The sequence below is a fragment of the Dasypus novemcinctus genome, chromosome 17 (genome assembly GCF_030445035.2).
Source record: "Dasypus novemcinctus isolate mDasNov1 chromosome 17, mDasNov1.1.hap2, whole genome shotgun sequence".
NCBI classification, from domain to species: Eukaryota; Metazoa; Chordata; class Mammalia; order Cingulata; family Dasypodidae; genus Dasypus; species Dasypus novemcinctus.
Genome location: NC_080689.1, coordinates 100281488 through 100353576, shown reverse-complemented (window position 1 = coordinate 100353576; position 72089 = coordinate 100281488). Strand labels below are relative to the sequence as shown.

Below are 72089 nucleotides of genomic sequence, written 5' to 3'. Positions count from 1 at the left end.
TGTTTTTTTTTGTTTTTTTTTTTTTTTTTTTTTTTTGTTTGTTTGTTTGTTTTTTTAATTTTACTTAAATTTTTTTTTTTTTTTTGAGCATCTGCAGTACTGGGGAGTTCGTGGGCCCTGGGCGGCCTATTGGGGGTTTGTGGGAAGGGAGGTGCTTGCAGACCCATTTGGGCAGACAGACGGGGGGGTTTTAGGGCAAAGCGGGGGGAAGTTGTTGTTTTAGATAGTGTTGCAATTGTGACACGTGTGTACCTGTATCTCTCTTCGCCCTATCCGTTCCCCACCGTTTGCCCATCCTCTTTTTCTTTCTTCATTTCTTCTTGCCTTTCTTTTTTCTTTATTATAATTAGTTTGTTTTTTTTTTGTTTGTTTGTTTTTTTTCGGTTTTCTCTTTCCCTCTTGTCCCTCATCTTCCACTTATTTTTACTTTAATTCAAGTATACAATAGGTGCTACAGGGAACACCTCACATTTGCTGGGTTTTCCCATCCTCCACTGCCTCATTTCTGTGTGAACTGATTTAGGCTACCTACACTATCCCCCTTCCCCTGCATCTTGATATCCACTATCATCTACTGTCTCTCCTATATTCCACCCCCCACCTCCCGTTCTTTGATCCACAAAGTGTCTAACTCTTAATTTCTAATACCTTTGTTCTGTTTTCTGTCTATTATCCACTCTTGAAACTATTACCTTTCTTTTCTTTTTCCCTCTCTCATGAAAACAATAGCTGTGTAGTTCATACCATATTCCTCCCAAATTCAGTCATCAACTTCATAAAAGGTACTCTACCTACAGCTATAACTCTATACAATCTACATGAATCTAACCTCCATCCTTCCAGATCTCATATTCCTGCTTTATTAACATACATCACCAATACAACTTTACACTTTTCCCTTGCTTACACAATTGCCTTTCCCCAACACTAATACTTTCCTCTAAAGTGAACTTAACCAACAACAAGTAACTAGAATAAGAAGATAAAAGTGACAAAGAGAAGATATAACACCTGTGCAAAAATAACAACTAATTAACCTCCAAGAGCAGACAAAGAAGCTAAGGAACTGATTAAATTCGTCAAAATAAAGAGATGACCAGAAAGCAACAAAAATCTACGAACCAAACCAATAATCAGGAAAACATGGCTGAATCCAATCAACAAACCAATAATCACGAAGGGGAGCAAAACTTGGCACAAGCAATGAAAGATCTCAGAACATTTATCACCGACAAAATTGATGCAGTAATGAAAGAGGTTAACAACATGAAGACATCACTTGGAGGGGAAATTGCAGACATACGCAAAAACATAACAGATATGATGGGAATGAACACCACAGTTCAAGAAATCAAAAATACACTTGCAGCAAATATCAGCAGACTAGAAGAGACAGAGCAGAGAATTAGTGATGTGGAAGACAGTACATCAGAAATCAAACAGATAGTAGAAGGGGTCAATAAGAAGATAGAAAAAATCCAATTAGGATTTAGGGACCTGAATGACAATGCAAAACGCTCAAACATACATATTATAGGCATTCCAGAAGGTGAAGAGAAGGGAAAGGGGTCAGAAAGAGTGTTGCAGGAAATAATGACTGAAAACTTCCCAAATCTACTGAAAGAGACAGATGTACATATCCAAGAAGCACAGCGCACTCCACAAGTCATAAACCCCAACAGGCCCACCCCAAGACATATACTTGTCAAATTATCCAATGCTCAAGACAAAGAGAAGATCCTAAAAGCAGCAAGAGAAAAGAAAACCATCATATACAAGGGAAGCTCAATTAGATTAAGTGCTGATTTTTCTTCTGAAACCATGGAGGCAAGAAGACAGTGGTATGATATAGTCAAGGTACTAAAGGAAAAAAATTTCCAACCAAGAATACTCTATCCAGCTAAACTAGCATTCAAACATGATGGAGAGTTCAAAATATTCGCAGACAAACAGAAACTGAAAGAGTATACCAACAAGAAACCTCCCCTTCAAGAAATTCTAAAGGGAGTTCTGCAGGAAGAAAGGAAAAAACAGGAAAGGCAAAGTTGGAGGAGAGTATAAGACCAACAACAACAACAAAAAAGACAAAAAAAATATACAAACAAAATATGACAAACACAAATCCAATCAAAATATGGCTAACACAAATAATTCCTTGATAGTAATAACACTGAATGTCAATGGATTAAACTCACCTATCAAAAGATTCAGACTGGGACACTGGATAAGGAAATATGACCCATCCATATGCTGTCTACAAGAGACACATCTTAGACCCAGAGACGCATGGAGATTGAAAGTGAAAGGCTGGAAAACAATCATACAAGCTAACAATAACCAAAAAAAGGCAGGAGTAGCTATATTAATATCAGACAAAATAGACTTTAAATGTGAAACAATTGTGAGAGACAAAGAAGGATACTACATTTTAGTCAAAGGGAAAATCTGTCAAGAAGATCGAACAATCATAAATATCTATGCCCCTAACAAGGGTGCCTCTAAATACGTCAGGCAAACGCTGGAAAAACTAAGTGAAAGAATAGATACATCTACAATTATAGTGGGGGATTTTAATACACCACTATCAATTCTGGACAGAACATCTCAAAAGAGAATCACCAAAGACACAAAACATCTGAATAGTATATTAGAGGAGCTCGATCTAATAGACATATATAGATCGCTACACCCAAACACAGCAGGATATACATTTTTCTCAAGCGCACATGGATCATTCTCCAAGATAGATCATATGCTAGGCCACAAAGAAAGGCTGAACGAATTCAGAAAGATTGAAATCATACAAAACATTATCTCTGACCACAGTGGAGTCAAGCTGGAGATTTGCAAGGGAAAGAAGCCCAGATTTCACACCACGATTTGGAAATTAAACAACACACTCTTAGAAAAACAGTGGGTCAAAGAGGAAATCTCAAAAGAAATCAATGACTACCTTGAAACAAATGATAATGATAACACAACATACCAAAATTTATGGGATGCAGCAAAAGCAGTACTGAGAGGGAAGTTTATAGCCATAAATTCATATATCAAAAAAGAAGAAAGAGCAAAAATTGAAGAACTAACTGCACATTTGAAGGAATTAGAAAAACAACAACAAAGTAACCCAACAGGAAGAAGAAGGAAGGAAATAACAAAGATAAGAGCAGAACTAAATGAAATAGAAAATAAGAAAGCACTTGAACAGATAAACAAGACCAAGAGCTGGTTTTTTGAGAAGATTAACAAAATTGACAAACCTTTAGCAACACTAACAAAGAAAAAAAGAGAGAAGATGCAAATACACAAAATAAGAAATGAGAAAGGCGATATCACCACTGACCCCACAGAAATAAAGACTATCATAAGAGGATATTTTGAAAAACTATATTCCAACAAAAATGACAATCTAGAGGAAATGGACAAATTCCTAGAAACACATAAACAGCCCATATTGACAAAAGAAGAAATTGATGATCTTAACAAACCAATCACAAGCAGAGAGATAGAATCAGTTATTAAAAATCTCCCAACTAAGAAGAGCCCAGGGCCAGATGGCTTCACAGGTGAATTCTATAAAACATTCCGGAAAGAACTGACACCAATCCTGCTGAAACTATTCCAAACCATCGAAACAGAAAGAACATTACCCAACTCCTTCTATGATGCCAACATTACCCTAGTACCAAAGCCAAATAAAGACATCACAAGAAAGGAAAATTACAGACCAATTTCTCTAATGAACCTAGACGCAAAAATACTTAACAAAATACTTGCTAATCGTATTCAACAACACATTAAACGAATTATACACCACGACCAAGTGGGATTCATCCCAGGTATGCAAGGATGGTTCAACATAAGAAAATCAATCAACGTAATACACCATATAAACAGATTGAAGGAAAAAAGTCACATGATTATATCTATTGATGCAGAAAAAGCATTTGACAAAATACAGCACCCTTTCTTGATAAAAACACTCCAAATGATTGGAATACAAGGAAATTTTTTGAACATGATAAAGAGTATATATGAAAAACCTAAAGCCAATATTGTTTACAATGGAGAAATCCTAGACTCCTTCCCTCTAAACTCAGGAACAAGACAAGGATGCCCACTGTTGCCGCTCCTATTTAACATTGTCTTAGAAGTACTTGCTCGAGCACTGAGGCAAGAACCAGAAATAAAAGGCATTCAAATTGGAAAGGAAGAAGTCAAAATTTCATTATTTGCAGATGACATGATCCTATACATAGAAAACCCTGAGAGATCTACAACGAAGATTCTAGAACTCATAAATGAGTTTAGTAAAGTCGCAGGTTATAAGATCAATGCGCAAAAATCAGTAGCATTTCTGTACACCAATAATGAGCAAGATCAGGAGGAAATCAAGAAACAAATACCATTCACAATAGTAAATAAAAAAATCAAATACTTAGGAATAAATTTAACTAAAGAGGTAAAGAACTTATACACTGAGAACTATACAAGATTGTTCAAGGAAATCAAAGAAGACCTAAATAAATGGAAGACTATTCCTTGTTCATGGATAGGAAGACTGAACATTATTAAGATGTCTATCCTACCAAAATTGATCTACACATTCAATGCAATCCCAATAAAAATCAATGCAGCCTTCTTTAAGGAACTAGAAAAACTAACTATGAAATTTATTTGGAAAGGAAAGAGACCCCGAATAGCCAAAGACATACTGAAAAAGAAAAACGAAATTGGAGGAATCACACTACCTGACTTCAAAACATACTATAAAGCTACGGTGGTGAAAACAGCATGGTATTGGCATAAGGAGAGACATATAGACCAATGGAATCGAATTGAAAGCTCTGATATAGAACCTCACATATACAACCACATAATATTCGATAAAGCCACCAAACCCTCTCAACTGGGAGAGAGTGGCCTATTCAACAAATGGTGTCTGGAGAACTGGATAGCCATATGTAGAAGAATGAAAGAGGATTACCATCTCACACCTTATACAAAGATCAACTCAAGATGGATCAAAGACCTAAATATAAGAGCCAAGACCATAAAAACCTTAGAAAGCAGTGTAGGGAAACATCTACAGGACCTTGTAATAGGTAATGGATTTATGAATATCTCACCAAAAGCACGAGCAGCAAAAGAACTAATAGATAAATGGGACTTCCTCAAAATTAAAGCCTTCTGCACCTCAAAGGAGTTTGTCAAGAAAGTAAAAAGGGAGCCCACACAGTGGGAGAAAATATTTGGCAATCATATATCTGATAAGAAACTTATAACTTGCATATATAAAGAACTCCTACATCTTGAAAATAAAAAGATAAACAATCCATTTAAAAAATGGGAAAAAGACTTAAACAGACACTTCTCCGAAGAAGAAATACAAATGGCAAGAAAGCACATGAAAAAATGCTCCAAATCTCTAGCTATCAGGGAAATGCAAATCAAAACCACAATGAGATACCATCTTACACCCATAAGATTGGCAGCTATGAAAAAAACAGAAGAATACAAGTGCTGGAGAGGATGTGAAGGAAGGGGAACACTCATCCACTGCTGGTGGGAATGCAGAAGGATCCAACCATTCTGGAGAACAGTATGGCGGTTTCTCAAACAACTAGCCATAGATTTGCCATATGACCCAGCAATACCACTGCTGGGAATATACCCAGCAGAACTGAAAACAAGAACACAAACCAATATATGTACACCAATGTTCATAGCAGCATTGTTCACTATTGCCAAAAGTTGGAATCAACCCAAATGCCCATCAACAGACGAGTGGATCAATAAAATGTGGTATATACACACAATGGAATACTACTCGGCTGTAAGAACAAACACACTACAAACACATGTGATAACATGGATGAATCTTGAGAACCTTATGTTGAGTGAAGCAACCCAGACATTGAAGGACAAATACTACATGACCTCAATGATATGAAATAAACAAGCTGCCCTAGATAGCAAGAGACTGAACGATAGGCTTGCAGGAAATCGGAGGGTGGAGGAAGGATATGAGCCGATGTCTGCAGGGGTGGAATTTAAGACGAGATGGTGGTAAGTATGAACACAAAGAAGAGATAAAAGGGGGGCAAGGGGTTGCCTTTGCTTGGGGCTTTGCGGGTTTGAGGGTGGCTGGGGAGGGACGGGTGGGTAACGTTGCCCAAAAGTGGGGGGAGGGAGGGGTAGCATACGAACCAGGAGAGGGTCAGGTGTTGGTGGAGAGTAAAATGCCGAGAAAATCATATCAAAATATAATAAAGAGGGTTACCTGTTTAGAATGCTCGGAGGGGAGGGTCTGATGCAGGACGGGCTCCTGGGGAATGTCTAAATGCTCATTCTGCCAGAGTGGGTGACACCATGGGGTAGAAACCCAAGTAGTGAGAGTGGGGGTGGACCCACATCCTGGGGAGGACTAATGCCATCCAATAGAGGGAACTGTATCCCTCGAGAGAAAGGGTGGCTCCCAGGGCATTGGGGCAGTTGAGCAAGTTAGGCCCTGAACACTATTCCATCTATCTCTGGAAGTGGCTCCTCAGGAAACGGAGGTTGGCTATCACTGAGGGCACTAAGGTGGAAGGGAAAATGGACGTTAAATGTGTGGAACCAAAGTAAATGGGGGGTAAGAGAGGAGTCTCTTGAGAGTACACAAGGATGGATATAAAACATGTAATATTACACCATAACATATAGGAGATGACAGACTGATAATGTAAACCATAATGTAAAACATAGGATAACTAAAAATGTAAAGAACTGTGTATCCTAAAGTATGCACCATAATGTAAATACAGATGTCACCTTGTTAGAAAGCTAATGTCTCAGACTCTGTACATCACTTTAAGTAAATATGATATGAATAGGGAGTAAGAGTATCACTGTGGAAGGGAAAAGGTTTTCTGGTGGATGTGTGGGAGTGCTGTATATTATATATATACATTGCTGTGGTCTAGGACTCCTGTGAAGAAAAGCTGAATAATTAGGGGGGGGGGGGAAATAGGATGTGGAATTTTTTCAAGTCAACATTCTTTATCTAAGTTCTTTATCTAACTTTATCCAAGTTCTTTATCTATCCTTTAAACTCATCGCTATATGCCATTCCCTAGTAAGGGACCATGACATTATATTGGGCTTCAAATTTCGGGGAGTTCTGGATCACAGAGTGTTTCAACAATGGCAATGGAGGGATACTGGTATGGGATACCAATGACAGATGATATATGACTGACAGGGAGCTGTACAGAACATATGTCCAGGGTGCATGGTAATGTTTGGATATACTCATAGTGGCAACAATTAAAAACCACAGTAGGGGGGGTACTGGGTTCCCGGCCAGTGGTGCTCTGTCGTGGTCCCTAGGGGAGCAGCGACAGTCTCCCAGGTACAGTGGTGGGGACCGGGAGGGAGTGAGGGTTCAACAGTGAGCCCCTGATACTAATGACTATGCTTGTGAGCTGATAAACCCAAAATAATAACAAGGCCTAGAGCAACTTTGTGCCTGGGAATTCCCTTCTGTCAGCCTTCATGTTACTCAAATGTGGCCAGTCTCGAAGCCAAACTCAGCATGTAAATGCAATGCCTTCCCCCCAGCGTGGGACATGACACCCGGGGATGAGCCTCCCTGGCAACGAGGGACCACTATCAACTACCAACTGATGATGCAACTGGAAAATGACCTTATATGGAAGGTTCAATGCGGATCAGCAGAATATCCATGTCTACATAAAATACCATGACTTTAAAATGCTGTTTGACCTAAAGTAAGGGGGAAATGGAAAGGAGAAATGAGTTTATATGGCTACGAGTTTCTAAAAAAGAGTCTGGAGGCTGGCAGAAGGTTTGCCCTCATGCACAACTGAGCAGAGTCAGAGAGACAGATAAAGCAGATACAACCCCCAGATATTGGTTCCTTTGAGGGCTAAAGAGACCCATGGGAGTTATGGTCATGGCCGATGGGGTTAACTACCAGGGCAGATGGCCCCTCTTTGGAAATGGTGTTTATGTGTGATGAATCTGGACTCAGATGGGATCTCCCTTCATAAGACTTTCATGCTAATGTGCTGGAGGTGCAGTTAATGTTGGGGTTTAAGATATATTTAGGGGATTTGAATCTCTGGACTGACAATGTGATAGCCAGATCCTGAGCCTCAACAGACTCCAGCACCTACAATCTGATTTATTGGACTTACCACACTCAGCTAAGATGGAGGTGAAGAAGGACAACCACCACACCATGGAGCCTAGAGTGATTACAACTGAAAATGGGAGGATTGCATCCAGCATCCAGGTGGAATCTGAGCCTCCTCTTGACATAAAGGTGCAATGGACACAACCAATCCAGTGTCCACATAGAAGAGGTGGCATTGGATTGGGAAAAGTGGACATAATGGACAAAGGGTATGGGGAAAGGCAGGAAGAGATGAGAGGTGGAGGCGTCTTCGGGACATGGAGCTGCCCTGGATGGTGCTTCAGAGGTAATCACCGGACATTGTAAATCCTCACAGGGCCTACATGATGGAATAGAGGAGAGTATGGGCCATGATGTGAACCAATGTATATGAGGTGCAGAGGTGCCCAAAGATGTACTTACCAAATCCAATGGATGTGTCATGATGATGGGAACGAGTGTTGTTGGGGGGGGGGGGGGGAGAGGGGGGGGTGGGGGGGTGGGGTTGAATGGGACCTCACATATATATTTTTAATGTAATATTATTACAAAGTCAATAAAAAATAAAAAAATTAAAAAAAAAAAAAATTAACAAAATTACCCGTGTTTGGGAGGTTGCAGAGCAATAGGAATACTCATTCAATGCTGGTGGGATTATAAAATGGTTCAGCCACTGTGGGAGTCAGTTTGACAGTTCCTCATAAAGTTAAGTATAGAATTACCATGTGATCCCTCAGTCTCCCTTGTGGGGAGCTCTACAAAGCAGGGTCCCCAGAAACCTGCAAAGCAGCCTCCAAAGTTCACAGGAAGAATGTAGATAAAGAAGGAGGTGCCCCTGGGCAAAGTTATGTGCTGAACAAAATATGCTGTGTGTGGATAAGAATTCTAGGAGGACTGTTATCAGAGGGCTATTGAAAAGAAGAATAACTATTGTATTTGTAGTGGCCTAGAAACAAGAGCTTCCCATGAGAACTGCTGAATGTGCTGATGTCACTTAAGGTATAAAATAACATGCCTGATGAAACTGGGTACCCGAGGTAGCTGCAAGCTCCTGCAATCTCCTCATGGTCCACCTGGTTCCCACTATTTTGTGTCTTTCATTTCTTCATCCTCTCATCCCCTCCTTGCAACTGTGCAGACCCTGTTCAGCTGTGACTGCACTGTGGGGGTCGCAGCATTCACTAAGGAAATACCCAAAGAGATATTTGCACACAGCTATTCATAGCAGCATTATTCCTAATTGCCCTAATTCCAATATTATTTCTAATATTAAGCAACCAAAGTGCCCAACAATGGATGGATAAACAAAATATATACATACAATGAAATATTTTCTCAAGATTTATTATCATTGTTTTTATATCCCCCATACCACTTGCACTTGCTGTCAGCTCTCTGTGTCCATTTGCTGCACGTTCTTCTATGTCTGTCTTCTCAGCTTGTCCTCTCTTCTCCTCTTTTCTTTAGGAGGCACCAGGAACCAATCCCAGGACCTCTGATGTGGGAGAGAGGCATTCAATTGCTTGAGCCACCCCAGCTTCCTGATTTTGTCTCTCATTGTCTTTTCCTCTGTGTCTCCTTTTTTTTGCTGTTGTTGTTGTGTCATCTTGTTGTGTCATGTCTCCACATGGGCCAGCTCCACCACACAGGGCAACTCACCTTCACCAGGAGGCCCTGAGAACTGAATCCAGGATCTCCCATATGGTAGATGGGAGCCCAATCACTTGAGCCACACCCACTTCTCTATGATGGAACAGTTTTAAATTGTAAAAACGAATGAAGTTCTGACACATGCAATAGCATGGATGAAACTTGAATACATCTTGTTGAGTGAAATAGCCAGACACAAAAGGACAAATATTGTAGGTTCTCGCTGATATGAAATAATCAGAACAAGCAAACTTACAGAGTCAGAATCTAGAATAGCAGATAGGGCAGTATTAGGGAATGGGAAGTCAAGACTAAAAATGTACAGAGTTCCTAATTGGAATGGTAGAAATATATGGTAATAGATGGTGCTGATGGGAGCACTACCTTGTGATCATAATTAAAAGCACTGAAGTATATATATATGAATGTGGCTAAAGGGGAATTATTAGATTGTATCTGTGGTAACAAATTTAAAAAAATGAACATGGAACTGCACTACAGAGAAAGTGAAGCTTAAGGTAAACCATGGGCTATAGTTAACAGTACAATTATAAATCTGTTTTCATCAGCTATAACAAATGCTGCATATCAATGCAAGCTGTTAACAATAGGGTGGTATATGGGAATCCTCTACTTCATGCAAGATTGGTCTGTAAACACACACCTTCTCTAATAAAGTTTAAAAAAATGGTTATTGACATGTGATGGGAGAAAAAAATTCACGGAAAATCAAGTAATTAATTTAAAAAAGTAGCAACAATATGATTATCAGCCTCACATCATTAATAATATGAGCAATTGGAGCTGTGCACAACTACCACTAGCTGCCTCAGAAAGCAGCGAGAGCCTTCTCGGTCTACGATGTGTATGAGCCCTACAGTGCTCCAGGCGCAGGTGTTATCCTAATGCATGCAGACAATGGTTGCTGTTTTGCTGGGAACTGGTCCACATTAAAGCTTCTGGATTCTTGTTTTAGTGAAATGTTTCCTTTATAGGAACCAATTGCATATTTACATCTTAAAATATTTATATTAACTAGAAAAAGAACAAACTTATCCCAAAGGAAGAAGAAAGTAGGGAATAACAAAGATTAGAGCAGAACAAAATGAAATTGAGAATTAAAAGCAAAAAACAAAAATCAAAAAAAACCCAACACTAGAAAAATTAGCCAAAAGCTGGTTTTTTGAGATTAATAAAATTGATATTCTAGATGAACTAAAGAAAAATGAGAGAGGATGCAAATAAATAAAATAAAAACCAAGAGAGGGACTATCATCACTGATCCCACAGAATTAAAGAGTATCATTAAAGAGGATACTTTGAAAAACTATATGCCAATAAGATGGATAACTTAGATGAAATGGATAAATTTCTAGAAACACACAAGCATCCTACACTGACAAAAGAATAAATAGAAGAAATCAAGAGACCAAAATTGAATTGGCCATAAAAAATCACACCAAATCAAAAAAGCCAAGCACCAGTGACTTCCTGGGTGAATTCCACCATCATTCCAGGAAAATCTAAAACCTATTCTGCTTACACCCTTCCCAAAACTTGAAGTGGAGGAACATTATCTAGCTTATTCTTTGATGCCAAAATTACTCTAATACCAAAGCAACATAAAGACCCCACAAGGAAAGACAACTAGAGATCAATCTCTCTAATGAACTAAAATCCTCCAAAAGACATTAATAATCCTATTCAACAACACATCAAACAAACTACACGCCATGAGCAAGTGGATTTTTAGAAAAGATTTATTTATTTACTTATTTTCCCCCTTCCCCTTCTCTCACCCCGCTGGGTTTTTTGTTTGTTTCTTTGTTTTGTTTGTTTTTTGCTGTCTCTGTTGTCTTCTCTTCTCGCCTATCTCCTCTAGGACTCTATCCTGGAGACCTCTGATGGGTAGAAGGGTTCCCTGTCACCTGCACCACCTCAGTTCCTGGTTTGTGTTGCATTTCTCCTTGACTCTCCCCTTGTCTCTCTTTTGATGCATCATCATCTTGCTGCATGACTCACTTGTGCAGGGCACTGGCTCACCACATGGGCATTCCTGTGGGCACTTGTGTGGGCACTGGCTCACCATGCAGGCACTTGCTCTGGCACTGGCTTGCCACGTGGGCATGCTTTCACTTCTTCTTTTTACTGGGAGGACCCAGGGATCTGCCCCACATCCTCCCTTATAGTAGGTGGAAACTCTATCACTTGAGCCACTTCTGCTTCCCATGAGCAAGTTGAATTTATGCCTAGTATGCAAGGGTAGTTTAATGTAAGAAAATAATCAAATTAATAGACCACAGTAACAGATCCACAGAAAAAGCTACATGATCATCTCTATTGTCACAGAAAAGGCATTTGACAAGGCACAGCATCCTTTTTGGATAAAAAACACTTGGAATTATAGGAATAGAAGGAAACTTCCTAGACATGATGAGTATATATGAAAAACCCACAATTAACATCATATTCAATGGTGAAATGAAAAAGACTTTTCCTCTAAGATCTGGAACAAAACTAGGACACCCACTGTCACTGCTCTAATTTAACATTTTTTATTAGAAGTGCTTGCAAGCATTTAGCCAAGAAAAAGAAATAAAAGTCATACAAATTGGAAAAGAAATAAAGCTTTCACTCTATGCTGATGACATGATATTGTATGTACAAAGCTGAATAAACACTGTAATCAAGTTGTTAAGAGCTTGTAAACAAGTTTAATAAAGTGGCAGGATAGAAGATCAAAACATAAAAATCAGTAGATTTTGTACACTAAAAATGTGCAATCTGAGGTACCAGTCAAGAAAGAAAAATCCACTTAACAATAGCAACCTAAAAGAATCAAGTAGCCACCAGTAAGCTTATAAATGCAAAGGCCTTGTACACAGCAATCTCCACAACAGCATGAAAGGAAGTCGGGGTGCACTGGGGGATGTGCTCAGGAGGGCTGGGAAAACCCCTCCCTCCAGGGTGGGGCTCTGGGCCTTCCTCCTGCAGGACAGGTGGGGAGGAGAGCTCTGGGTGTGGCCCTGGCACCCTGGGGAGAAGGGGAGAAAGGGGTCTCAGGGCCAGCCCTTGAGGGCCCATCCCCTCCACAGCCCATTCCCAGCTCTGTTTGCCCAGCCAGTCCTCTCCACCCCACAATCACGGTCCCAACAGGGAGGTGTGGTGAGCAGCCCACTCACCAATCCAGGCAGCACACTCAGCTGCATTAGGGCTGAGCAAGGCTTTCTCCCCACCTATTGGGAGATTATCATCAGTGGGCAGGGACACCTACACAAGGTTATCAGAATAACACAGCACGAGGGAGCTGGGCAGGTGATGGGGAGACTGGGGGGCAGGACTTCAGGAAGAGCCTCAGATGCTGCTGTTGTCCAGAAGCTAAGAGAGAGGAAGCTCAGACCATGCCTCCAGGGGCTGCAGCCTGGGGTGGTTCCTGGGGGTGTTTGGGCTGCTCAAGGCTGTGGGGTGTTCTGTGCTTTGAAAGGCAGAGGGATGGCCGTCGTGGGGGGTGAATGTGTCTCCTCTTCCAGCTCCAGCACCAGGTCCAGAGCCAGACCTACAGCCAGACCTGGAGCTGGACTTCCCTGCAGCACCACTGCTGCCACCAGCTCCAGGTCCAGGTGCAGCTTCTGGGTTGAAGGTACCTCAAAATTCAGAGGCAGCTCCAGCAGCTGCTCAAGAGCTCAAGACTGAGAGGGTTTGGCCCCCTCTAAACCAAGCCCTCCCTGGAGAGATGAGAGGGAGACCCTTTTCCAGTGAGGTAGCAGGGCTCAGCATGGGCCTATCGATAAGCTCAGGCCTTACAAGTTCTAAGGACAGTGCTTCCTGGATTTAGGAGAGAAGACACAGGAATTGGTGGGGATGGAGGATTTGGGGGAGAAGTGGGAGGGCAACTGATTTCTGTATAAAAGTCAAAATAAATACTAACCACGTGGGTAGGGACATGATGAGTTTTATAAATAGCAAATTCTTGACCAGAATATGACATTAAATTTCTGTTTCTAGGATAGCCTGGAGGTTCAGTTTGGTTCTTCATTTCCTGTGTTAATTAAAGTGAGATACAGGCTCATTCTTTCCTCCTTCAATCAAGTCTGAGGGTCGTCAGTTTTTTAACGTGTGGCAAGTTCAAGGGTCATCCATCCTTCTCTGGTGCTGAAGGACACACACAAGTCTCCCTGCAGCAGAGCGATGTGCACTTCACTACCGTCAAACTGGGTAAGAAGCAAGACAGTCCATCAGAACCCCCGGGGTGAGGGGTGAGGGGCATTCGCCAGGCTCCATAACCACCTCTGAAAAGTGGGTGTCTCAAAAACCCCATGTTCAAGGGCCGTGTCCTGATGCATGGCAGTGCCTTCTTTCTGTTTGGAGAAAGAGGGAATCTGCTTCTCGTGCTGAGGTTTCTTTTCACCTCTGCTTAGGAACCCGCAGTCTTCATGGTGGACTCTGGAGCCCATCAGCACTACATGGGGGAAATGTACAATGACCGAGACTTCCCACGTGGAGGGACAGGACCAGGGAAGCCTGATCGCTGGCATGTGGGCTGTGTGGGCAGGATTGCGCACCCTTGGCTCCCTCTGGAGTGAGGAGTTCTTAGGCTGCCTCCTCCTGGATCCTGGCCCCTGATCTCCAAATGTTGACCTGGTTGGGTGGACCCAGGGCAGACACTTAGGGCACCATCAAGGCTCCAGCTGGGCCTCCTTTCATGAGCATCAGTGCTCCTGTGAACTGGCATTTGACAAGGCGTGCAGGGAATGCGTGTCCTGGTCTAATGGGTGCAGTTTCTATGGGGTGATAGAAAAATCTGGTAGTGTATGTCAGTGACAATACTGTGTACACAAATGAACATCACTGAATTGTATATTTGAAAAAAAATAAATGGGAAATTTTAGGTTGTACGTATCTTACCATAATAAAAATTTCAAACATAGAACTGTACAACACAAACAGAGCCCTAAAGCAAACTACAGACTACACATAACAGGATAATTCTAGTAATATTGTTTCATCAGCTATAACAAAAATACAGCATTAAAGCAAAGAATTAATAATAGAGAAAACTGCCTGTGAGAGGGTTATATGGAACTCTGTAATTTAAGCATGATTTTTCTGAAAACCTTAAACTTCTCTAATAAAATATTTTAAAAAATAAAATGGAATTAAGATGCAAAGTAACAAGCAACATTAATTCATCAAGCAATGAATACTGTGGGGAAGTGGGTGTGGTCAAGTGATTGGGCTTCCACCTACCATATGGGAGGACCTGGGTTCCATCCCTGGGGCCTCCAGGTTAAGAAAAAAAAGCATGCTTGTGTGGCAGGCCAGTGTCCATGCAGTGAGCCAAGTGACCTTGCACTGAGCTGAGTGCCTGTCTGATGAATCAAGTCCCCAGGCAGCAAGACAGTTCCTATGCAAGGGAGACATGAAGCAAGATGATCACACAACAAAAAGAGAAACAAGGGGAGAGTCAGGGTGAGACATAACAGAAACCAGGAATTTAGGTGGCGCAAGTGACAGGGAGACTCTCTCCACAGCAGAGGTCCCCAGGATGGGAATCCAAGAGGAGAAAAAAGGGAAGAGAAGACAAAAAGAGAAATAGATACAGAAGATCACACAGCAAAGGGACAGAGCAAAAACAGCAGGGCTGGGGGAGAGGGAAGGAAAGGGGAAAAAAGGAATATTGTGGCCATGCTGTTTGCTGCAGATAAATCATTTGACACAACCCAATACCTTTTCATAACAAAATACAAAGACACAAGCCAGCAAAATGAAGGCTACGTAACTAGCATCATTCTCGATGGTGAAAGACTGTGAGTTTTGCCAATAACATCAAGGCCCAATCCATGATGCTATTTTTGCCACTGCTATTCCTCACTGTCAAGGATGTCCTAGCCAGAGTAATTAGGCAAGAAAAAGGAGGTAAAGGCATCCAAGTTGGAAAGGAAGAACAAAACTATCTCTATTTAGAAAGGACAGGATTTATATATAAAAATCCCTCTAGGACTCACAAAATACTGTTATAGCTAATAAAGCCAGATGCTGCACAAAAGTCTGTTGTATTCCTATAACATTGAAGCAAACAATCTGAAAAGAAAGTTAATAAAGCAATTTCTTTTACAAGAGCATCAGGAAGAATAAAATACTTAGGAAGAAATTTAACCAAGGAGGTACAATGTTTGTTACCTGAAAACTCCAAACCATTGATGAGACACATTCAATGAGGGGGACCTGGGAAGCCATTTTAGGAATTAACATGAATGAAAACTTATGAATGAAGCTTTTGACTCATTATGGACAGGGCAAGAGTTGTTCCATGGCCACCGGAGCTTCCCAAGACAGTCCTGCAGAATGAAACACTTGTCCACATGGGACAGGGCAACCAGGTCTCAGGGCCCACAGGGAGGCCTTCTCCACTGGGTCTGAGGTTCAGTCAGGTCAAAATGATGGCTCAGTTGTCCTAAATGGTATTGCAGGGACAGATGGTGGACATGGTATGTCCTGCCATAACCCACTGAATGGACTGGGGAGAGTGTAAACTACAGTGTAAACCATGATCCATGTGGTGCAGCAGTGCTCCAAACTGTATTCACCAAATGCAATGAGTGTGTCACAATGATGAAAGAGGTGGTCGAGGTGGGAGGAGTGGGGTGAGGGGGAATGGGGGCATAGGGGAACCTCATATTTTTTGAATGTAACTTTTTTATGATCTAAGTATCTTAAAAAAATACAGTTAAAAATTGATGGGGTTGGGGAGTGGGGTATATGGGAACCTCACATTTTTTAATGCAATGTTTTGTGTGGTCTCTTAACTTTAAAATAAAATAATTTAAAAAAAAAGATCCTCAGGAACCTCTCCTGGCAGCCAGGGTGCAGGAAAGGAACTGCTTGTGCTCACTGTTCAGCTGCACACATGCGCCTCATTCAGGCTACCAACAGAATCTCAGAAATTAAATTTTTATAAATTTGTTATAAATTTGGAAGTTCAAAGGAAATGGAGCTAAATGTCCAGTGCCTTGATGAGACTGTATGGAGATAACAAGAAGCAAAGTACTAGGTAAGTATACAAAAATCAATAGATTTCTCCTTCCCTGCAGTGAACAATGAAATAAAAAACAAACAAATCCATTTATACTTATAAAACCACATAATAAATTCCTTTGCTCAAACCTAAGAAAATAAGTACGTATTTTTCTCTCATAACCTATAAAAACTTGCAAGTAGTAAAAAGTTAAATAAATGGAGAAATATTCCTGTTTCATGGTAGGTAGAGTCAATATTTTTAAGATCTTATACAAAATCAGAGAAAAATATTTTGTATATATTTTTGAACTTTTTCTGCTCCTACAAGAGCATGCGAAATGTTTAATTAAACAAAACTGAGCAGTCCATACTGCCTGGTTCCAGTTCTTATTATAAATCTACAATAAGTAATAGAGTTTGACTTTGGTACACAGAAAAAAATGGGGGAAAAAATAGAGCCCATATGTAGACCTATTAATATATACTCAAGTGAACATAATCCTTTCAAAATATGGAAATGGAACAACTGGATGGCCATACTGAAAATAAAGAAAGACATAAATTTTACACCTTACACACAGATTCACCTAAAGTAGTTTATATGTTAATGTCTAAGAAGCAAAATGATTTAAAAAAATAAAATAAAAGTGTGGTTCCAACAGAAAAATGACCTTGTGTTTGCTGATGAGTTTTTAAATGCAGCATCTAAAGAAAGAGTCATAAAAAGAAAAAAATGGTAATGGGACTTTATTTGAAAAATTAAAAGTTCTACTATGTGGAAGACACTGTTGATTGAATGAAGAGACCTCAATCCTGCACTGGGAGAAAGTTTTGTAAAACACATATATTTTGTACCAAAATATACAAAAGGCCTATAAAGCTCAATAAAAAGAAAACAAACCACACAACTAAGAAATTGGAAAATGACTGAACAGAACCCTCACCAAATTAGGTATATAATTGGCAAATAAGCACACATAAAGACACTTAACATCATTTGTCATTGAAAAGTAACTTAAAACAACGAGAGACACTACCCACCCACTGGAATGGCTAACATCCAAAGAACAGACAATCCAACTGCTAGCAATGATGTGGGACAACAGGAACTCTCCTTCCTCACTGGAGGGAATGCAAATGGCACAGCCCCTTTGGAAGACATTTTAGCATGATTAATAAAGTAAACATATCTCAGCATGTGACTCATTAATCACACTCCTAGGCATGTACCCATTTGTTGACAACATATGTCCACATAAGAAAAACCAGCACTGATATAGTTATAGCTATTTTTAGTTACAAAGCCACAAGCTAGGAGAAAGCAAGATGTCCTTCACTAGGTGAATGGATAACCACACTGTGGTAAAACTATGCCCATATAGTTACTCAGCAATAAAAAGGAAAGTGTTATCCTGCCACAGAAGGACATGGATGCATGACAAATTCATATTGTTAAGAGAAAGAGGCTGCTCAGTTAGGACTATGTAATGCATGATAAGGTCACATCTGCTTGTTGATGGGGTACGGTGTTAGGGACCTCTTTGCATACAACTAAACAATTTCCTCCAAAAGTTGTCAAATTAAAAAAATTCAGATATCTGCTGAACTGTCATTTTGTCTTCCTTTAAGATCTGAATTGCAGTGGGGAAAAGAGATGATATTAAGTAGTTCCTCAAATCTCAAATGAGTTAGGCACTGGCCCAGCTGCTAGAGAGGCAAACAGACAGTTGAAGAAACAGAAATATTCTTGCCATCTTGTCTCTTACATTATTGCAAGATAAAGAAATACACAAATGTACCAAGCTAATTTATGATATTTATAATAAGGGAAACTTGGCATGGGGTACATTTGGAATTCTATACTATAGTCTCAGTTTTTCTGTAAATCTAAAACTGTTCAAAAATAAAATCAATTATAAAAAAAAAAAAAAAAGAAAAACAAAAAACACTGTGGCAACTAGTTTGAGTTTCTTCAAGTTTCCAGAGTAAGAAAAATTCCAGGACTTTGGCTGGGCCTTTCTCAGTTGAGAAATGTGGGTCCATAGTTCAAAATCCTGTACTTTAATTATAGTACCAGAAGTTAGAAGAACTTGGTAGGGGGTCTTTTTCTTAATGAGGGTCTGTCACCTTGATGGAACATCATAACTTGCCAAAATGTTTCCATCATTCCAAATAGGAATGCTGTCAATTTTAAGCCTTTACTTCTCATTTTGTATACACACCACAGGAATGAATACATTCTGATGCTATGAGATTATTTATTGTATATTTTTCAAAAAAGTGAGACTACAATACTTGTCCTTTGTGTCTGGTTTATTTCACTCAAGAGGATGTCTTCCAAGTTCATCCATATTGTCATGTGTATCATGAATTCATTTCTTTGTACAGCTGAATAATATTCCATTGTATGTCTATACTGTTATACATTTTATTTCTCCATTCATCTATTGAGGGAAACTTGTGTTGCTTCCATCATTTGGCAATTGTGAATAGTGCTGCTGTGAACATTGGTGTCCAAATATCTTTTTGAGATGCTGCTTTCAATTCTTTGGGGTATATACCTAGTAGTCCAGTTGCTGGATCATATGATAATTCTATACTTTGCTTTCAGGGGAGTCATCAATCTGTTGTCCACGGTGGTTACACCACTTTGCATTGCTACCAGCAGTGAATGAGGGTTCCTTTTCCTCCACATCCCCTCCAACACTTGTACTTTCCATGGGGTTTAATAAAATAAGAGGTGGCCAATTCAGCTGTAAGAAGGATGCTCCCTGGAGGCTCCCTTCTGACAGCAGCCTGGGGAAGCAAGTGCTGAGAGGGCAGGGCCACATGGGGAAGGAGACTCCATCATCAGTCACCTCCAGGAGAGACCCCTATCCAGGAAGACTTGGATTAGAGGGGGACCAATGTCTCCACAGAAAATCCATGAAATTTTCAGACACTGCCAGTCCTAACAGATTTCCCCCAAGATCCTATGACTGTCATGCAGGTCAATTTGGTGAGATGCTGCAGAAGTCCAGTGCCCCGGCTTGCCTTGAGGAAAGGGGAACCCATGGGGGGGGGGGGAGGTTTCCTGTGATGGCTGCAGCAGGATCCTGCTCCCCAAGGGCAGAAAGAAACACTTAGGAGAATGAGCCCACCAGGCTGTGGGTACAGGGGCCCTCTATTGGCATGACGCCCACCATTGTGCCCTGACCTGCTCTGTGCAGGGGAGGGGTGAGGTCAGGGCACCACTTGATCCTCTGGGCTTGCTGTAGGCCCAGGTGGGGCAGAGAGGCCAGAGCACAGGGGCTGGTCTCCTTTGCCTGACACCAGCCACATCCCTTTCATTAATGCACAGGACAATTAGCACTTTCTATTTATACAAAGAGCAAAGATAGAGAGCACTGTTGTATAGAGCCTTGCTGGTCTCCCCCACAACAGCCCAAGGACAGTCTTCCCTGGTGACATCAGGACAGCTTCCCTGAAGACCTCAGTACAGCCTCCTCTGGCTCTCCTTTCAAAGCTAAGCTCCTTAGAAACATTCCCATGCAGTCCCTCTCCAGACTTATTCATCTCTATTTCAGCCCTCTGTTTTTGAACTTGCTGAACCCAGCCAACCACTCCAGTGGAACAACTCTCCTATGGGTATTCCAATTACTTTCAAATTCTCACATGCAAAGGCCACTCTTTTTTTTTTTTTATCATTCTTGTACTTTCCTTCTTGATTTTTCAGCAGTTTTACACATTTGATTATGTTCTTCCCCTTCTGCTATCTTGGCTTCACCATATTTCCCTTTTAGGGCTCCATGCTAATTTTCTTTCATACATCTCAGTGTCCTCTTCCTCTGTTAACTGTTTACATGTTGATGTTCCACAAGGTCCAATCTTCTTCTCATTTTCCTTCTCATTCACCATAGTCTATTTCAGTGACCACATCCAAACCTATTGTTTCAAGCAGGATGCCAAGGACTCTTAACTTTTCATATCTAGCCCAGATCTTGTTCCTGAGTCACACATGTGAATTTCTCACTTGTCTTTCATAGATCCCTCAAACTAAGGCTGTTACCCCACAGTTCTACACTATTTTCTTTTTCAGTATGAATGTCACCACACCCTGCCCAATTCTCTAAGCCAGAAAGTGGATAATTTCCTTTATATTTCCCACTCTATCATTCTTAAATATAATTAGTCTGAAGATGTGTCAATACTACTTCCTAAATATATCTTCTCAATTCCACACCACCTTCCCATTTCTCACTGTAGACTTAGTCCAGTATTTCATCACTGATAGGTTGGATTATTGTCACAAGCTTCCAAATATTTTTTCCACTTCTGGTCCAGCCTCCTTCAAATTTATCTTCTACACTGTGGCTATGACATGTATAAAATTCAAAATACTTCTTATCTAAAACCATTCAATTATTTATATAGTTTGCATAATAAAATTCAAATCCTTCCAGCATTTTAGAATAGAAATCTCCAAACTGGCCACGATCCACCTCTACGACTCACCTGTGAACCACCCAACAGAATTATCTTACGCTAAAGGTCAGCATATTCTAAAGTGTTCCAAGGAGCACTTCTTCCAGATATTAATAAAATTCTGGTCTAATAAGTTTGTGAACATGGGGAAATGGACTTAAACACAGTGATGGGCAGATAATGTAAACTACAATGTAAACTATAATATACGTTAGTGGCAATGCTCCAAAATGTATTCATCAATTGTAACAAATATACCACACCAATGTGGGAAAATGTGGAAAAGGTTGGAAGTGGGACATATCGGAATCCCCTCTATATTTTTTGTAATATTTATGTAGTCTAAGTATTTTTTTTTAAATTTAAAATTATATTTAAAAAAATAAACACAGTAATGGGCATTGGGGATATCTAAATAAAGAACAGAGAAGATAAAGTTTGAGTACTGAACTCCTGTTTTTCACTCAATAGCTGCTAACATCTGAAGGCATTCAGTTTGGGAAAAGTTATTGAAAGCATTTGGGAAACCTTAAAGTCCCGACAATATGCTCTATTCTCCTACTTCTTCACCTCTGCCTGGTGAGCCATCCATTCATTCAGTCATTCATTTGTTCATACACTCCAAAACAATCACTGGAAATCAACTAGTATATGCTCTACATTCAGGGGGAGAACATGTTCTTGGTGAGCCAGACTTTGTAAACATATGATTAAAACAGTCAGGATAAGTGCTCTGAATATTGGAGCATCATGTAAGGACCTGAGTTTGGCAGATCAATTGACAGCAAGCTTTCCCCCTCCTCCTTGACAGGGCTATCCCTCAGATAGGTGTCAAATTTTTTTTTTTTACTTTAAATTGAATCTTAGGTGTTAAATGAGCATATATTTACAGGTGTCATATCTTTCCCTTAGGTTGATCCTTTCACTGTTATGAAATCTCCCTCTCTGTTTGTAGAGGTATAGGTAAAGTATATGTACATGTCATGAAAGTTAAGTTGATATCAAATGAAATATGATTTTATTATTTAGGATGTTGCATTTTAACCCAATGGAAAACACAGAAAAAGGAAATGACAATATATCCATAAGGAAAAGGAAGGCAATCAATGTGGTACAATTCAAACATCCAATACATATAATAGTAGGAAAAAAGGGCTGTGTTAAAAATGAATTGTTACATTAGGGAAAATCTTCTGGATAGAGTTAAGAAATTCATAATAATAATAATTTGTAAGAGTGGCAGAGTAAACTAGGCTGATGGGACAGAAGTGATTGTGAGATTATTCTAGATAGATATTTTTCATTATGTTCATGTACCTAATCAAGAAAAGTAATATATTTTCATAAAATGCAGATTTCTGGTTCTCCACACTAAATCACAGATAAAAATATCTGGGTATAAAGTATAGAAAATAGTATTTTAAATATGTTCCCTTCAAGATTTTCATGTACAATAAAGATTGAACCTTTCTGTTGGGAGACTGTAATGAATTCAATAATTGAAAGGTTCAGAATCCCTGACATAAGTCATATATATTGGCTTCTTCATTTTCCACTGACCACTAAAATATTACATACCTGGACCACAGTTTAACCTCCTGCCACAATGTCTTTTTCAAGTGATACTTTATAATTATTCTTTTGTTTTTTATTTACCAAGAAAAGGTTTTTATTTGCTAAAAAAAAATTATCTTTATTATTGTTCTTTTTTATTCATTGTCTCTCATAACAGTTATATGTTATTTAATTACCCCTGTAAAAGCTACCACTTTCAGCATTCTTGCATCAGGAAAACTTTTCTTAAGAATGGTATGTTTTCTTCTTTGTGAAAAACAAATATGTAATTGCTTTTTGGCCTGAGAAACTATTTAACAAAAATGATAAAAGGAGGGCTGCCCTGATGGAAGGGGCTGAGGGTCAGAACTGTGTACTCTCAGTTTCCTCCATGACTCCTGCATTAATTTCCTAGCTGCTGTAATGGATTCCATATAATGGGTTGGCTTACCAACAGGGATTTACAGACTCAAGGTTTCAGAGGCCAGAAGGCTTGCTTCCTCCCAGAGTCAGTACTTAGAACTCACCAGCTATGTTGGTGCTCCTTGGCTTTTCTGTCATGTGCTGATGCATATGGCTGCATCTTCTCCTTTCTCTTCTGGGTTCTGTTGACTTCCAGCTTTTGGCTGCTCCCAGAGCTTCCTTTCCACATCCATTTCCTTTGCTTATAAGGACTTCAGCCACATTGGATTAAGGCCCATATATTCAAAGGTCCTATTTACAAAAGCATTCCCACCCACAGACCAGGGGTTGGAACCTGAACATACCTTTTGTGGGGGACATTATGCAATCCCCAACACCAGTGATACCCTCTGACCACTCACCTTTCCAATGGGACCCAGAAAGCAATAAAAAAATCATTAAGTGAGAAATCACTTTGGAAATCAGTATTTCAAATGCCCACAATTCTCCCTTTGCTCTGAACACTAAGAAATTCAGTCAAATTTAACTTTCTTTGTGAGAATGTTTACTTTTGCCTTCTTTATGGCTTTAACTTCTTTAATGCTTTAGTTTCAAGAGAATTTCTTAATTATTTCTATAAATATGTATTTTGTTCCTATTCTAAAAAACCATTATGGAAAGATGGGGTAGAAATAGTCCGAATACATATGCATTATTATTCTCTTTATTAAAATCTTGTGAACTCAAATGGCTTCCATTACTTTATAATTCTTCTGGGAAGATGGCAGACTGGCAAGGCAGAGGACTCTCTTCTCTTCCAGAAAAATAGCTAAAGGACAGGCAGAAATGGCCTGGAAAAAAATCTTTTAGGGTTCAGGATCCCAGGGGAAGGCTGGACACCACCCAGCAGAGAGAGAGGCAATGGAAAAGAACCATGGTGGCAAAACTGTGAGTACATGCTGCAGCTGCCAGTATCCACCCCCACCAAATAGACACTTTGAATTCTCAGGCCTCAGGGCCACTAGTTACAAAGGGGGACCCACCACCCAGAAGTGAGGAGAGAGCAACACAGCCTAAGGCTGGCTGCTTTTGACCCACAACTTTGGTCTGCTATGCCCTTGAGCTCCTGCAGGCTGGGTGGGGCCCTGCTATTGTTTGCCTGGAAGCCAGCAGGGGACTAAAGAGATCTAAGACTAAGATCCGATCCTCTCAATTGCCCTCTCTATTGACCAGGACTGACTGTTTGAATTAGGAGGCTTTAGCCTCCAGGCAGGATCCTCTATCACAGTGATCTGGTCTGGCAGATGCAAACACACTCTGACCAGGCTTTGAACTGAAGGGCTGACAAAGAGTGCCATCTGCTGGTGGACCAAGGAAAAGCATGTGGGGAGCACAGATGTAAATAAGCAAGAGAGGCATTTTCTGGTGTTTACAGTCTCCCTCCCCAAGGCCCTAGGAAGCAGGTCTGCAATACATTACTCTGCTCAGGGCCTAGATCTGAGCAACTAATGGGGACAATCCTAAAGACCCAGAACAAGTTGAACCAAGAATCAAAGCCACCAGTAACACACAGCCTCCTGCCACTAAATCCCTGTGCAAGGAAAGTGAGCATCTGAGTAAACTCGCCATCCAAATCAGATGCCTAGACATCAGCAAAAGTAACAAGTCACTCTGAGAAAAGAGAAGAAATGATCCAAAAAAAAGGAATATATCAAAGTCTCCAGAAGAGACACAGGATTGCAGACAACTAACCAAGGAGATGCACACAAACTTCCAAAATCAAATTAATGAACTGAAAGATGATATGGATCAAAAGATAAAAGATATCAAGAAGACATCAAGTGAGCACAAAGAAGAATTTGAAAACTTGAATAGAAAAGTAACTGAACTCATGGGAATGAAAGACACAATAGTGGGATAAAAAACAAATTAGAGGGCAGCAGTTGTAGCTCACGTGGTTGAGGATCTACTTCCCATGTACAAGGTCCCAGGTTTGATCCCTGGCACCTTCTAAAAACAAACAGATGAAAAAATGAACTGTCACTGCAGAGCAGATGTAGCTTAAGGGTTGGGCATCTGCTTACAATGCACAAGGTCCTGGGTTCAATTGCCAGTACCTCCTAAATAGGAAACAAACAAACAAACAAAAAACAACAAAAAACATTAGAGGCATACAACAGCAAGTTTGAAATGACAGAAGAAACAATAAGTGATGCAGAAGACAGAACAGCAGAAATGGAAGAGAGAAGAGAACAGAAAGAAAAGAGTGTGAAAAATTGAGCGAGGGCTCAGGGAGTTGAGTGATAACAGAAAACACAACCACATGCATGTCATGTCAGTTCCAGGAGGGGAAGAGAAGGGAAAGGGGCAGAAAGAGTATCTGGGGTAATAAGAGCTGAAAATTTCCCAACCCTTATGAAAGTAATGACCTTGCATGTCCAGGAAGCACAGTGTACCCCAATCAGAATAAATGTGAATAGACCTACTCCAATAGGTCTATTCAGATTCATAGTAGGTCTAACAGGACTACTCCAATTGCCAAACGTCAAAGATAAAGAGAAAATTCTGACAGCAGCAATGGAGAAGCAAACTATCACATACAATGGATGCCCAGAAAGATTTTTTGTGGATTTCTCATCAGAACTTGGAGAAGAGAAGACAATGGCATGATGTAATTAGGATACTAAAAGAGAAAAACTGCCAGCTGAGAAATCTTTATCCACCAAAATTGGCCTTCAAATATGAAGGTGCATTTAAAATACAAAGAAAACAGAAATTAAGAGAATTCATGAAAATGATTCCATTTTGTAGGAAATATTAAAGGAGGCCTTACCACCTGACAGGAAAAGACAGGATACAGAGGTTTGGAAGAGATTATAGGAGAAAGAATAGCAGAAAGGATAATCAAGAGAGTGAAAATACAGAAATAAGACATGACATATGAAAACCAAAGAATAAAGTGATAGAAGTAAATAACGCATTTACCATAATATCATTGAATGTGAATGGATTAAACTCCCCAATCAAAAGATACAGGTTGGGAAATAGACATGGTTCAACTGCTAGAGCATCTGTCTACCACATGGAGGGTCCAGGGCTCAATCCCCATGGCCTCCTGGCCTGTGTGGTAAGCTGGCCCACATGCAGTGTTGCTGTGCTCAAGGAGTGCCATGCTGTGTGGGGTGCCCCCACATAGGGGTGCCCCACATGCAAGGAGTGCACCCCACTAGGAGAGGTGCCCCATGTGAAAAAAAAGTGCAGCTCGCCCAGGAGTGGCACTGAACATCGAGAGCTGACACAGCAAGAGGATGCAACAAAAAAAGAGACAATTTCCCTGTGCCACCAGATAATGCAAGCAGACGCAGAAGAATGCACAGCAAATGGATGCAGAGAGCATACAATGGAGGGGGAAGGGAATAGAAATAAAATAAATCTTAAAAAAAAAAAAAAAGATATAGCCTGACACAATGAATGGAAAAACATGAGCCATCCATGTGCTGCCTACAAGACACTCATCTTACTTCCAGGGATAAAAACTGCTTGAAAATGAAATCTGAAAAAAATACTCCATGCAAACAGTAAACAAAAAAGATCATGTCCTCTACACAAGTAAAAGAAAAAACTTGCAAACTTTGATGAATGATTCTGCATTTCTTTGGGATTTGAGGGTTCTATGACAAAGGAAATGAGGCCACTGCCTCTTGTGGTTTAGAAAAGCCTGAGAGAAGAGAGAGAAGAGGCAGGAGCAGGAGGGGGAGGAGAGGGAGCAGGAACTGGAGAGAGGAGGGGAGAAATGGGGCATAAAGAATGGCAGGGAAGGTTCATGTGGTCAGAGAGAACCCTGCAAAGGTGCTAATAGAAGAGGGGAAGCTTAAGTGAGCTAGGAGAAAAACCCTCTGACCAGGTTCTGTACTAGAGCAGAAAAGAAAAATGCTTTAATTGGTTCTAGTAATGAAGACTAGCAAGAGACTTGCTCAATTGCAAAATTCCTTTTTCCTCCTAATTCACTCTTGAGTATGTCTGTGTTGGTAACACTTGTTTAACTTAATACCCTAGCTTTTAGCCATTTTTAGAACTAGAGAAACCTATTCCTTGAACAGGAACCAGTCAGGATTTTTGTGGCTTCTTTCCAATGTAGGCACACCTTCTCCTTTTGGATGGCATGGAACTCTACCATCAGCAGGTGACAACTCAGAACTGTGCAGGTGAGAGAGATAGAAGAAAGAAAGTGTTCCTTTCAAGCACCAAAGAGCATTATGATTATGAGAGTTTCTTTTTCCTCCATAGTATCTACATATTTTTTGTTAGGTGAAAGTGACATAACATAAAATTAACAATTTTAACAGTACATTCTGTGGCATTTAGTACATTCTCTATGTTGTGCATCACATTTATTTAATTTCAGAACATTTTTATCCACTCCGAAGGAAATCTCATAGACTCAAAAGGAGTTACCCCACCTTCCCCACTCCCCTCAACCTCTGCCAGCCATTAATCATTGTTCTGTTTCCCTTTATTTGCATAGTATGGTGGGGGTGGGGGGTGCAGGAACCTCATATTTTTTAATGTAACATTTTTTGTGCTCAAGGTAGCTTAAAAAAGGCAATTAAATTAAAAATTTTTTTTTAAGTTTCCATTTATATGATAGTTTTTTGACATTACAGGAATTTGTTTGGAGTGTTTGGAGTGATTACACAAGTCCTAAAAGATGAATTACTGACAGTTTGTCCCAAGTACTGGTCTAAAATATTCCATGTGCTGATTCATTTATAACCATAGCATTTCATAGATTTTAATTTCCCTTTAAGATTTTCTGCTTTAAAATTCCTGTGTATCTTGGGAAACTACAACAATTCTGTCCATTTTAACTATTTTTATCATCTTGGGTCCTGGAATCATGACCTATTAGCTGAAAAGGAGTCAGTAACCATCTGTTTACAATGAGACTCCCCGCTCCCCCCACCCAGCACACCTCCTGCTGCCCTTTATTGCGCTGCACCCTGAGCTTCAGTCTTCTGTGACGTAGAAGAACATTTAACTCACATCAGAGGGGGAGGCTGGCAGCTTTTCCCAGAGGCGTCCCCACTATTGGCCAGGGGGGTAGCCACGTGGCCGCCAGGGTTAGACGCTCCTCCCGGAGGACGAGGACAGCAGGTAGGGGCCCGCGAAGTCGCGTGGGAAGGGAGCGCGCAGGAGCCCCAAGTACGCTGGGGCCCGCCTGGGCCGCGGCGGGGGTGGGGCTCCTGGCAAGGGCAGGGCGGGCGCTCAGCCCTGCCGCTGGCCGCGCAGCCGCTTTCCCCACCGCTCAGCCCCGCCCCTGGCCGCTCAGCCCCGCCCCTGGGGCCCCGCCCAGCACGCGGCACGGCGGTGGCACCTTTCAGAACCTCGGGTGTTTGGGTCTGGCCGCTGACCTGGTGCTTGGGCCAGGCCGAGGCGCCGCTCAGGGCCAGCCCCCTGTTTGCGGCCCCCCCCGTGTGTGAGCCCCCCCCCTCCCGTGCGGGGCCCCGTGCGTGGGGAGGGCCGTGTCTGGCCTGCGGGGCAGCGAGCGCCTGCCCGGAACCCTCAGGCGGAGCGCGCAGCCCCTCCTCAGACGCCCGCCTGCTCCTGGCTCGGAGCCCGGTACGTGTGCGGACCCCAGCTGGCGGGCGGGTAGCGCCCGCGGGCCTGTGGGCGGGGCGGGGCGCGGGGCTGCGAGGGCCGCCCGCAGCGTGGAAAAGCGAGCGAGCGGTCGTCCCCGCGCTGCGCTGAGGGCGCACCGGCCCGCGCAGCCCACGAAGCGGGAAGGTTGTGCGCAGAGCCCCCGCTGGTCCTGCCCTTTCTGCGCGGTTTGGCGCCAGGGGGTTGGGGGCTGCCTTCGCAGGGGGCCCGTGGGCGAGAGGGGGCTCAGGGCCTGCTTCAGTCTTTGGCATTTTTCCAGACTCCGGTAACTTGTTTATTCTGTGAAAGTTAGTTGAATGAAATTACCTAGTTAGAGCTGCAGAGCTATTCACGCATGAACCACCTTCTCTTATCCAAGCCCCGAGTGATAGGCATTTGTATTTTTTTTCCAGTTTTGGCGGCCAAGAACTTGCTGTGGGAATCATGGTACAGCAAGTTGTCTTGGATAGATATCTCGGAGTGGAACTAGGAACAATGATGTAAGTTTATATTTTTAAGAAACTGACAAAAGCGTTCCCAAAGTAGCAGCACCATGTGGCATTCCCACTGGAAATGTAATGAGGGCTCCAGGTTTTCCACATCTTCTTAAAAGTTGATATTATCTTGATTTTAGCCATTTTACTATGTCTATATGATAAGTCATAGCAGATTTTAATTTGCGTTTCCCTAGTGATGAAAACAATTGAATGTTTCTTCTCCGGTGAAAGTGTTATTTACATAGTTTCCCATTTTTAAGTGCTGTTTGTCATTTTTTTTAACAAATCATTTTTATCGATATGTATCAACAAACAAAGCATACAGTTCACCACACAGTCAGTGGTATTGGGCACCATCACATAGTTGTGCATTCATCACCTCAATCTTATTAGAGCATTTTCTTAATTTCAATAATAATAAAAAAAGTAAATCCATCACTCCTCCATCTGTGCTTCCCCTACTGTTCACAGCTCCCATTTTTGGCTATTCTTCCACAAATGCTTTTGTCCTCCTATAAATTAATTTATATTTACATTTTATATAAGTGGAGTCATACAATATGTTATTCAATATATTTAGTTCACAGTAATGCTGTATTTATGGTATTGTCCTTTTGTGTTTGGCTTGCTTCACTCAATATAATGTTCTCCCGGTTCATTGATGTTGTCAAGTGTTTTTTTACTTCATTTCTTTTTTTTTTTAAGATTTATTTTTTATTTATTTCTCCCCCCTTCCCCACCCCACCACCAGTTGTCTGCTCTCTCTGTCCATTCGCTGTGTGTTCTCCTTGTGTGAGCTTGTATTTTTCAGCGACACCCAGAATCTGTGTCTCATTTTGTTGCGTCATCTTGCTGCATGGGCTCTCCGTGTGTGTGGCGCCATTCCTGGGCAGACTGTGCTTTTTTCACGCTGGGTGGCTCTCCTTATGGGGTGCACTCTTTGTGCATGGGGCTCCCCTCTGTGGGGGACACCCCTGCATGGCACTTGCAAAAATCAGCACTGTGCATGGGCCAGCTCATCACACCAATCAGGAGGCCCTGGGTTTGAACCTTGGACCTCCCATAAAGTAGGCAGATGCCCTATCCATTGGGCCAAATCCACTTGCCCATTTCTTCTTAAGAGCTGCATAATATTCCATCGTGGGAATAAAGCACTGTTTGTCCATTTGTCAGTTGATGGACATCTGGGTTGTTTCCAGCTTTTGACATCGTGAATAGAACTGCTGTGAACATGGGTGTGCAGATGTATATTTGTTTCACTGCTTTCAGTTCTGGGTGTAGACCCAATAGTGATAGTGCTGGGTCACTGGCAAATCTATACTCAACTTCTTTAGGAACTGCCCAACAGTCCTTCACAGTGGCTGTACCATTTGCATTCCCACCAAGTGTGAGTAGGAGTTCCTATCACTCCACATCCTCTCCAACATTTGTAGTTCTCTGACTTTTTAATAGTGGCCATTCTGATAGGTGTGAAATGATATCTCTTAGTTATGATTTGCATTTCCCTAATCATTACTCATATTGAACATTTTTTCATGTGTTTTCTTGCCATTTGTATTTCTTCTTTGGACAAATGTCTATTCATGTCTTTTGCCCATTTTTTAATTGAGTCATTTGTTTTTTTTATTATTGAGTTGTAACATCTCTTTACATATCATGGATATTAAACCCTTATTGGACATGTGATTTCCAAGCTTTCCTTCTGCTGAGGCAGCTGCTTTTTCACCATTTGACAAAGTCCTGTGAGGTGCACACATGTTTAATTTTGAGGAGGTCCCATTTATCTCTTTTTTCTTTTGTTTCATGTGTTTTGGGTGTAAGGTCTGAAAAGTCACCATGAAGCACAAGGTCTTTAAGATGTTTCTCTACATTTTCTTCAAGCAGTTTTATGGTCCTTACTTTTATATTTAGGTCTCTGATCCATTTTGAGTTGATTCTTGTATAGGATGTAAGATAGGGGTCCTCTTCCATTTTTTTGGTTATAGATATCCAGGTCTCCCAGCACCATTTATTGAAGGGACTTTTTCCCCATTAACATGGACTTGGTAGGTGTCTGAAGAACTAGTTGACCATGGAGGTGAGGGTTTATTTCTGGACTCTAAATTCTATTACACTGATCGATGAGTCTCTCTTTATGCCAGTGCCATGCTGTTTTGACCACAGTAGCTTTGTAATATGTTTCAAGGTCTGGCAGTGAAATTCTTCCCACTTTGCTCTTCTTTTTTTTTTTTTTTTTTAAGGAGTCATGTGCACTATTTATTATTTATTTTTATGACAAGGACTGACTTACTCATTGTGTACTACTGAATGAATATAACAGAGTGCTGGGGAAAAAGAAAATAATGTGAAAATAATCATTGAAATTAATTGATTTGCAATAATACACATAAATCAAAGTTTACATTCTTTTGAGATAGAATGCTTTTGGTTACTTGGATGCATTTTCCCTTCCAAATGTATTTGGTAACTGCCTTTTCTATTTCTGTCAAGTAGGCTGTTGGAACTTTGATTGGTTTTACATTGAGTCTATAAATCAGTTTAGGTTGGATTGACATCTTTACAATATTTAGTCTTAGAGTACCACTGTTTTGTAGTTTTCCACGTATAGGTCCTGTACATCTTTGACAAAGTTGCTCCCTACATATTGAGTCTTTTTGTTGCTATTGTAAGTGGAATCTTCCCCTGATTTCTCCTCAGATTGTGCATTACTACAGTACAAGAACACTGATTTCTGCATGTGGATCTTGTATTCTGCCGCTTTGCTGAACTCATTTATTAGCTCAAGTAGCTTTGTTATAGACATTTCAGAATTTTCTAAATATAGGATCATGTCATCTGCAAATAGCACAAGTTTTATTGTACCCTCTTCCTATTTGGATGCCTTTAATTTTTTCTTCTTCTCTAATTGCTCTAACTAGAACTCGTAGTACGATGTTGAATAGCAATGGTGATAGTGAGCATCCTTGTTTTGTTCCTGATCTTAGATGGAAAGCTTTCAACATTTCCCCACTGAGTACAGTGTTGGCTGTGGGTTTAACATATATGCCTTTTATCATATTGTGGCATTTTCCTTCTATTCATACCTTTTGAAGTGTTTTTTACCAAGAAAGAATGCTGGATTCTGTCAAATAACTTTTCTGTGTCTATTGTGATCATCATGTGTTTTTTCCCTTCAATTTTTTTTAATGTGGTGTATTATTTTGATAGTTTTTTTATGTGGAGCTAGCTTTGCATACCAGGAACAAATCCCCCTTGGTCGTGATGTGTAAGTCTTCGATAATGTTGCTGGATTCAATTTGTCAATATTTTGTTGAGAGAATTTTTGCATCTCTGTGTTCATTGTAGAGATGAGTCTGTACTTTTCTTTCCTTGTAGTGTCTTTATCTGTCTTTGGTGTTAGGGTGATGTTGGCTTCATAAAAAGAGTGGGGTAATTTTCTCTCCTCTTCATCATGTTGGAAGAGTTTAAAAAGGATTGTTGGTAATTCTTTTTGAAATGCTTGGTAGAATTTATCTCTGAAGTCTGTATTTATTTGCCTGTTTTTCTCCTTTGGTAATATTGCTAGCGATTTGTCAATTTTACATATCTTCTCAAAGAACCCGCTTTTGGTTTTGATTTTCTCTATTTTCTTTTTGTTGTTGTTCTCAGTTTCATTTATTTCTGCTCTAATCTTTATTATTTCTTTCCTTCTGCTTGCTTTGAGGATTGGTTTGCTGTTCTTTCTCCAATTTCTCTAGGTGTTCAGTTAAGTCTTTGAGGTTAGCTCTTTCTACTTTTTTAATATAGGTGTTTAGGGCTATAAATTTCCCTCTCAAGACTGGCTTTGCTGTATCCCGTAAGTTTTGGTAATTTGTGTTCTCATTTTCATTTTTCTTAATACATTTACTGATTTCACTTGCAATTTCTTCTTTGATCCACTGATAATTTAAGAGTGTGTTATTTAGGCTCCACACAGTTGCAAAGTTACTTTTTTCCTGTCTTTTCTTGATTTCCAATTTCGTTCCATTATGATCTAAGAAGGTTCTTTGTATAACTTCAGTCTTTTCATATGTACTGAGACCTGCAGTATGCCCTACATGTGGTGTATCCTGGTGAAGGATCCATGGGCACGTGAGAAGAATGTATAACCTGCTGCATTTGGATGCAGCATTCTGTGTGTCTGTTAGGTCTAACTCATTTATTATTCTTTAAATTCTCTGTTTCCTTGTTGATCTTCTGTCCAGTTGTTCTGTCTCATGATGTGAGTGGTATATTAGAGCCTCCAGTGATTATTGTAGAAATGCCTGTTTCTCCCTTCAGTTTTGACAGAGTTTGTCTTATTATTTTGGGGCACCCTGGTTAGGTTCATTAATATATTTTCCTGGTGGGTTGTCCTTTTTATTAATATATAATGGCCTTCTCTGACTCATAACTTTTTTTCACTTCAAGTCTGTTTTGTCCAATAATAATATAGCTGTCCCTGCTCTTTTTTGGTTACTATTTGCATGGAGTATCTTTTTCCAACCTTTTACTTATAGCTGGTTTGTATCCATGAGTCAAAGATGAGTCTCTTGTAAACAGCGTATGGATGACTCATGTGTTTATTCATTACACCTCCACTGAGGCTCAGGGCCCAGCTGACACATGAACTGTCCAGAGATTCAAGTCTTTTGGATGTATACCTACCAATTCCAGCATCAACTATAGGTTCAAATAAAAGAGATAGAAGAGGCATGTGTAGAGAAGTCACATTTGAGTCCAACTCTGTCACACTCGGGAGCACAAACTCCAAAGGAGGACCCAGTGGCCAGGCATCAATCTCTGGAGCTATCTGCCCTGACCATATGAGCTGGGTGTCTCTGAATCCCTCAGGTGTCCCACTATTCGTGGTAGCATCTGCTTTGGCAGTCTATGACATCCTGCAGAGACATTTATAAGTGTAGCTCTCTGATGGCCTCCTGGCTTACTTTGAAGTCTCTTAGCCATATCAACTCATGTATCTTTACCTTTTCCCCCTTTAGTTCAATGTCCTTTTCCAGTTGCATCATCAGCTGGTGCTTGATAGTAATCCCTCAGTGTCAGGGAGGATCATTCCTGGGAGTCATGTCCCACATTGGGGGAGAAGGTAATGCATTTATATGCTGAGTTTGGCTTAGAGAGAGGCCACATTTGAGTAACATGGAGGCTCTCAGGAAGTAACTCTTAAGTATCCTACATCACTAGGCTAAGTTGCAAATTTAAGAGCAAAAACACATAAGCATAGTCATCAATCTCAAGGATATATCAATGGACCATCCTTTTTCACTAGTCATTGCTGCGGCGGCTTGCTCAGTCGGTAGAGGTGGGGTCTGGCTGCGGACGAGGGGTCGGTCCAGCTCTGGACGAGGGGTCGGTCCCGCTTGGGACGAGGGGTCAGTCCCACTTGGGACGAGGGGTCGGTCCGGCAGCAGACGAGGGATCGGTCTCACAAGGGGTTGCGCGGTTCGGCTGACGGGGTCGCCCGGCGAAGCCGGCGACGAAGGGGTCGCCCGGCAAAGCCGGCGACGAAGGGGTCGCCCGGAGAAGCAGGTGATGAACTGGGGACAAGGGAGGCCAGGCCCTTGTCGGGGGCTCTCAGGACTGGAGGGCGCACGGCAGAAGAACTACCGCGGAGACAAGGTAAACACGCAAGTCCACTTTACTGAGGGAGAGGCAACAGTTTTATAGGGGCTGGGGAAGGCTGATTGGTCGAAGCCACGCCCTGTTCTGATTGGTTGCCGGCGAAAGGTCAGTGGGCGGTACTGGACGGGGGAGGGGTGGTGGTTAGGGATTGGCTGTCGCTGTTGCTGGGGGAAGGGGCAGGGTTTAGGGATTGGTGGCTGCTGTTGCTGGGGTGGAGGGCAGACTTGAGTTTCCCGCCCACGCCTGGCTGTTGCTGCTGTCGGGGGAAGGGAAAAGGGTGGGCTGGATTTTTCCGCCCACACCTGGCTGTTGCTGCTGTCGGGGGAAGGGAAAAGGGCGGGCTGGATTTTTCCACCCACACCTGGCTGTTGCTGCTGTCGGGGGAGGGGAAAAGGGCAGACTGGAATCCTCTGCCCTGCGCCCGCGCAGGGAGAAGGAAGAAGAAGGGTGCCGCCCCACAAGGCATCGGGTGGCGCCATCTGGGAGGAGGGGTGGCCGCGGAAGCATGGCTGCCGAGAAGGGGAGACCCGAGGGCACTCTGCGCCCATGCCGAGCTTCCTTCAGGGGTGGCGGTGGGCCCGACCAACCACCCTATTATGGGGGCAGCGGAATTAGGCCTACCGCGGCTGCTCCCCTGCCAGGCCAGCAAACCACACTTCAGCCCAAGGGGTGACCGCATTTCCCCCTTCTTTTCAAATAAGGGCCAGGATGGCAGCAGCAACAAGTAGCCGAGGCCCAAGAGGCAGTAAGCAATGAGGGAAGCGGGGCTGAAGAGGGAGGTGAGTATGATGGGGATACAAATGTACAATTTGGGGGGCAGTATCTTGCCGTTGCAAGCAAGGGTGGCCAATGTCCAATTCTTGTTGATCTCGGTGGCTATAAGGTCCATCTGCTTGTTAAAAGTCCAGGATGACAGCGCGTTACAGGTAGTTGATCTCTTCTTGGCGGCGAAGAGCGGTAGAGGCAGACTGTGTGATGGTCTGGAGGATCGCAGCGGTGAGGACAAGTCGCGTCAGGGCACCAGCGATGGTGGTGGCGGCAGCGTCAGGAGTGGTGGAGACGTAGGCGAGGACAATAAGAAGGCCAAAGTCTTCACGGGCGCGAGAGAGGCCGATGTTAATGGGGCGGACCAACATGGGGCGGCCCAATCTGCAACGCAGTAGGGGTTTAAGCGAAAAAAGGAGGGGGGCGGGGGACGAGAAAGGACGCTTTGGATGGCTGAGAAGAGGAGTGAGGTCGAGACAGGAGGAAGCTCCGCAAGCTGCGGGCCGGGGAAAGCGGGTTGCGGGCCGTTTAGCGGGGCTGGTGAGAGGGGTTAGCTTGGCCAGAGGTGGCGAGGGAGAGCATAAGGAGAAGGAGAGAGACTATGTTAATTGGCTCGGCAGCATGGCGAGAGTTGCGGCGTCTGCACTGACTGTAGAGTGCGAGCAGTGAACGGACTTCAGGGTTGGATGGTTGCCTCTCGGGGTGGAGGGTGAGCTGGCTCAGTTGGTGCTGGATCACTCGCATCTGGCGCCGTGCCCTGCGGGACATCCGCTGCTGAGGTGGCGGGTTTGACGTATCTCCCGGGGACCCAGATTGGCTGAGCGGCATCCTGCGGGAAGACACAAGCGAAACCTCGGCCCTGGGTAAGAAGGGGGCACGGGCCACGCCACTGACCTGTTTGAGGGTCCTTCCAAAGGACCAGGGGGGCCTGTGTGGGGCAATACGAGGGGCCCCAATGCCTATGGACTGCCGAGAGACCATCCTTATCAAAGGTCAAGAGATTTAGATGGATTAGGACAGCGGTGATGATGTCTCCGAGAGGAGCGTGAGGGAGGATTTCCCTCTGTTTTTCAATTTCTTGTTTCAGACGGCGATGGGAGCTCTCCACAATGGCCTGTCCTTGTGGGTTATATGGGATACCAAAATGGTGGGCGATTTGGTAGAGCTGAAGGAACCTCGCAAAGGACTCACTGCGATAAGCAGGGCCGTTATCCGTCTTTAGGTCCCAGGGGACCCCCATGAAGAGAATCCCTTGCCGAAGGGCCTTAATGCAGTGCTTAGCAGTCTCCCCAGGCAAGGGGACTGCATAGCACATGTGGGAGAAGGTGTCAATTATAACGTGCAAGAACTTAAGGCGTCCAAAGGACGGGACATGCCTGACATCCATCTGCCACCTGGAATTAGGCCTAAGGCCGCGGGGATTCACCCCCTGCGGTTGCAGAGGCCCCAGAGGCAGGAAGGGGGCACAGGTTTTGCATGTCCGCACTAGGTGCTTACAAGTCTCAATTGGCAACTCAGGCAAAAGGTGGTGGAGTGAGGCGGCAGAAAAGTGAAACCTCGAATGTAAGGACTTAGCCTGATTGATAGCATTTCCGACCGAATCAAGGGCAAGGGCAGAGACCGTCTGATCCGCGGTGTCGTTGCCTGCTGCTAGGGGGCCAGGCAACCCGGAGTGGCTCCGGATATGAGCAATATACCAGGGTGCCATGCGTTTTTCAAGAAGGGTCTTAAGGGCATCCAGTGCCTCATCAATAGGAGAGGAGGTCGGGAAGAATGTAGCTAATGCCAAGACCCTGCAGACTTGCAGAGAATAGAGGCTATCTGTAAAGATGTTAACGGGTTCACAGGGGAAGGCGCGAAGCGCTTCTACAATAGCCAAAAGCTCTCCCGTCTGGACGGAGTGTAGGTTAAGATGTGTAAAGACTTTCGGCTCTGCGACTCCATCCAGGTACACAACCATGGAGTACTTAGTTCTAGACGCATCCGCGAAAATAGTGACGGACCTCGGAAAGGGGGAGGAAGACGGGAAGGGGAAAAAAGGACTTCGGAAGGGAAATTTGGACATGCCTTGGAGTAGGCGGTGACTAGGGAAATGGCAATTGAAATCGCCTGCAAATCCCTCACACAGCACCTGCATTTGCTCATTATCCCTAATGAGGGAGGTGGTTTCTTTCGCATTAAGCGGCCAAACAATTACGGCAGGCTGAGTTTCAAACGTATGGACGAACAGCTGCACTAAATCGGCTGCGAGAGCGATCCATAGTCTTACTGCGGGGCAGATCTTTTGCATCTTGCTTTTAGAAGGATGGAGCCAGAGGAGGGGCCCGTCCTGCCAAAGAACTCCAGTGGGCGTTCCCTTGGTGGGGAGGACCAACGCCTGGAGAGGCCGCTGGGGATCGAACCGCTGGAGGCAGCAGTTATTAAGGGCCTTATCTACAGCGGCAATGGCGGCTTGAGCTTCGGGTGTGATGGCTATCTTTGCGGACACGGCAGAGGGGGGTTTATGACTGGTTTGTAAGAGAACAAATAATGGCTGGAGCTGTGCCGTGGTAACAGACAGAGCCGGACGGACCCAATTGATATTCCCACAGAGCTGCTGGAGCTCTGTGAGGGTGACTCGGTCTGGCACATTTAGTCGCACAGCCATTGGGGTTACGTGCTGGGAGATATGGAACCCCAGGAAGGTTAAGGGGGGTTCAAATTTGACCTTGTCATTCTGGATTGTTAAGCCAATGGCGGACAGATTATGCCGAAGTTGAGAGAGGACATACTGCAGCTTCTCATGGGTCTCACATGCGACCAGGACATCATCCATATAGTGAATGAGGTAGCCCAGATCTCGCAAGGGGGCGACTGCCGCGTTCACATACAGCTGGCAGATGGCCGGGCTATTGCGCATGCCTTGTGGAAGGACTTTCCACTGATACCTATCGGCTGCCCCTCGGTGGTTGGGGACAGGAACAGTAAAGGCAAAGCGCGGGCGGTCCTTTTGGTGAAGCGGAATGGAAAAAAAGCAGTCCTTAATATCTAGAGTAGCCACAAAAAAGTGTTTAGGAATGGCCACTGGGTGAGGGAGTCCCGGTTGGGGAGTTCCCATGGGGAGGATATGCTTATTAATCTCCCTCAAATCATGTAGGAGGCGGTATTTGCCAGTGGCCTTCTTTTTAATAATAAAAACGGGCGAATTGTAGGGACTTGTGGACGGTTCTATATGTCCAGCTTCAAGCTGCTCTTGAACCAACTCATGAAGAGCTTGGAGTTTGTGGGATGGCAAGGGCCACTGCTCCACCCAAATAGGCTCCTCTGTATCCCACCGCAGAGGAGTGGGTGTGGGAGGTGTTAATTGAGCAGTGGCGCAAACTATTGGGGGGGCTGAGTGGTTAACTGAACACCACACTCCTCCAGGACATCTCGCCCCCAAAGTATAGTATCAAGGGTGCTAAGGAAGAGGGGCCGGAATGTGCCCACACGTCCCTCACCGTCCTCCCAGGCAATAGGGTGACTGGCGCGAAGGGAGGTAGAGGAGCCAGTGGCCCCTTGGACGGAAGGGCCTTCTTGAACAGACCACTGGGCGGCGAAATGAGCAGGGAAACAAGAGACCTCTGCACCCGAGTCGAGGGTCCCAGAATACCAGCGGTGGTGAATCTTAAACCTCATGGTAGGCCTGGTAGATGTGATGGGGACTGTCCACATCAGGGCTTTGGAAGGTTGGGACGAGGAGCCTCTTTGGGGTGGGGCTGAGGCCTGCCCCTCCTGGAGTTTAAAGATGGCTGTTGCCGCTGCAGGGGAGGCTGCATACGGCAGTCGCGAGCCCAATGGTACCCCCGGCCGCAGCAGGGGCAGGGGGTAGAAGGGCCCCGTCGGGGCGGTGGGGGGGGAGGAACAGGAGGGCCCGGCGGTGCAGAGACTGCCGGGCATTCACGGGCGAAATGTCCTGGCTCGCCACATCTAAAACAAGAGGAGTTAAGTGCCATGGCTGTCGTGACAGCCTTGGCGAAAGAAGCAGCCTGTTGGTCAAGGCCGTTACAGGCAATCACCCAATCGTCTATCGACTTTTCTCTCACGGGAGCGATCGCCTGTCGACAAATGGGGCTGGCCCCTTCAAGGATAATTTCACGGGCGAGGGCGCACTGAGCCTGTTCATCATGGACCCTGCGCTCACATGCCCGGAGGACTCTGGAAACATAGGTAGAAAAGTCCTCATCCTTGGTCTGTGTGAGCTTAGTGAACTTGTCAGCACTACTGGCAGTGCAGGCGCGAAAGGCCCGTAGGGCTACCTCACGAATCTGAAGCCAGAAGCCAGCCGGAGCACGGTAGTAGGCCGCAGCCTGGCTAAACTGACCGATGCCGGTGAAGGCTTCTGGTGGGTGATTAACACCCCTTGCAACGTTGGCCGCAACCTGCTTTTCAGCCTCGGCATGAAAATGGGCGCGCCAATTTATAAACTGGCCAGGCGTGAGGATGGCACGGGCCAGTTGGAGCCAATCGAGGGGGATGCACAGAAGGGTGGACATCTCCTCTAACAGATGCTGAGCATAAGGGCTGCCTAACCCGTCCTCCTTAACGGCCTTGCGGAGCTGTTTAACACTTTCCGCATCATGTGGGTACCATGGAAAGGGGCGCTGAGGGGTGGGAGTTACATTAAGGGGAAAGCAGGTGGTAGGAGGCGGCAGGGAGGTAGGCGGAGGTGCCCCGATGGGGGAGGAATACGGGTCCAAAAATAGGCTAGAGGGGGCCACGCATGCGGCAGCTTGCCACGGATCAGATGGAGGGGGCTGCCAGGGGGAGGCGGAGTCGGGGGGGGCCGCTGGCGCGGAGGGCACGAGAGGAGCCGTTGCCCATGCGGTGTTACAAAATGGCTGCGGGCCGTCCCCAGCGGTGCTACAAAATGGCGGGGAGGGAGCTTCCGGCCCACCCAGGCAGGAAGTCGTCGGGGGGAGGGAGGGGCAAAGGGACCTCCCCTTTACGAGCGAGGAAGAAGGCAGAAGTTCACCATCTTCACCGGCGCTCGGCACTGCTAGATTACATTGTTTAGGGGGACAATTTTTGAGCGCGTTATTAAGGCGCTCAACAAGCGACTCAGAGTCGGAATCGGAGTCGGTATCAGAATTCCAATTAGGGTCCCTGTTAAAGTCGCCGTCCTGACAATCACGGCAGCGGCGGTGGCTCGGCCGGGGGGAGTCGATGGTAGGGGCGCCTTGAAGGCAGGAGCGGATGGTAAAAAGCGCCGGTAATAAGCCAGGAGGGAATCTTTTACCTTCCTGCTCCACAGCAGAAGTGACCCTATCTATAAGGCGAGTATAGGTGTCCGGGTCCCAAAGCTGACACGTGGTAAGCCATGGATTAAAGGGGAGAAGAAGGTCCCAGTACACTTGAAGCTGTTTCAAAGAGATCTTACACCGGTGAGTGTCTAGGAGACCGGCAAGAGCCCGAACTTGTGGGGCTTGCTTAGCAGATAGGATGTTACCCATTGCTAATGGCCTTTTGGAGCCGATAAGAAAAGGGGCCCTTACCTTGAGAGCGCGGCGATGGGAGCCGAGGTGCGCGGTGAGACGAGGGGTCGGAGCCGGTGGGGCTCCGACGGTGGTCACGGGCCAAGAGAAGGCCCCGACGAGGGGAGGGCGGGACGACGAGCAGTGGAGCAAGGCAAAGGGGAGCAAGCGTGAAGGGGAGGAGGCAGAGGTGAAGGCAGGGGTGGAGGTGCTCAGGCACGTGCTCCTGAGAGTTTTATTGGCGCCTCTTAATCATAGCGGGTCGGTATAAGCCCCCGACATGGAAGGAGAAAGCCATCCAGCGATTCTCCCAGACCGCCGTGGATCGTATGAGGTAGCCAAGGCTCAGGTAGCAGCAATGTTGCACGAGAGAAGTCCCACGGTGAGAAGAGAGGAGGGGGGGGCCGCCAGGTTATGGAGTGAGGCTGTGGTGGGGTTGCCTTGCCCCACGTTGGGCGCCAACTGCGGCGGCTTGCTCAGTCAGTAGAGGTGGGGTCTGGCTGCGGACGAGGGGCCGGTCCAGCTCTGGACGAGGGGTCGGTCCCGCTTGGGACGAGGGGTCAGTCCCACTTGGGACGAGGGGTCGGTCCGGCAGCAGACGAGGGATCGGTCTCACAAGGGGTTGCGCGGTTCGGCTGACGGGGTCGCCCGGCGAAGCCGGCGACGAAGGGGTCGCCCGGCAAAGCCGGCGACGAAGGGGTCGCCCGGAGAAGCAGGCGACGAACTGGGGACAAGGGAGGCCAGGCCCTTGTCGGGGGCTCTCAGGACTGGAGGGCGCACGGCAGAAGAACTACCGCGGAGACAAGGTAAACACGCAAGTCCACTTTACTGAGGGAGAGGCAACAGTTTTATAGGGGCTGGGGAAGGCTGATTGGTCGAAGCCACGCCCTGTTCTGATTGGTTGCCGGCGAAAGGTCAGTGGGCGGTACTGGACGGGGGAGGGGTGGTGGTTAGGGATTGGCTGTCGCTGTTGCTGGGGGAAGGGGCAGGGTTTAGGGATTGGTGGCTGCTGTTGCTGGGGTGGAGGGCAGACTTGAGTTTCCCGCCCATGCCTGGCTGTTGCTGCTGTCGGGGGAAGGGAAAAGGGTGGGCTGGATTTTTCCGCCCACACCTGGCTGTTGCTGCTGTCGGGGGAAGGGAAAAGGGCGGGCTGGATTTTTCCACCCACACCTGGCTGTTGCTGCTGTCGGGGGAGGGGAAAAGGGCAGACTGGAATCCTCTGCCCTGCGCCCGCGCAGGGAGAAGGAAGAAGAAGGGTGCCGCCCCACAAGGCATCGGGTGGCGCCATCTGGGAGGAGGGGTGGCCGCAGAAGCATGGCTGCCGAGAAGGGGAGACCCGAGGGCACTCTGCGCCCATGCCGAGCTTCCTTCAGGGGTGGCGGTGGGCCCGACCAACCACCCTATTATGGGGGCAGCGGAATTAGGCCTACCGCGGCTGCTCCCCTGCCAGGCCAGCAAACCACACTTCAGCCCGAGGGGTGACCGCAATTGCTCCTTGGTGGATTGTTGCTATAGCATTAGAGAATGTGGCAAAGCTCCCAAGGATAGGACTTCAATATTATTTCAGTTGTTATGTTACTCTACCCACTGTGGCAATGCCCCATGAACATTTGAACATATTTATATACCTTGTATATATCCCCAGGTGAGCTTCCTCCCATGTTCCCCCATCATGGACACCCCACACCAATGGTCCTCCCCTACCATAGTTGTAACCCTTCTGTGATCTAAAACTTCTTCAAAAATGAAAACAAGAATATTTTCAAATTCACTTAATAGGAAAATGAAGTCATAATGAAAGGTTTAAACATAAATAAAATATATAATAATTTAAGAAAACTAAAACTAAAATAAGGTTAAAAAAGGGTATTTAAAATAAGAAAAATTAAAAATTTAAAAATTAAAAAAATTAAGTTTTGCCTTTCATCACCATAATATATGTTGTCCTATATGTACAGTTACATTTTCTTTCATTACTTCCCCAGTATTATACCTTTTTCATTTTGTCTTCAGAGAAGTTTTAGGTCACAGTAAAGTCACATATAGAATATATAGGACCCCATATATACCCAACATCCTCCCCTTTTTCCCCTTTCCTTGTTAAGAACTTTTTTACATGTGGATGGTACATTTGTTACAACTGATGTACAAGTATTAAAACATAGCTGCAAACTAAAGTCAGTGGTTTCTATTATGGTTTACATTTTAGACCAGATACTTTTATACATTTCTGATGAAATTTAACATGGCCTGTATCTGTCGTTGCAAGATCATACAGAACACTTCCTTTGCCCCCTAAATACCTACTCTTCCATTGATCTTTTCCTCCCTCTCCCTCCCCTCAGGACCCACTCTGATCACCAGGCTTCACTCCTTGAAGGACAAGATTCATAATTCTGATGACTTGACACAGTAGTCTGTCCTCCCTTATTAGGAACCACCCATACTCTCCAGAGACACCCTCCCCTGTGTTTGAGAACATATCAAGGCTCCCCTGTATGGGAGTTCAACTCCTTTCCACTCATTATATGGGTCTCCCTCCACTAATCCAACACACTATGACAACATCATCACTTGCACTTTCTCTAGAAGACTGCCCCAGGTGTGCCCTGTCCTAAATATACCTCCCTTCAACACCCTAAACCAGTAGCCCTTCCTTTTCATATTGCCAAAACAATTTTCTCAGCATTGTAGTTTCAACCACATACCTGCCAATCCCCAGTGTTCACCTGCTACCTTCCCCAACCGTTCCTCCCTTTCCATGGACCAACCAAGCCATCCTCCCTACCTAGCTCCCTGTCAAGCTTGCACCACCCAACCCAACAGTATCCCTACACCCTTGTCATATCCCTTCACTGCACAACTACTCAAACCTTATAGATTTCACCCCTATGGGATTGGGTCACAACCTTCTATCCCTTTCTATTTCCTGTAAACCTATCTTCCAGACTCTAGCTCCCTGAGTTGGCTCACTTAGCTTAATTCTTATCAAAGAGGTCATGTAATATTTGTCCTTCAATGCCTGGCTTGCTTCACTCAGCATAAGGTCCTTCAGATAGATTCATGTTATCCCATGTGTTGTACTGTATTCCTTCTTACAGTTTAATAATATTCCATTGTATGTATAGACTATATTTTGATTATCCATTCATCTCTTAATGGACACTTACGTTGATTCCAGTTTTGGCAATAGTGAACAATGCTGCTGTGAACATTGTTGTGCATAATCGGTTCTTGTCTTTGTTTTCAGTTCTTCTGGGTATATACCCAGCAGTGGAATTGATGGGTCTTATGACAGAACTACAGTTAGTTTTTTGAGGAAATCCCAAACTGTCATCCACAATGGCTGGGCCATTCTACATTCCCACCAGCAGTAGATGAGGGTTTCCATTACTCTGCATCCTCTCCAACACCTTAGTCCTCTGATTTCTTTAATGTCCGCCAGTGTAATGGAAGTAAGATGGTATCTCATTGTAGTTTTGATTTGCATTTCCCTAGTAGTGATGTTGAGCATCTTTTCATATGCTTTTTAGCCTTTTGTATTGCTTCTTTGGAGAAATGTCTGTTCAAATCACTTGCCCATTTTTTAAATGGGTTGTTTGTCTTTTTATTTTTGAGGTACAGGATTTCTTTACATGTGCAGGATATTAGGCCCCTGTCAGATATTTTGTTACCAAATACTTTCTACCATTGTTGAGGCTGTCTTTTCACTTTTGTCACAAACTCCTTTCTGGTGCAAATGGTTTTAATTTTGAGGAGGTCCCATTTATCTATGTTTTTCTTTTGTTTCTCATCCTTTGGATTTGAAGTTCATGAAGACATTTCCTATTACAAGGTCTGATAGAAGCTTCCCTACTTACCTTCCAAGGTCTTTATGGTCTTGGCTCTTATAATTAAATCTTTGATCCATCTTTAGTTAGTTTTTGTATAAGGTGTGAGATGAATATTCTTTTGGATATTCATATCCAGTCTCGAAGCACCGTTTGTTGAAAAGGCCATTCTCTCTCAGTTGAGTGGGCTTGGTGGCTTTGCTGAGGATCAAATGACTGTATATGCCATGATCAATATCAGAACTCTCAGTTCTGTTCCATTAGTTATTAAGTCTGTTCTTGTGCCAGTACCATGCAGTTTTGACCACTGTAGCTTTGTAATACACTTTAAAGTCAGGTAGTGTGATTCCTCCAATTTCATTGTACTTTGTCAATATGTCTTTGAATATTCAGGGACTCTTGCCCTTCCAAATAAATTTCATGGTAAGTCTTTCCAATCCATTTAAAAAATGCTGTGTTTTTATTGGGATTGCATTAAATCTGTAGATTAGTTTGGGTAGGATAGACATCTCAATGATATTTAGTCTTCTTATCCATGAGCAGGGAATATTCTTCCATTTATTTAAGTCTTCTTTGATTTCCTTTAATAGTTCTTTGTAGTTGTCTGCGTATAAGTCATTTAGTTCTTTAGTTAAATTATTCCTAGGTATTTTGATTTTTTAGTTTCTATTGTAAATGGTATTTTTTTCTTGATTTCCTGATCAGATTGCTCGTTATTGGTGTAGAGGAATGCTACTTATTTTTTTCCTATTGTTTAACCTTTGACTTTACTGAATGCATAAGTTCTAGAAGCTTTGTTTCTGAGGGCTTTCTATGTATAGGATCATGTCATCTGTAAATAGTGAAACTTTTACTTCTTCCTTTCCAATTTTGATGCCTTTTACATCTTTTCTGGCCTCAGTGCTCATGCAAGTACTTGTAACACAATGCTAAATAAGAGCAGTGACAGTGGGCATCCTCTTGTATCCAATCTTAGATGGAAAGCTTTTAGGATTTCACCATTGTCTTTATGATTTAGCTGTGGGTTTTTCATAAATACCTTATATTATGTTGAGGAAGTTTCCTTCTATTCCTATCTTTTGGAGTGTTTTAATCAGGAAAGGGTGTGTTTTGTCAAATTCTTTTTCTGCATCTGTAGAGATGATCATGTGTTTTTTTTCCTTTGATCTCTTTAGGTGGTATATTTTATTGATTGATTTTCTCATGTTTAATGTTCCTTGCATACCCAGGATGAAAGCCATTTAGTCATGGTGTGTAATTTGCTTGATGTGTTGTTGAATATGATTAGCAAGTATTTTGTTGAAGATTTTAGCATCTGGTTCATTAGAGATTGGTTTGTAGTTTTCCTTTCTTGTAGCATCTTTGTTTGGGTTTGGTATTAGGGTAATGTTGGCATCCTAGACTGAGGTAGGTGATGTTCCTTCTACTTCTATTTTTTGAAAGAGTTTAAGCAGGATTGGTGTTCTTTCTGGAATGTTTGGTAGAATTCACATGTGAAACTGTCATTTCCTGGGGTCTTCTTAGTTCAGAGGTTTTTGATGACTGATTCTATCTCTTTACCTGTGATTGGTCTGTTGAGTTCATTTTTCTTCTTTCACCAGTGTAAACTACTTGTGTGTTTCTAGGAATTTGCTCATTTCCTCTAAATTATTCTTTTTGGCATATAATTTTTCAAAGTATCCTCTTATGATACACTTTGTTTCTGTGGGGCCAGTGGTGATTTCCCTTTCCTCATTTCTTATTTTATGTATTTGCATCTTCTTTTGTTTTCTTTGTTAGTGTAGCTAAGGCTTTGTCAATTTTATTGAACTGTAAGAACCAGGTTTTGGTTTTATTTTTTGTAGTCCTTTCTTATTTTCAATTTCATTTAGTTCTGTATTAATCTTTGTTATGTCCTCCATTGTAATTCCTTTGGGGTTAGCTTGTTGTTCATTTTCTAGTTTCTCCAGGTGTGCAGTTACATCTTTGATTTTAGCACTTCTTTTTAATATCAACACTTATGGCTATGAATTTTCCTCTCAGTACAGTTTTTGCTGCATCCCATAGGTTATGCTATGTTGTGTTATTTCATTCATTTCAAGGTAGTTACTGAGTTTTTTGCAATTTTCTCTTTGAACCATTGATTGTCTAAGAGTGTATTGTTTAACATCCATGTCTTTGTGCCTAATCTGCTTCTCTGCTCCTTGCTGATTTCCAGCTTCAGTCCATTGTGGTCAGATAAGTTACTTTGTGTAATTTAAATCTTTCTGAATTCATTGAGAGCTGTTCTGTTGCCTAGCATATAGTCTATCCTGGAAAATGATCCATGTGCTCTCAGAAAGATTGTATATGGTACAGTATTTGAGTGTAGTGTTATGTGTATGTCAGTTAGGTCCAGATCCTCTAATGTATTATTTAGGGTCATTGCTTCTTTATTGATTCTCATTGAGATGTTCTGCCTAATGGTAATAATGGTGTGTTAAAGTTCCCCAGAGTAATTGTAGAGGCATGTATTTCCCCACTTAGTTATTTCCCTTGTTTGTCTCATGTATTTTGAGGTTCCCTGGTTTGGAGTGTAAATGTTTTTGATTGTTCTTTGTTCTTGATAGATTTCTCTTTTTTTTAAATATATAGTGTCATTTTTTTGTCTCATAATAGTTTTGCATGTAAAGTGTATTTTGTATGGTTTTTCTATAGCTACTCTCAACTTCTGATTATTGTTTGCAGGTACAATTGTTTTCCCTTCATTCACTTTCTGTCTCCTTGCATCCCTGGGTCCTTGATGAGTTTATTGTAGGCAGCATATGGATGGCTCATATTTCCTTATCCATTCTGCCAGTCTGTGTGTCTTGACTGAAGAGTTTAAGCCTTTAACATTAAATGTTATTACTGTCAGGGAATTACTTATATTAGCCACATTTTTTTAGACTTATATATGACATACGTTGTTTTTATTTCTCTTCTTATCTTTTTATTCTTACACCCTCCTCCACCTCTCTCCTTTTTTTCCTTTCATCCTAAAGAACTCCCATTAGTTTTTTTTTAAAGATTTATTTTTTAATTTACCCTTTCCCCCCAACCACCCCATAGTCTGTTCTCTGTGTCCATTTGCTGTGTGTTCTTTGTCCACTTCTGTTGTTGTCAGTGGCATGGGAATCTGTGTTTCTTTTCATTGCAACATCTTATTGTGTCAGCTCTCTATGTGTGTGGTGCCATTCCTGGGCAGACTGCACTTTCTTTCACACTGGGTGTCTCTCCTTATGGGGCACACTCTTTGTGCCTAGGGCTCCCCTATGCAGGGAGCACCCCTATGTGGCATGGCACTCCTTGTGTGCATCAGCACTGCATGTGGGCCAGCTCCACATGGGTCAAGGAGGCCCAGGGTTTGAACTGTGGCCCTCCCATGTGGTAGCAGATGCCCTATCCATGGGCCAAGTCCACTTCCCTCCTTTTAGTATTTCTTGAATGTCAGATTTCTTATTGACAAATGCTATTAATTTCTCTTTATCTGTTAATTATTGCTGTCTCCTTCATTTTTTGAATGCCAGATTTGCTGGATAGAGAATTTTTGGCAGGAAGTTTTTCTTTTAGCACCTTAACTCTGTCATACCACTGCCTTCTTGCCTGTATGGTTTCAGATGGGAAATCAGCACTTAATCTTTTTGAGCTACCCTTGTATGTGATGGATCTCTTTTCTCTTGCTACTTTCAGTATGCTGTCTTTGTCATGAGCATTGGACAATTTGACAAGTATATGTCTTTGGTAGAGCTGTTGGGATTTATACTTTTTGGGTTGTGCTTTACTTCCTGGACATGTGCATCCCTCTCCCTCAGTAGGGTTGGGAAGTTATCAGCCATCATTTCCTCCAGCACTGCTTCTGTCCCCTTTTCCTTCTCTTTTCCCTCTGGGATGCCTACAGTGCATATGTTTCTGCGATTCAAATCCTTAGGTCCCTGATGGGATTTTTCTGTCTTTTCATACTTCTGTTTTGCTATCTGATTTCAGATATACTCCCTTCCTCCTCACTGATTCTTTCCTCTGTCTGTTCACATCTGCTGTTTTGTGGTTTCAGTGTATTTTTGATTTCCTGCATTGTGGCATTAATCAACATCATATCCATTATCTTTTTACGTATGTATGTTTTCAATTTCTTCAGTATGTTCTCCCAGTGTCTTTTTTTTTAAAAGATTTTAAAATTTATTTTTCTCCCATAGGTGTGTCAGTCTCTACATACCTTCTTCATCACTTTTCCTGGCAGTCCTCAAGGTTGTTTTTTCAGGGGAAGCAGGCTTGGCCCAATGAATAGGGCATCAGCCTACTGCCTGGGAGGTCCACAGTTCATACCCCAGGCCTCCTTGCCCCATGTGGTTTTGACCCATGTACAGTACTGATACATGCAGGGATTGTCATGCCAAGCAGGGGTGTCCCCTAAGTAGGGGAGCCCCATGTGCAGGGAGTGTGCCCTGTAAGGAGAGCTGCCCAGCTTGAAAGAAAGTGCACCTGCCCAAGAATGGTGCTGCACACACGGAGAGCTGACACAACAAGATGATGAATAAAAAAGAAACAGATTCCAGGTGACACTGATAAGGACAGAAGGGGCCACAGAAGAACACACAGCAAATGGACACAGAGAGCAGACAACTGGGGGGAGGGGAAAGGGAGAGAAATCTTTAAAATGAATCTTTAAAAAAAGTTTTTTGATATTTGGTCCTCTAGAATATCCTCTCAGTTGTCTCTGTTCCCTTGAAAAAAATGCTAGCCCATAGGAAAGGAAAGAGATAAGAGAAGAAGAAGAATAGTAATAATAATGCAAAAAAGGTAAAGAGGAACTGCATAAGAGCTAGGAAACTAATGAATATAAGTAAAAAACCATAAAAAAATACAAAGGAATAAGAATAAAAAGAGTTGGAATAGAAAAAATTAAACAAGAATGAAAATAGAAAAAAAATAGAATAAATTAAAATGCCAAGCACATCAGAAGAAAGTAGAAGGAAAGAAAAAGGAAAGAGAGAAAAAATTAAGACCAAAGAAGAACTGGTAGAATGAAAGAAAAGCAATGGAAGTCAGAAGGCAGAAAAACAAAAGGAAGAGAAATAAAATAGGTTGAAAAATAAGTTTTAAAAAAAGGAACAAAGAAAGGGAAAAGAGCAAAGAATACAAAAGAGTAAGAAAGAAGCCACCCCAGAAGAGCAGCCTTCCCTCTTAGGCCCCCAGAGACCTCATAGGCTGCTGGTGTTCATCAGTCAGTCACCTACAGCCTGCCTTCCACAGGTGATGCATTCAGTTTTACCTAGTAAAATAAAGGAAAAAGGGAAAAAATCCAAGAAACCATTAAAGAAACAATAGAATCTCAGCCTTATGTCCCTATCATGAGGTGCTCACAGTGTGCCTCCTCTCTCTGGATCCCTTCACTCAGGAGGCACCAGGGCTCCAACCAGGCACCCACATGCAAGGCAGGGGCTTCCCTCTTGTGCTACAGCAGCTCTGTGAGCCAAACAGGCTTTTGGAAGCTTGTCTGGCTCTTCCAGGCCCTGTTTCCCTTCAGAGTTGGACTTTCTAACAGTTTTCAGGGGCTGGGCTAGTTGAGTGCCCATCCCTGCCCCTCCTTGATCAAGTTCCTCTCTCCCAGGGTGGCTGGGTGTGACAGCCTGCCTGAGCAGATTCCCTCTATGCTCTCCCCAGGGCCACCCCAGTGCTGGCTGGTATCCTCCTGGAGATTCAAAGGGTGCTGAGTTTTCCAAACTCACAGAAGGGAAACCACTCCCCACCCTGTGCCAGACCCCCTTCCTCCAGGGAATGCTCCCTCCCCCTCAGCTGGCCTTTGAGAACCAGGGGGTCTATGGAGGCTATTTGCCTTGAGGGTGGGGCTTTCCCACCACCTTTTCCAACCACAGGGGTGAGCACCTCATGGTTTTCCCTTGGGCTCTTTATCTCTTTGCCCAGCTCCCTCCTGAATGATGCCTGCTGCCTCCTGCTCCTTGGATTCCCAAAACAGCTCACTCAAGTTAGGCCCCTGCCCCCTCTCTGCCATTTTTTTTCAAAAGAGATCAGCAGTGCCCACTTCCATTGACACCATTTTCCAGATTAGTGCATCTACAAATTTTTAATGTGCTCAGTGAGTGAAAGGAAAACATGAGAATGGTGTGTCCCCAAGTAGAGAATATCAATAAAGGGCTAGAAAGTATTCATTTAGTGGAAATAGAAATTTTGGAGTTGAAAAATAGAATGATATGAGAACTTCTCTAGAAGTGGTCAACAGGTGTTTCCCTGACTAAAGATCTAAACAACTCCCTCAGCAGCCTGGAGTGTGCACCTTCCTATTTCAGTCCTTCCTCATCCAGATCATGTACACTCCAAAAGATGTAGCAGTGAGACCTAGTTTTCTTATTAATTTACTGGTCACTAGTGATGTTGAGTGAATTTTCATACCCTTGCTCATGCTTAACTCACTGCAGATCCTGTGATTTAGGGTATAAAGAGGAGGGTACTTGATCAATTATTTTTTCAGAGACCTCTGCTTCCTTCTGAGAACCAAAAACTGCTCCCAGCCTAAATGAAAATACAACAATGGAGAAACAGCTCCATACTCAGAGATATTCCACATCCTGGCCTCTGCATCCCCATGAGATTTACGGGGAATATTGCCCTCCATTAACAGGGAGAATTATGACTCAAATTTCTCCAAACCCCAATATCCCTCAGAGAATCCCACATATTCCTACCCAAGTCAACCAGATCTCAATGAAAGCCCTCCTCATGTTATATAAATTAGTCTACCCCAGTCTCACAAGGGAGAAAGGTGATTGTTTTCTCTATTAAAGACACTTATTGAAGCCATTTAAATTGGAGAATTGGCTTTTCCATTTCTGTAAACAAAAATGGCTGCTGGGATTTTTATAACTATTATATTGAATTTGTAGTTCCGTGTGGGTAGTATTGATATTAGAACAATACAGTCTTATCATCGTTGAACAATAGATGTCTTGCCATATGTTTAGGTCTTGTTTAGTTTCATTCAGTTATGTTTTGCTAGTGTTCATGTGTTTTATCCTTTTATTAAATTCATTTTAGCTATTTTATTTGTTAGCAGCTGATATTGAGTGGACTAATTTTTTTGTTGTGCTATATAAATAAAATTGACTTTGTGTATTTATCTCCTATGATGCAAATTTGCTTAATGCCTTTATTGTTGCATTAGTGTTGTGGCTTCTTTGGAATTATGTATTTAAAGGAGTATGTCATCTATAGGGATAGCTTTCCTTCTTCCATTCCAATATGGATGACTTTATTTCTTTTTCTTATCCAATTGCTCTGGCTCAAACTTCTAGTACAATGTTGAAAATCAGTGATGAAAGTGAGTTAACTCATCTTGTTCATGAACTGTTGGGAAGGGTTTTCAGTATTTCACTATTGAGTGTGATGTTAGCTGTGGATTTTTTAAATGCAGCTGTGAACAGAGTAGAATGACTTCCACAAATGACCATCCATGTAGTGAGCAGCAGAAAGTCCCAGATTATAGGCATCCTGTGAGTGCATTTCTGAAATCCTGGAATGTGAGTTATTTGTAGAATACCTACATTTTTGTGGTTTTGAAGAACTTAGTTCTCACTAATGTCCATATGTTCAAGGTTTAATAATAAGATCATGATAGACTATGCCTGAAATATTTTGATGTGTTCTTAAATTTTAAAAATTCAATAAACCCTATTAAATGAATTTTTCTTTCTATGGGTTATTTATAAAATAGTATTTTAATTGGAGTAAGAACAAGTATTAGCCAGAATCCTTGAGGACATGTATGTGTCTGATGATAGGTATCAAGTCATATGGTGGTAATATTGTAGTCCAGATAGAAATGATGCTGAACCTATTTGATTATGAATCTAAACCAATAAAAAAATTTCTAAATTTGCTGAATATGAACCATGATTGCTAACACCAAATATGTATGAAAATAGATTGATTTAAAACTAAATAGAAAATAACTGTAGTCATAAAGTATAAGAAACTAAAATCTAATGATTGTAGGAATACAATGCATTAAATATACAAAAACAAGATAATTCAGAAATGAAATATAGCATAACTTATTGAAATGACATACATATTGTTTTTTAATATATATAGGCTTTTATAGATCATTGATTTTGGAAATCTATAGATGTATAGAGAATGACTAGATTTTGGCAACATGGTAATGTTTCTCAAGAGAGGAGTAGATGTAAAAGGAACATTCAGTAGTCAGATGGAGAAAAAAAATAGACAAGAGAAGGTGCATAGAGGTAATGAACTGAGTGAAGATCCTTCTTGGAAGAGTAGTGGAAGTACAGAATCTGAAAATATCAGGAAGAAAGCTTCCATAATTTAAAATATTTCATAAAACATGTAGAAAGAGAAACAGAGCTGTATTGTTAGAAAGCTATTTTCAGCCTCACTTCTGTCTATAAAGTTTATTTAATCATATGAAAAACAGAGAAAAAACATAATTTTCAAGTATCAAAGTAATATAGGGAGAAAAGGAGTAGGTGCAGAGTAATCCACAACAAATGAATGAAAATTCTTTGTCATGGTCTATATTATGTACTGAAATATACTTTCTGAAAAGTAGAGAACAGGCATTAAGAAAATGAAATAATACATGGTAAGATATCATAAATTAAAAAAACTCAAAAAATGAATGAGAAGAAATAAGAAAAACGGAAATACAGCTCAAAATTGAAGTATAATCTCTAAGAAATAGGGTGACAAGATAATGCTTAAGTAGATAGAAACAGTGAAAAGCTGAAAGGGCTGAAAAATTAAATGGAAAATGTTAAAGATTAAAGAAAAACAGTCAAAAGTTGAGGAATGGTTCAGGTGATCCACTAGCTGAACCCTGGGTGCCTGAAGCAGGAAGTGGATGGGGCCATCCCCAGTCTGGAGGCCTTGGGTGGGCCCTGAGGTCTGGGTGGGGCCTGCATGTGGGCAGTGCTGAAAGCTGCCCCACTCCCTCCCACGATGCTCAGCTCCAGGCTGCAGGCCTTGGTAGATTGTGTCCAGGCTCCTTCAGCCTGGTCTTGGTGATGGCTGTGACTCCTCAGGTGCTAGGCTGCCTTCAGCTCTGTACCCTGGGGCTTTTGTGGGAGGTGTTAGTCCTGTGCACTGGGGAGGGTGCAGACCTGTGCTGAGTCTCATCCTTTAATACTGGACCTCCTGCTACTGGAGCGGAAGGTGGTGCATTCATCTGGGTGGACCTGGGGGACTCTAGATCACTGATTTGTCAGTTAAAGAAAGTCCATGAACTGGGTTTCTACAGAGCTCTTAAACAGATGAATGAGCTCCAGGATGACTGTGTGCTCCCCCTTGTTGAGGGCAGTCATGGTTTATATCCATTGTCCTGCCTTTTCATGTCACCCCCTCTCACTAAGAGTATCCTGATATGACTTTATGTTACATGGTCAGGCTATTAGGTCTATTTTGGACATTTCTTTAATAAAGGTTGACTTAATGACTGAATAACTTAAGTTAAAAAAAAAACTTGCAAAACATAGGGTGTACAATGAGACACAGGCATATATACTTGTGTCCAGATGGCTTATCCAGCAAGGAGGTGTGTGAAATTGGTAAGTGGGTGTCTGGGCGGTGGTAGAACTGAGGGAACAGGGGCTGGATGAGAGGGAGGCTTACCTTTCATTGTGTAGCTTTTTCAACATTTGATTTTTATTAAAATGAGTGTTTTTCCTACAAAATACACAATAATAAGATTCTGGGAAGGGACCATTATAGGCATTTGTCCTGTTACGTGAGTTTGCCTTCTAGGAGACCTCTAGTCAGCTGGACAATCCCAGGCAATAGGACAAAATTTTGTTTTTATGTTCATGAGAAAAATTGGTATGTGGTTTCCAGTCTTTTAATATATTTTTCTGGTTTTGCCATTGGGGTAATGTTGGCCTCATCTAGTGAGTTAGGAAGTGTTCCCTCTGCATTGTTTCTGAAAGAGATTGTGGGGATTTGGTTTCATTTTTCCTTTAATGTTTGGTAGAATTTGCTATTGAACTATCTGAACCAGGTCCTTCGTTTTTTGGAATGTTATTAATGATTCAAATTTTTAATGGTTATAGGACTATTCTGATGATATATTCTTGTGTGAGTTTTGATAATTTACATCTTTCAAGAACTTTTGAGTCATTACATCTAAGTTACCAAATTATTGGGCATAAGGATATTCATAGTCTTGTTTGATTATCCTTTTAATGTCTGTGGAAGCAGTAGTGATGACCCCTCTTCCATTCCTGGTATTAGTAATTTTTATCTTCTCTATTTTATGTTTGGTTAGCCTAGCTAGAGATTTACCAGTTTGATTAGATATTTTCAAACAACAAACTAAGGCTTTAGTTTGGGCATATATTTTCATTTATATGTCATTAATGTGCAGGAGTGCACTTGCTGGGCTGTATGATAAGTTTATGTTTAGTTGTATTGATGTGGGCTGTGGGTGGCAGGCTCTTTGTCTCCAGAGGTAACCTAAACTATCTGTGACTTGTGGGTGTGGGATGATGAAAGGTTGCAGTCCTGCCCTTGGTGAGCAGGAGACAGTTTAACAATGCAAGGCCTATAAACTTTAAGTATTCAGGGGAAATGCAAAGCAAATATGCTAAAAACTTATTGAATGCCTGAGGTCCATGCTAAAAGCTTACTAAGATGTGGAAAAATATGCTAATTCAAGCCTATTGAGAACTGAAACAGAAGGACCATTTGGCCTTTCCTCTCTGTATAAAAGGGGCTAAAAAATCTTGTTCGGGGCTCGGGATTCAAACAGAAAGTTTCCGAGTCCGGCCGGCCATCAATAAACATTTTTCCTTCTCAAAATCATTCCTGAGTCCTGGCCTCTCTATACTCAAGTAATTGAAATTCTCTCAAATTCTACAACATTTTTGGTGACCCAGATGGGACATCAAATGAAGGCCAGAGACGGTAGCATTTTGCTGCCCCTTCCAAATCCCCGAGGAAGCCGGGAGGACTCAGGTGAACCCCAAATCTGGGCACCCCTGGATTAAATTTAATCCAGAAAAGATGTGGGCTCCACCAGAATCTTCCCGACAAAAGTTGAGGGCAATGGAGGGTCTGAAGAGAAAGATTCTGGGAATGAAAAAGAACTCTGAACATGGAAGAAGGTAAGACTCCCCAGGTGAGCACAGTCTGGAAGGCCCTAGCTTTAATTGCTAGGAAGGGGAGGCTGATCACCTCCCAAGAGAACCCTAGTAGCCCCAGAAAATTGGGGGGAAGCCATTCTCTCTAGGCTTGGGAAAAGGAGAAAAACCGGGGAAAAGCCCTGGTGTTTTGGGTTTGTCTAACTGCATGTTAGAATCTGGTACTAGACTTCTATCCACTAAAGGAGTGGAGTCTTGATTTTAATAGGAAGGGCTGTTTATAGGTTCAAGTCCTAATGTCCTGGAGAAAAACTGGGAAAAAGCCCTAGTGTTTTGGGTTTGTCTAGTCTTATATCCACTAAAGGAGTGGAGTCTTGATTTTAGTAAAAAGGGCTATTTATAGGTTCAAGTCCTAATGTCCTGGAAATTGCTCTAGATTAAGAAAAACAAAACTTGGTTACAGGAAAATGGATCGGCTTTTCTGGTGGAGCTTGGTCTGGGTGTAAAGTTTAAACAGTGGAAAAAGTCTAGCTGAAATATTTTGTTATGGTGCTAAATTGTGAATGAATTTGCTTTATACCAAATGTTAAGTGTTCTGAGGTTTGTGATGGCTGTGGGGGCAGCCATGGTGAAAATATATATAAACTTGTGGGTCAGATTAGTGACCTTTGTGCTTCTGTCTTTGTCAGCTCAATGCTAGTGTTGTTGGAGTTGTGTCCTTATTAAAGTAGAATTACAGCTGAGCTGGAGCCCTCCCTTGCCATTGGCAAGGGGGTGAAATGATTATGGTGCAAAACTGAGGAGTCTGGATGTTTGCGGAGTCTAGATGTTTGTGCATGCTCTGCTGTCTTGTCTCTGGTCTGGCCCTTTGCCGGGGCTTGGAGGCCATCTGTGTCTGTGCCATGCACCCAAGTTTGTTGGGGCTGCCCCAGTCAGGGTGGCTGGGTCCCCTGGAGAGTTGCTGAATTTGAGTAGGTTTTGTCTGCCCATTTTGGCCTGAAAGCTGGAAAGGGGGGAGTGGCTTGCCCCTTTCCAGTGAGTCCACACCTTCTATTCATAAGCTGCATTCCTGTTTGATTGTTGTGCACCTGACTGCCGTGAAGGGGGTAAAAAGCAGAATCAGAATAAATGCAGTAAAATTCCCTCCCTAGGGTGTCAAAGCCAAAATACCTTTGCATTCTGCCCAGGTTCTTAGAAGGTATTGTAGTAACTTTAAGTAAGAGAATGTGTTCTTTGAAGGTAAAATTTGTCTTAAGGGTATAAATAATTATAAAAGTTTTACAAAGCATTGTTTAAATTAAGGTATTTAAATGGCTAATTGCAGAAAGTCATTATTTAACAAAAATTGAATTGATAATAATAATAAAAGGCAATTTTATAACAAACTTATTCGGCAGCCAGTCTCCCCTGCCAACTTGCTTCCAGAAAAACTGTTTCTGGTATTACATGCTACTAAGTATTTAAAGTGAAGAAAAGTTCATTATTTTAACAAACTTGTTTAGTATTAATGGCAATTATATGTTGTAAGAAGTTTGCCTGGTAACTTAGTATGTGGGATATATGGAGTGTGTTTTTATTGTTAAGGAAACAGAAGATGATTTTGTCCTAAGATAAAATGATTGATTATTGGAAAGAGTAGAGTGTGGGACAGAACCTGAATGAATACTGAAAGTGTAGAAGGTTTGTGGAAGGAAAATTTTTATGATTAAAATTGAGTAAGATCAATATACAAAGAAAATCTTTTATCAAATAGCTTCTTGTGCTTTAACCTTATCATTTCCTCATTGTTTGAAGAAGTCTTACCTCTTTTAAAAGAACATTTATGTTCTAGAAATCAAATCCTGAAAAGTAGCTGCTTTTTATTTCAAACTAACTGCAAGAAATTTATTTTAAAGGAAAAATTTTACTTTAAAGGAAAAATTAAAGTAATGGTTAAGTTAATTTAATATGTTATAAGTTGAATGAAAAGTATTTAAAGGTGTTATAAAATTAATAGGTCTTTAAAAAAATTAATAAAAAGTGTAACTAAGAGTTAAAAAAATTTATAAATGCATTTATATTATAAAACAGTGGAAAGACAATAACTGAAATTATAGCTGGGTAAATTTAACCTGAAACTATTATTTAAGTGTAAATTCTAAACTAACCTTTCCTTTGTTTATGGTTACTTCAAGCCTAACCTCACCCTTTGCCTTTTCCTATGGTTATTTCATAATTGAGAAGAGCTGGGACATTGCTGTCTCCTCTCCTGGTATTAGTAACCCTTTCTCTCATGAATTCAAGCGTAAACTAAATAAATTGCTGCGTGATGGAATAAGGTTAAATGACCACTGGAGTTTTATTATCTCCAAAAATCAAAAAGGGGGGTCGAGGGGGAGAAGTCTCCTGCCTTGACAGTCAGTGTTCCTAAGAGTGGCAATTCATGAGAGAAACCAGTCTGTCTCCCTTAGGCTTCAAATAGCTTCAGTAAATATATATAAAATTAATCTTGTTGCTTATCCAAAATTCTGCTAAATTCAAAGTAAAATATAAAGTTCTGAAACAAAAAAATAGTGCTAAAGCATTGAGAACATTTTGGTTACAATCCATTAAGAAAGAAAATTCTTGTGTAAAACTGCATAGTCATGGTATAAAACTGCACAGTCATAGTGCAAATTAAAGAGTTTCAAGAGTCTTTGAAATGTTTTGCAGTCACACTTGTTTTGTAAGAATTAGAAGTTTAAAGTACTAAAGTTATGTTGTGTCAAACTATTCATGTCTGCCTATTTGCTCAAATTGTTGAGGTTAAATATGCAGTTATAAGTAATATATATTTTGGGACCCCAAATTAAGCTAAACAGTATATAAAATAATGCAAATTATAAATAATATCAATGAGTTTTGTTTCTGTGTCTAACTCTTTGTGTCTGCCCATTTGCTCACTGTATGTCTTCATACATCAGGATAATAATATCAAATTAACAAATGAAAATTCTTAGAGCTCTATTCAAATTGTTAATTAAATATGTATTATATATGTAAATAAATATTCTTAAAGCCCAAATTAAACTAAGCAGGATGAAAAAGTCATAGAAATCTGATTATAGAAATCATTGGGAAAGGGCCTTCTCTTTGCAAGAGATTTAAAGGCAAGACTAGGTGTGGCAGATTAAACCTATCTACTAGGCTAGGGAATTAAGAATCAGTTTGCCCTGTAATTTCCCAGTTTAAACCTTTTGTCAGCCATAAAATGTAAAAAGACAAAGATTAGGTTAATTTTCACATAAGAAAAATGTTGATGTAACCTGGTGGCCTGCTGCCTCAGTCTCCCACTCCTGGGTTGGACAGCAGTGGAGGAGACCAGTTTAGGCCAGTCCTGTGGGCAGTGGAAGGATGCCCAAGAAGGAGCTAAGTCAGTGCCATTTCAGCACTAAATTCTATTCCTTATTTGACAAAGGGGAGCAGGTAAAAAATAAAATGGTTGGAATGTGATAGAGGAAGCAGTTAAATCACAAACTTTTGCATGGGAAAGTTAAATCTCAGATAAGATGTAACTTCTGAAGTATCCAATCTATGGAAAAACAGGAAGAGCTTGCATGCTAGGCTTGGGGGTATAAATTGTGTCATTTTTTTTTGTTCGGGGCACCAGCCATATCTGGCTCTGCGCCCCTTCTTGCAAGATTGAAAATAAATTATTTTCTTCTCCACAATCTGGTGAGCCTTATTTTCTTCCAGAAGATTTTTTTCCAACAAAATAAAGGTAATTAGTGGCTCTATTAACAAATTTCAGTAAGTAAAGGAAAGTCCATAAAAACTATGGAGAGATCTTTCCTGGGTTATGATTTTAAAAAATTAAGTAATTGTGTAATGTGTTTTAAAACTTGGTAGTCAGTATGCTTTAAAATTATTAATTTTCATAACTTAAAGAAAAGAAGTTTTTAGCTTCCTGTAAGGGAAAAAGAGAACATTCCTTGCATAAACTATTATGGTTTCAATTTTATTTAACTTGAGTGTAATCTCCCATAGTTAATTTATAAACTAAATTAACATTATATATACAAAATCTTTAGAGTAATGAAAATTGTAAGTTCACATTGGTGAAATTAGGCTAAAGGAAAAAGATTGTAGATATGCTCTCTTAAATAAATAGAGTAAATTTCTTTGGTAATTGTAATTTAATAAGTTTATTTAAACATGAAATGTCTAAGTCAATGTGGTTATAGTCAGTTATAAGGAGGTTGTAAAACATCTGCCAAACTGAAAATGTTTAAATAGTTCTAGTTCTAGAAGTCATTGTCAACTAAAACTTAGATTGGTATTGGTAGCAGAAATAACTTAATGATAATAAAACCTGTCTGAAGGCCACCGCAAAGTACATATATAAGTAAATGGTAATAAAAAGTTATCTTGATTCTATTGGAAATCTTCTGTTTTCATTTTAAAAATGAAAAATAATATTTTTCTTCTATTACTAAAGTACCTACTGTTATCTTCATAGTAAAATTGTGTAAGTGAACAGTCATTTGATATATGTGTTGCATTAAGTTGTTTAAAATATATATGAAAACAAGGAATAAACTTTAACATTGTCAAACTCTTGTGCAGTCAAACCAGGCCTTGAATACATTACAGGTGGCCTCTCCATGTGAGTTATTGGCTAGGCTGGTCACTGACCCCTCAATTAAAAATATTTGCTATCAGCCTCTGGTTCTGCTTCTGAAGTCAATGGAAACTACATTGCAGTTTCAAGTTCCTGCAGCAGCCAATAATGACTCGGTACAGCCAAGTGTACAATGGATATCGCCTCCAGACTGGCACTGTTCCATAGTGCCAGAGAGCACTATGCACCAGGCTAGTAGAATACTGGAAATTCTCTCTAAGATCAAGGATGCTGCGACTTGCTCACTGCGTTGAAGAACATGCTAAGTGGAGCCATGATACCAGGATACAGTAAGTGAAACTTAAACACAATTGGCATTATGGCCTGCTCTCATGGAGAGATAACATGTAAAGTATTACAAACCTGAAACTCAAAACTAATAATTGCAACTCTGAATCCTTATGCATTAAGTAATACGTTAGTTAATATTAAGTGCTATACTTTTATCCTGTACTAAATATATGAATAATAATTATAACATTATCTTTTCTATTTTGGATCAAGTGCAGAAGTATATTAGACATGTTAAATTCTTGGTAAAATCATTTTCTAAACAGTTAAAAACATGTCTATAGACTAAGGTGGCAGTCTCAGCCAGTCTCAGTCAACTTCTATATTCTACTGTACTCTGCTGTGTAGCAAAGGTGAGGCTTGCTTGCTGATGGTGAGTCACCTATTGAACAAGTCAAAATTGCTAGAAATTGTACAATTAAAACCAAGGTGTAAAAAAAACAACAAAAAAAAACCCCTTTATTCTGTAGTTCTGATCACTCCCACAGGTGAAAACAAAGAGAATTTCCAACTTAGTGTTCTAATCCTGAGTGAAGCCAGTTGCCCAAGGAGTGCCAGTTCACCAGGCGCATCTGACAGAGCGAATGAGTGCCAATCATTGAACAGCTTGGAATGTGTCTTCAGACAAAGCTAAGTGTCTGTTGCAATTTCTCTCTAAAGATGAATAACTTAAAAAAGAATATATATTCTGTTCCCACCAGCTTTGAAGGAGTGCCATCTTTATAGGCACCTAACCTTGTCTACTTCTGTAATCCAATCTGTCCTCTTTTAAAAATGGGTATTCCAAATTTTTAATTACGTTTGTTTCTTTCAGAGTGAACATTCTTATTAACCATATGAAAACTTCATCCAACTTCATACAGAATGCCAGATCCATCTTCCTCCAGTTAGAATAAATTAAGAGTTTTACACCTTATTAGGCAATGACTACAGCCCATGGCCAGCAGGAAGCAGTTACAGAAAAGAGATCCATCTCCCTTCAGCACCCCTTTTAAATTAAAGGTGTAAGCTCTTCAAGGGTAAAATAAAATTAATAGATGGATCTGGAACCTGACTGGAAATCCATGTGAGCATTGGTGGCCACAGGATGACCGCAGGAGGCCCCCGCCCCAGGATTCTGCTGTCCAGAATGAAAACTTCTAAACTCTTAAAAAAACAGTCCTGGATGCTACACTAAAGATTGATAAATAATCAATCAAAACAACAAACAGCCATCTACCTCATAACTCCAACAATAATTATGCCAAAGCTTAGCAAGTTAAACTTTGGAATGTGGGGAAATGGTGTGGGCTCTGGGTGGCAGGTTCTTTGTCTCCAGAGGTAACCTAAACTATCTGTGACTTGTGGGTGTGGGATGATGAAAGGTTGCAGTACTGCCCTTGGCGAGCAGGAGACAGTTTAACAATGCAAGGACTACAAACTTTAAGTATTCAGGGGAAATGCAAAGCAAATATGCTAAAAGCTTATTGAATGCCTGAGGTCCATGCTAAAAGCTTACTAAGATGTGGAAATGTATGCTAATTCAAGCCTATTGAGAACTGAAACAGAAGGACCATTTGGCCTTTCCTCTCTATATAAAAGGGACTAAAAAATCTTGTTCGGGGCTCGGGATTCAAACAGAAAGTTCCCGAGTCTGACCGGCTGTCAATAAACATTTTTCCTTCTCAAAATCATTCCTGAGTCCTGGCCTCTCTATACTCAAGTAATTGAACTTCTCTCAAATTCTACAAAAGTATAAGAAACTGCTAATTTTCAGAGTGACTGTACCATTTTACATTCCCTTATGCAATGTATGAGAGATTCAGTTTTTCTGCATTCTCACCAGCATTTGGTATTGTCACCTTATGTTTTGGTTGTTTTAATAGTGTGTAGTTACATATCATAATGGTGTAGTTTGCATTTCCCTAATGGCTAATTATATCCAGCATCTCTTCCTGTACTTATTTCCCATCCATTCATCTAGTACGGTGAAATATTTGCTCATATATAGTGCCCATTTTCTAATAGGATTTTTAAAAAAAATTTTTTATTTCCCTTCCCCCCTTGCAGCTTTCTTGCTGTGTCCATTCTCTGCACACTCTTCTGTAATTTTTTTTTGCTTGTCTCCCTCCTTTGTTGTGTGACCTGGCTGAGTCAGCTCTCCACAGTGCCTGTGGGACAGGCTGCGATCCACAGCCTGTGGGCAAGCCTGTCTTCACAGGGAGGCCCTGGGTTCACATCCCAGAACCCAGGGCCTCCCATATGGTAGATGGGAGCCCAACTGATTGAGCCACAGCCACTTCCCAGGATTTTTTCATGGTTGAATTTTGAGAATTTTGGAAATTCTTTTGATTTATTCTAGATATCTGGGGTTTTTTTGGTATTAGGCCCAGGGGTTGAACCTAGGACCTCATTAGTGGGAAGCCAGTCTTCTACCACCAAGCCACATGGGCTCCCCTGAAATTTTTTTGTTTGCTTGTTTTTTGTTTTTATTTTAGTAAGTACTTGGACCAGAACCCAGAACCTCTTGTGGGAAGCAGGCGCTCAACTGCTTGAGCCACATCCACTCCCAATATTGTAGATAGCTGTTCCAGATACCAGTTTCAGATTGTCTAGGTATGTGTTCTTTCTTAGTCATAGTTAAGTTTACAAATATTATTCCCTGTCTGTAGTTTGCCTTTATAGTTTCTTTTTTTCAGATCTGTAGTTTTAAAATTTGGTGAAGAGCCATGTATCATTTTTATTTTTTATGGAATCTCATTCAATGCACTCTCTCTTCAGAATCTGGTTCCATGTTTTCACATATCAACTAGTTTTGATGAGACCCCAGTCTTTCTCTTGCCTAACATCACAACTTCATTGATACTTCTGCTTCAATGTCACAATTTAAAAAAACATTTGTTTTCATTATTTTTAAAGGAGCTTTAGTTGCCATAGATGTTCCATCAAAAATATAGAGGGTTCCCGTATACCCTACTCCTTCCCCCTAACACACTTTTCCCCGTGAACATCATCTTTCATTAGTGTGGTTCATTTGTTTCATGGGATGAGCACATATTGAAGCATTGCTGTTAAGCATGGTCTATAGTTTGCATGATGTTTCAACTTTGCACAGCACATTTTTATAAATTTTGAGAAAATGTATAATGACTTGTATCTGTTATTGCAGTATCATGCAAAATTATTACAGTGTTTGAAAAATGCCCCCTGTTACACCTATTCTTCCCTCTCCCTCCCCTCAGAACCTCTTGTGTCCACTGTCTTTGTATCACTGTTACAAGTTCTTCCATTATTAGGATAATAGTCTACTTAATCCATACTTGCATTCCTCCTATTTGTTCATTCCTCTGTCTTTTGGAGTTGGGATTGTGTCACTTTCTTACCCCACAGTAATCCAGCAACAGCTACTTCAAATATGTGTAAAACCTGACCACCTGGTTTCCCTAACTGCTGCTGCTCTGTCTAACCCACCATATCACTTGCCTGGACTACTGTGATAGCTCCCTAACTGGTCTGCCTTTAGACCTGTTTGCTACTGTGGTCCCTTTTTACCTAGCAGTCCGAGTGATCCTGTTAAAACCTAAGGCAAGCCTTGGTCCTTGTTTTTCTTCACTGAAAGCCGCATGCCTTCCCAGCTTACGGTAAAATGCAAGAGTATTATACTGGACTACAAGAACCTCCACAATGTGTGTCCCAAGTTTTAAAAGCAGTTTTATTGAGATATAGTTACATACCATATAATCTATCCAAGGTGTACTTTAGTATAATTACAGATTTGTGCATTCCTCACCACAATCAAGTTTAGGATATTTTCATCTCTCTTAGAAGGAAAGCCATAATATACTCCTTAGAAGACACCTCTCAATCCCTCTATCATTCCCCAGCCCTACATAACCATTATAAATTTCATCTCTATAAATTTATATTTACAGTTTATATTAATGAAATCATAGAATATGTGGTACTTTGCATCTAGTTTCTTTCACTTAGCATAATGCTTTCTTAAATTACTACAGTTGTTTAAATGATGGAAGTTGTATGTTTACAGAAAATTCATGTAAAAAATACAATGTTCCCATATATCCTTCTACTGTTGACTCTTTGCATTAGTGTGTCAGCTTTGTGAGGATTGATGAAAGAATATAAGATATTACTAATAACTATAATCCTTAGTTTACATTAGGTGTGTTTTATCCATCTACCTTACTATTATTAATGATGTGTAATAGTGTCATCCATTTGTTATAATTCATGAAGGAGCAATCTTATATTTGTTAACCTCAGTCCATCATTCATAACAGGTTCACTTAGTTAAACAATACCATCTTTAGGCTTCTAGCTTTCCCTCTAGTAATGTACATGACCTTAAACAAAGTCTCTCAACCACATTCACAGACATATAATTCACAATAAGATCCTGCCATCACCACTATCCTTCCCAAACATTTACAATCAACCTAAATAGAGATTCTGCACAATTTAAGTATCAGCTTTCCATTCTCTACCCCATGCTATCCCTTGGTAACTTAGATTCTAGATTCTAAATCTGTGAGTTTGCTTCTTAACTTAGTTCATATCAATGAGATGATACAATATTTGTCCTTTTGTGTCTGTCTTATTTTACCGAATGTAATATCCTGATGGTTTATCCATGTTGACGCATGCATAAGGACTTCATTCGTTCTTAGAGCTGAATAATATTCCATCATATGTATTCACCACATTTTGTTTATCCATTCATCTGCTGGTAGTTATTTGACTTCTCCCTTTTCTTTATTGTGCTCTGAACATTGACATACAAATACCTGTCTGAATCCTTGCTTTCAGTTCTTTTGGATATATATCCAGAATTGGGATTGCCAGTTCATTTGGTAATTTTAGTTTAACTTTTTGAGTTACTGCCAAGCTGTTTTCCACAGCCAATGCACTATTTTACATTCCTACCAACAGTGTACAAGGTTTCCTATTTCTATGCATCCTTACCAGCACTTGCTATTTTCCAATTTTAAAAATAATAGCCTTTTGAATGCGTGTGAAGGATAGCTCATCATGCTTTGATATGCCTTTCCCTAATGGCTAGTGGACTTGAGCAGTTTTTCATATGCTTATTTACCATTTGTATATCTTCTTTATAGAAATGTCTATTTAAATACTTTGCACATTTTTAATGGGTTTATTTCCATGCCCACCTTCCTTGGGGGTAATGCAGCGATCAAGCTGTCTTCCTTCTCTACTTGTCACTGGCTATTTCCACATCAAGGAAATAGCCCCTCACCACTTGGCTGCTTCCTCCTCCTCCTTTGGTCCCCAGCTCCAGTCTTGTCTTCTCTGACTTAGGTAACTTTTTTTTTTTTTTTTTGAGGTACCAGGACTGGGCATTGAACCTGAACCTGGGACCTTGTATGTGGGAAGCTGGCACTGAACCACTGAGCCACATAGGCTCCCTTGAGTTGGTTTATTCATTTGTTTGCTTGTTTGTTTTTAGGAGGCACCAGGAACCAAACCTGGGACATCCTATGTGGGCAGCAGGTTGAACTTAATCCACTCCCAGCATCTTTCTTACCTGCTCTGTTATCCTACCACTGACCCCTCTTCATCAAGTTGTATTTGCTGATTCTTTATCTCTTGCTCACTGGATTGTAAATCATTCCCATAAATTTTACATTCATCTCTCCCTGCCCTTTGCCTAGCACAGGGTCACATAAACAGTCACCATGCACTCACTTTATCTAATAGAGTGTAAAGAGTGGAGATCGTGGCTCTTTCTACCATCTCTATGATGACCCTCCTGGCTGGGGAGGTGGTTTCAGACCATCATTTTTTGCTGCCCTTGGATATAGTTGAGGCTCACCATGGGCTTTGAGGGCAGCCCAAGTTGGATGGAATTGTGACTCTTGTGAAGTAATTTCCACAGTAGTTTCCCTTAAGTCAGACTTCCCAGTACTTAGATTCTGACATGTACTTGGTGGGCACTTCAGGAAAAATACTTTGAGATCTTTGTACCTATCCCTCATCTGTAAAATGATGATTAAAAAAACATACCTAATTTTTAAACTTTGTTTTATAACTGAAATCTAATTTTAGCTTGCCTGACTCCCCAGATAGTCTCCTTCCAGCCCTGTTCCCCAGAAAAGAGAGTGATGGACTCTGTGTCCCATGCTTTTTAAAAAAAAGTTTAAAAATTTATTAAAGTATGCCACTCATACATAAGCATACATAGATATTAAGTGTATAATAATAGTTGTGAATTTACAAAACAAACATATATAACATCATACAGGACTCTCATACCTCACCCTATCACCAATGCCTTGAATTATTAAACATTTTTAACTAATTAAAGAGCATTGTCACAATATTAACTACTAACCAAATTATTTTCCCACAAACCACCCTATTATTATCTTTATATCATTTATATATGATCATAAATAATAAGTATGGTAACAATTGTGAAGTTAGAAAGCAAACGTGTAACATCATTCAGGGGTCCCGTACATCACCCCTCCACTAACACCTTGCATTTTTGTGAGATGTTTCTTACAAACTATGAAAGATTGTCAAAATCTTATTGTCTTTATCTTACATTTGGTGTATTTTTCCCTCAACCCACCCTATTATTATTTTTGAAGTATATTTTTATGGCAGAAGTTGTAAACTTATAACACAATCATGCACATGTACAGAATTCCCAAACAACACCCCTCTATCTGAGCATTTGTTACAAGATAATATCATCTGATTGTTACCATGACCATAGTATACATTTGGCACACATTTTCCATACTGCCTCATTATCAATACAGTACATCTTTGGCATAGATTCAATAATATATTACTGCTAACCAGAGTCCATAGGTCACTTCAGTTGTATTTTTCCCATGCTTCTCCACATTCCCACCACCTTACAGTAGTGATGTACATTTGCTTTAGCTAAGAAAGGACACTCTTACATCTGTACCATCAAACACAATTCTCATCTACTTCTTGGTTTACCATACTATTCAGTTCCTAGATTATTCTTTAGCATTCTGTCAATTGGCATTTCATATCCAGACTACTATTTTCAGCCACATCTCCATTTATAAACTAGCTTTTACACCCTATGTATTACTATGCACTCTATACATTTCCACACTTTCACAGCAAAGCTAATTAAAACTTCTATGTATATTAACAATCAGTAGTCCATCTCAATCCTCCTCTTATCTCCTTTAAGAATCCACCATTTACCACCAAGTCTTGAAGATACTTTCCTACCATTTCTTCTAGAATTTTTATGGTTCTTGCTTTTATTTTCAGGTTTTTGGTCCATTTTGAGTTAATTTTTGGATAAGGTGTGAGATAGGGGTCCTCTTTCCTTCTTTTGGCTATGGATATCCAGTTCTCTCAGCAGCATTTGTTGAATGGACTATTCTGCCCAAGCTGTTTGGGATTGACAAGGTAGTCAAAAAATGGCTTGACTATACATGTGAGGGTCTGTTTCTTAACTGTCAAATTGATTCCATTGGTTTATTTCTCTCTTTATGGCAGTACCATGCTTTTTTAAAACCACTATAGCTAGGAAATATGATTTAAAGTCTGGAGGTCAGAGTTCACTTTTCCTTTCTAAGATGTTTCTGGCTATTCAGGATCCCTTACACTTCCAAATAAATTTGATAATTGTGTTTTCAATTTTAAAAAATTCTGGTGGAATTTTCATCAGGCTTGCATTAAATCTGTATGTCAATTTAAGTAGAATTGACACCTTAATGATATTTAGTATTCCAATGCATGAGCAAGGAATAGTCTTCTGGTTATTTAGAACTTTTTTGATTTTTTTTAACATTGAGTTGCAGTTTTATGAATACAAGTGCCTAATATATTGGTTAAGTTTTTTCTTGATTTTTTGAGTTTTATTTGCCATATTTCATTTTCACCATTCTTTTCCTCTTTTAGTTACTTTTATTGAAATAATCTTCATTTCTAGACTCTCTTCCAGGCCTCTCTCTCCTGTCTTTTCTTGTCAGGGTCTAGCATACCCTTTAGTATTTCTTGAAAATCTTGTCTCTTGGTTAGAAATTCTCTCATTTCTGTTTATCTGTGAATATTCTAATCTCACCCTCAGTTTTGAAAGACGGTCTTGCTGGATATAAGATCCTTGCCTGGAAGTTTTTCTCTCATATCTTAAATATATCAGGCCACTGTTTTATTGCCTCCCTGGTTTCTGAAGAGAAATCAGCACTTAATCTTATTGGGTATCCCTTATATTATGCATTGCTTTTCTCTTGTTGGTCTCAGAATTCTCTTTGTCTTTGGCATCAGATATTCTGGTTAGTATGTGTCTCAGAGTTGGTTGATTCAGATTTTTTTGGATGGGAGTACATTGTGCTTCTTGGACATGGATATCTATGTCCTTCAATAGGGTTGGGAAATTTTCTACTATTATTTCTTCAAATATTCCTTCTGCCCCTTTTCCCTTCTTTTCTCCTCTGGGTCACCGTGACATGTATGTTTGGACATCTTTTGCTATCATTTAGTTCTCTGATTCCTTGTTCAATTATCCATTCCTCATCTGTTATTTTGTATGTTCTCTTTCAGAGTCCATTTCTTCCTGCTTACCAATCCTTTCTTCTGCCTCCTCAAATCTGCTTTATATGATTCCAATATTTTAAAATTTCATTGATTGCACCTTTAATTCTGAGATCTGCTAATTTGATATGTATGCTTTCAAATTCTTTTTTGTGCTCCTCCAATGCCTTCTTAATATCCTTAATCTCTTTAAGCATCTCATTGAATTTATTAAGGAGATATTTTTAAAATTTTATTTTATTGACTTTGTAATAATATTACATTAAAAATATATATGTGAGGTCCCATTCAACCCCACCCCCCTACCCCACCTCTCCCCCCCCCCCAGCAACACTCCCTCCCATCATCATGACACATCCATTGGATTTGGTAAGTACATCTTTGGGCACCTCTGCACCTCATAGTCAATGGTCCACATCATGGCCCATACTCTCCCCCATTCCATCCAGTGGGCCCTGTGAGGATATACAATGTCCGGTGATTGCCTCTGAAGCACCATCCAGGGCAGCTCCATGTCCCAAAGAAGCCTCCACCTCTCATCTCTTCCTGCCTTACCCCATACCCATCAGCCACCATGTCCACTTTTCCCAATCCAACGCCACCTCTTCTATGTGGACATTGGATTGGTTGTGTCCATTGCACCTCTATGTCAAGAGGAGGCTCAGATTCCACATGGATGCTGGCTGCAATCCTCCCACTTTCAGTTGTAATCACTCTAGGCTCCATGGTGTGGTGGTTGTCCTTCTTCAACTCCATCTTAGCTGAGTGTGGTAAGTCCAATAAATCAGATTGTAGGTGCTGGAGTCTGTTGAGGCTCAGGACCTGGCTGTCACATTGTCAGTCCAGAGATTCAAATCCCCTAAATATATCTTAAACCCCAACATTAACTGCACCTCCAGCACATTAGCATGAAAGTCTTATGAAGGGAGATCCCATCTGAGTCCAGATTCATCACACATAAACACCATTTCCAAAGAGGGGCCATCTGCCCTGGTAGTTAACCCCATCGGCCATGACCATAACTCCCATGGGTGTCTTTAGCCCTCAAAGGAACCAATATCTGGGGGTTGTATCTGCTTTATCTGTCTCTCTGACTCTGCTCAGTTGTGCATAAGGGCAATCCTTCTGCCAGCCTCCAGACTCTTTTTTAGAAACTCGTAGCCATATAAACTCATTTCTCCTTTCCATTTCCCCCTTACTTTAGGTCAAACAGCATTTTAAAGTCATGTTATTTTATGTAGACAGGGATATTCTGCTGATCCGCATTGAACCTTCTGTATAAGGTCATTTTCCAGTTGCATGATCAGTTGGTAGTTGATAGTGGTCCCTTGGTGCCAGGGAGGCTCATCCCCGGGTGTCATGTCCCACGCTGGGGAGAACGCATTGCATTTACATGCTGAGTTTGGCTTCGAGACTGGCCACATTTGAGTAACATGAAGGCTGACAGGAGGAAATTCCCAGGCACAATGTTGCTCTAGGCCTTGTTCTTATTTTAGGCTTATCAGCTCACAAGCATAGTCATTAGCATCAGGGGCTCACTGTTGAACCCTCACTCCCTCCCGGTCCCCGCTGCTACACCTGGGAGACTGTCGCTGCTCCCCTAGGGACCACGACAGAGCACCACTGGCCAGGAACCCAGTACACCCCCTGCTGTGGTTTTTAATTGTTACCACTATGAGTATATCCAAACATTGCCATGCACCATGGACATATGTTCTGTACAGCTCCCTGTCAGCCATATATCGCCTGTGAATGGCATCCCATACCAGTATCCCTCCATTGCCATTGTTGAAACACTCTGTGATCCAGAACTCCCCGAAATTTGAAGCCCAATATAATGTCAGGGTCCCTTACTAGGGAATGGCATATAGCGATGGGTTTAAAGGTTAGATAAAGAACACGTGTTTACTTGGAAAAAATTCTACATCCTATCTTTTTCTTTTTTTTTTTTTTCCCCTAATTATTCAGCTTCTCTTCACAGGAGCCCTAGACCACAGCAATGCATATATATAATGTACAGCACTCCCATACATCCACCACAAAACCTTTTCCCTTCCACAGTGCTACTCTTACACCCTATTCACATCATATTTACTTAACGTGATGTATAGAGTCTGAGACACTAGCTTTCTAACAAGGTGACATCTGTGCTTACATTATGGTGCATACTTTAGGATACACAGTTTTTTACATTCTTAGTTATCCTATGTTTTACATTATGGTTTACATTATCAGTCTGTTATCTCCTATATGTTATGGTGTAATATTACATGTTTTATATCCATCCTTGTGTACTCTCAAGAAACTCCTCTCTTACCCCCCATTTACCTTGGTTCCACACATTTAACGTCCATTTTCCCTTCCACCTTGGTGC

The 72089-nt window shown here is 41.6% G+C and overlaps 1 long non-coding RNA gene across 1 annotated transcript; it reads left to right on the top strand.

Annotated features, from left to right (window-relative positions):
• Nucleotides 1-28345: 28345 nt before the first annotated feature.
• On the top strand, nucleotides 28346-61875 carry LOC131274111 (uncharacterized). The gene is made up of 3 exons (XR_009181322.2): nucleotides 28346-28420; nucleotides 29317-29403; nucleotides 61654-61875. It is a non-coding gene; the product is annotated as an uncharacterized lncRNA (long non-coding RNA).
• Nucleotides 61876-72089: the final 10214 nt, after the last annotated feature.